Source organism: Moschus berezovskii, chromosome X, assembly GCF_049115385.1.
Source record: "Moschus berezovskii isolate FMDL1 chromosome X, NW_MosBer_1.0, whole genome shotgun sequence".
In the NCBI taxonomy this organism is placed as follows: domain Eukaryota; kingdom Metazoa; phylum Chordata; class Mammalia; order Artiodactyla; family Moschidae; genus Moschus; species Moschus berezovskii.
This window is the reverse complement of record NC_142488.1, coordinates 104,282,434-104,354,522: the sequence shown is the minus strand read 5'-3', so window position 1 is coordinate 104,354,522 and position 72,089 is coordinate 104,282,434.

Here is a 72,089-nt window from a genome sequence, read left to right as displayed (position 1 = left end):
AAAGAATTCTCACTTTACCTATCTGAAAATAATACTGTTAGTCATGAATTTTAGGAAGTTATGGGAGAATTGCAACCATAGAATGTAGGGAGTAGAAGGAATGGATTTGAACTACCTGGGAAACATTGCTGAAGTGATGCTAAATCTAGACCAGAAAAATACTTATATGGGAGTCTCATCATATAAGAGGTAGTTTAAACCCATAGGACTAGACAAAAATGTTGAGACCATGTTCTGAATATTCTCTTCAATATGTGGTCATTACATTGCTTACATCAGAAATACAAAGTGTGCTTCATAAAAATGCTGTACCCTAACATACTGAAAATTCCTTAGGAATCCACCCTGAAATTTTATGTTTTAAAAAAGAGATTATTTAGCATCCTACAGTTTAAAACTACTGATTGTCTTTCTCTGAATTTTCTTAACACAATACCCTCTGCATCCATCCATGTTGGTTCAAATGACAAAATTTCATCCTTTTCTATGTCTGAGTAATGTTCCATTGTGTTCGATTATATATCTTTTCAAATTAATGTTTTAATTTTCTTTGGATATATACCCAGGAGTAGAATTGCTAGATCAAATGGGTGGCACTTGTGGTAAAGAACCTCCCTGCTACTGCAGGAGACATAACGTATGCAGGGTCGATCCCTGGGTAGGGAAGATACCCTGGAGGAGGGCATGACAACCCACTCCAGTATTTTGTCTGGAGAATCCCATGAACAGAGGAGCCTAGTGGGCTATGGTGCATAGGGTCTCAAAGAGTCAGACACGAGTGAAGTGAATGCACACACATTGTAGTCATGGGCTAGTTGACATTCTTATTAACACTCTTGTCCATGACAATCCATCATCAGAGAGCACCCAGAATAATCTTTTTAAAAATACAAAGTCAAATTATTGCATTCTTCTGCCTTCAAAGTCTTCAATAATTTTCAGTCACATGGTAAAATAAAATCTTACCATGGTCTATTTCCCAGGTGGTGCTAGTGGTAATGAAGCCACCTGCCAATGCATGAGATTTAAGAGATTCAGGTTCGATCCCTGGATCAGAAAGATCCCCTGGAGGAGGACATGGAAATCCACTCCAGTATTCTTGCCTGGAGAATCCCATGGACAGAGGAGCCTGGGGGGCTATGGTCCATAGGGTCACAAAGAGTTGGACACAACTGAAGCAAATTAGCATGCACATGGTTGTTATACTTTCAGTTTTTTGAGGGACTTCCATACTGTTTTCCACAATGGTTGTACTAATTTACATTCCCACCAACAGTGTAGGAGAGCTCTCTTTTCTCATCCTCACCAATATTTGTTATTTGTCAGCTTTTTGATGATAGCCATTCTGACAGGTATGACGTGATATCTGATTGTGGTCTTGATTTGCATTTCTCTGATGATTAATAATGTTGAGCATCTTTTTATGTGCCTGTTGGCTATCTGTACTTCTTCTTAGGAAAAATGTCTATTCAGATCTTCTGTCCATTTTTTTAATCAAAGTTGTTTATTTGTGTGTTTTCTTTCTGAAATTGATTTCCATGAGCTGTTTATATATTTTGTATATTAATCTAGTCAGTCATATTGTTTGCAAATATTTTCTTCCATCTAATAGGGTGTCTTTTTATTTGTTGATGACTTCCTTTGCTGTACAAAAACTTTTAAGTCTAATTAGATCCCATTAGCTTGTTTTTGCTGACTTTTCTTTGCCTTAGGTGACAGAGTGAAAAAAAAATCTATTGTATATTCCTGCCTCCATTGTCCTAAATTAAATAACTCTAAGTGTGTGTGTGTTTTTTTTTCCCCCCAGGCTGTCTATCATGCTCCATTGAACTATGTATCTGTTTTTGTGCCAGTATCAGGTGGTTTTGATTACAGGTTTATAGTATAGTCTGAAGTAATGAAATGTGATATCTCCTGCTCTGTTTTTCTTTTACAACATGTTTTGGCTATTCAGGGTTTATGCGTTTTCATACAAATTTTAAAATTATTCTAATTCTGTGAATAATGGTATTGGTATTTTGTTTAGGATTACATTGGATTGGTAGATTCCCTTGGGCAGTATGGTCATTTCATAATGTTAATTCTTTCATTCCATAAACACAATGTATCTTTCCATCTATTTGTGTCATTTTCAACTTCATTCATCAGTTTCTTAGTTTTCTGAGTACTGGTCTTCAACTAGTAGGTTAGGTAGGCTCATTTCTAGGTACTTTATTCCTTTTGATGTAATAGCAAATGGGATTCTTAATTTTTCTGATAATTCAATGTTAGTGTATAGAAATGAAATAGACTTATATATGTTAATTGTATATCCTGCAATTTTACCAAATTCTTTGATGAGCTAGTAGTCTTTTGGTAAGGTTGATCCTCAATATGGTTATCCACTTTGATCACACAGGGTATTGTAGGCCATGGTAAGATTTTATTTTAACCTACCTGTGATTAAAAGACATTGAAAGGTTCAAAAGCAGAAGAATGGAATAATTTGATTTATACTTTTAAAAAGATTATTCTGGGTGCTCTGATAGATTATCATGGTACAAAAGTGTCAATTAGCTGGAGCATTGTACTAGACACTAGGTAGGATTTGCAAGTAAACAAAGACAATATACTTGGATCATAAAATCAGTTAACATAAACATTTCGCTATCAATATAACATAAATATGCAACTTTGCTACATTAGTGGTAAAGATTGTAAATGTTATGGAATTTAAAATGAGACTTCAATGTGAAAGGTAGGAATTGAGTTGATGCAAGATACATAAGTAGTGAAGGGATGGCATTCCTGGAAATAGATAAAAAGTTACAGATGATATGATGGTAATATGTTTGTGGTAGAGGGGAGAGTGGACTGAGTAAGTCTGAGGATTTGAGGATTCTTTTTAATGAGCAGCATCCCAGGACTAGTTTACATTAGGATGACATTGACCATTCAGGGGTTTGGGGTGGAGAAAGTGAGTTGCTATTCTTTGTTTCTCTTATTGATGTGATAGGGTATGCCTAAATTCAACACTATATAGAGTTGAAAATACCAAAGAAAGAAGAAAACTTAAATCTTCCCTCTTTTTACTGATATTGTGATATTTACCAAAATCACTGATCCTCTTTAGCAAATCTCAAGGGTAAGATCTAGCTAGCAGACAACAGTAAGTTAGTTGAAGCATTCAAGAGTTCTTGTACCAGAATAGTGACCAGAGGAGGGAGATTTCAGCTATGTGCAACCCCATGGGAAGAACTAGATTGAGTACTGAAGAGCCAATAGGCTCTGACATATCTAAGATGATATTTGTGGCTTGTTATGGACAGGGAGGCCTGGCGTGCTGTGATTCATGGGGTTGCAAAGAGTCGGACACGACTGAGCAACTGAACTGAACTGATTTCACTTAAAATGGACAGTAAAAATCTGAGTTTGCCAACTTTCTATTATTTACCATCTCATAATGAGGCTCTAATGCTAAATTTAGGTGAAAGAACACAGTGGTCAACATCATATTTTGAAAATTCACCATCAGGATGATCCTATTTGGTATGGAAAGGTATAGATCTTTTAAAGGAGACTAGCAATTGTATTATGAGCATTATTTTTATTTAGTAACTTGCCAGTGGGGGAAAATGATTTGCGATCTATCCCTTTACTAATATACTGATTCATGGCCAAGGTCAGATCAATTTTATTGTAACTGAAAATATGATCACTTTACTCTTCAATTCAGAATGAAAATCAGGAACATTGGTTTTGTAAAATGAACTCATCTTTTTTACTTTTTGGGGTGCTACTGAATCATTTTAATTTGCTTGTTATCTCACATTGTTATTCTAGTTCTTTTTTAAAATTTTTGAATTTGACTAAAATATCTTTCTTTTTAAACACAAGGTATTACCAAGCAGTGTCTAGCACACATTTCTTTTTTTTTTCAATATTTAATTGGTATCATATTTTTACTTTTTGAATATATTTCTTGGCTTGTCTATAAAGCTTGTGAGGCTTTTAAATTACCTCCCAGAAGACTTGATATTGCTCTTAAATAAATAAAAAATTGAATCAACCAACAATGGATAACTTTCTACCTGAGCACATGTAAGTGATAAGAATTAGTGAGTATGTGTGTATAAAGTTTAGATATTCATTAGTTGATGACAGATGGGAGTTGGAATCTGTAATTACATAGCCTGAACTGCTTTTTCTGATTTTCCATCTAATCAAATCTTCTTGTCGTATTCCTTATCGCTTAGGGCCTATGAACCCTAACTGTTGTATTTGAAACTAAAATCAAGACTAATTCATTAAGTTCATTTCAGGCAGTAATTGGGTGAGAATGGTTCAATGTGTTAACTTGCATTTAACTAGGACGTATTAGAGACCTTAACTGATATAAAGGATATTATGCCAACGGAAAACAACAGATTGTGGCAAGAGAATGGGAATATACTGATACTCCTGGTCATCCTGCTAAATACATTTTTATGGAAGCTGGACCCCCAACAAAGATCTGGTAAAGAATGGCAAGCATACAAAAACATCTATGCCAATTAAAAACTATAAATAAGATTTGAATGTAACAAAATTTAGCATATAATACATTTTTAAATGACTTGACATTCCAGGATGTCTGGCATAGGTGAGTGATCACACCATCGTGATTATCTGGGTCATGAAGATCTTTTTTCTACAGTTCTTCTGTGTGTTCTTGCCACATCTTCTTAATATCTTCTGCTTTGTTCAGTTCAGTTCAGTTCAGTTCATTCGCTCAGTCGTGTCCGACTCTCTGTGACTCCATGAATCACAGCACGCCAGGCCTCCCTGTCCATCACCAACTCCCAGAGTTCACCCGAACTCATGTCCATAGAGTCGGTGATGCCATCCAGCCATCTCATTCTCTGTCGTCCCCTTCTCCTCCTGCCCCCAACCTTTCCCAGCATCAGAGTCTTTTCCAGTGAATCAACTCGTCGCATGAGGTGGCCAAAGTGTTGCAGTTTCAGCTTTAGCATCAGTCCCTCCAATGAACACCCAGGATTGATCTCCTCTAGAATGGACTGGTTGGATCTCCTTGCAGTACAAGGGACTCTCAAGAGTCTTCTCCAGCACCACAGCTCAAAAGCATCAATTCGTCAGCAATCAGCATTCTTCACAGTCCAACTCTCACATCCATACATGATCACGGGAAAAACCATAGACTTGACTAGACGGACCTTGGTTGGCAAAGTAATGTCTCTGCTTTTTAGTATACTATCTAGGTTGGTCATAACTTTCCTTCCAAGGAGTAAGCGTCTTTTAATTTCATGGCTGCAATCAGCATGTGCAGTAATTTTGGAGCCCAAAAAAATAAAGTCTGACACTGTTTCCACTGTTTTTCCATCTATTTCCCATGAAGTGATGGGACCAGATGCCATGATCTTTGTTTTCTGAATGTTGAGCTTCAAGCCAACCTTTTCACTCTCCTCTTTCACTTTCATCAAGAGGCTTTTGAGTTCCTCTTCACTTTCTGCCATAAGGGTGGTGTCATCTGCATATCTGAGGTTATTGATATTTCTCCCAGCAATCTTGATTCCAGCTTGTGATTCAACCAGCCCAGCATTCCTCATGATAAGTTAAATAAGTTAAACAAGCAGGGTGACAATATACAGCCTTGACGTACTCTTTTTCCTATTTGGAACCAGTCTGTTGTTCCATGTCCAGTTCTAACTGTTACTTCCTGACTTGCATACAGGTTTCTCAAGAGGCAGGTCAGGTGGTCTGGTATTCCCATCTCTTTCAGAATTTTCCACAGTTTATTGTGATCCACACAGTCTGCTTCTGTTAGGTCCATACAATTTCTATCCTTTATTGAGCCCATTGTTACAGGAAACGGTTTCTTGGTATCTCTTATTTTCTTGAAGAGATCTCTAGTCTTCCACATTCTATTGTTTTCCTCTATTTCTTTGCACTGATCGCTGAGGAAGGCTTTCTTATCTCTCCTTGCTCTTCTGTGGAACTCTGTATTCAAATGGGTATATCTTTCCTTTTCTCCTTTGCTTTTCACTTCTCTTCTTTTCACAGCTATTGTAAGGCCTCCTCAGACAACCATTTTCCTTTTTTGCATTTCTTTTCCATGAGGATGGTCTTGCTCCCTGTCTCCCATACAATGTCACGAACCTCCATCCATAGTTCTTCAGGCACTCTGTCTATCAGATCTAGTCCCTTAAATCTATTCTCACTTCCACTGTATAATCAGAAGGGATTTGATATAGGTCATACCAGAATGGTCTTTACCATTCTGGTAAAGTCTGGTCAAACCAGACTTTCTTCAATTTAAGTCTGAATTTGTCAATAAGGAGTTCATAATCTGAGCCACAGTTAGCTCCCAGTCTTGTTTTTGCTAACTGTATAGAGCTTCTCCATCTTTGCTGCAAAGAATATAATCAATCTGATTTCGGTGTTGACCATCTGGTGGTGTCCATGTGTAGAGTCTTCTCTTGTGTTGTTGGAAGGGGGTGTTTGCTATGACTAGTGTGTTCTCTTGGCAAAACTCTATTAGCCTTTGCCCTGCTTCATCCTATACTCCAAGGCCAAATTTGCCTGTTACTCCAGATGTTTCTTGACTTCCTACTTTTGCATTCCAGTCCCTGATAATGAAAAAGACATCTTTTTTGGGTGTTAATTCTAAAAGGTCTTGTAGGTTTTCATAAAACCATTCAACTTCACCTTCTTCAACATCTGTTTGGGACATAGACTTGGTACTATGATAGTGAATAGTTTACCTTGGAAACGAACAGAGATCATTCTGTCGTTTCAGAGATTGCATCCAAGTACTGCATTTTGGACTCTCTTGTTGACTCTGGTGGCCACTCCATTTCTTCTAAGGGATTCCTGCCCACAGTAGTAGATATAATGGTCATCTGAGTTAAATTCACCCATTCTAGTCCATTTTAGTTTGCTGATTCCTAGAATGTCTACATTCACTCTTGTTTGACCACTTCCAATTTGCCTTGATTCATGGCCCTAACATTGCAGGTTCCTATGCAATATTGCTCTTTGCAGCATCGGACCTTGCTGCTATCACCAGTCACATCCACAACTGGGTGTTGTTTTTGCCTTGGCTCCATCCCTTCATTCTTTCTGGAGTTATTTCTCCACTGATCCTACCGACCTGGGGAGTTCATCTTCCAGGGTCTTATCTTTTTGCCTTTTTATACTGTTCTTGGGGTTCTCAAGGCAAGAATACTGAAGTGGTTTTTCATTCCCTTCTCCAGTGGACTACATTTGGTCAGACCTCTTCACCATGACCCGTCCGTCTTGGGTGGCCCCATGCACCATGGCTTAGTTTCATTGAGTTAGATAAGGCTGTGGTCCATGTGATTAGACTGGCTAGTTTTCTGTGACTGTGGTTTCAGTCTGTCTTCCCACTGATGACCTATCTTAGCACCTACCATCTTACTTGGGTTGCTATTACCTTGTATGTGGAATATCTCTTCACGGCTGCTCCTGCAAAATGCAGCCGCACTCCTTACCTTGGATGTGGGATATTTCCTCACAGCCACTCCTGACCTTGGACGGGGGAACCTCCTCTCGGTGGCTCCTGCGCCATGCAGCTTGAACTTCCAGACATTCAAGCTCTTAAAAGATAATCTCAAATTGAATAAACCAAGTTCAGCTTAAAAGTTTATATGCTTAAAAGATGGACCTGGGCATCCTGCCTTCCCCTTGTGCAATAGCGGTTCCCGGGCACACGACCATGAGACTAGGAACGAACACAGTGTGTGCTCTAATCCTTTTTTGCTGCTTCCCGCCAGATTTGCCTCACACCAAAATCAGTGGCCACAGGACTGGAAAAGGTCAGTTTTCATTTCAATCCCAAAGAAGTCAATGCAAAAGAATGCTCACACTACTGCACAATTGCACTCATCTCATACGCTAGTAAAGTAATGCTCAAAATTCTCCAAGTCAGGCTTCAGCAATACATGAACCATGAACTTCCAGATGTTCAAGCTGGTTTTAGAAAAGGCAGAGGAACCAGAGATCAAATTGCCAACATCCTCTAGATCATTGAAAAAGCAAGAGAGTTCCAGAAAACCATCTATTTCTGCTTTATTGACTATGCCGAAGCCTTTGACTGTGTGGATCACAATAAACTGTGGAAAATTCTGAAAGAGATGGGAATAAGAGACCACCTCACCTGCCTCTTCAAAAACATGTATGCAGGTCAGGAAGCAACATTTAGAACTGGACATGGAACAACATACAGGTTCCAAATAGGAAAAGGAGTACGTCTAGGCTGTGCTGGAAGAAGCACAAGCTGGAATCAAGATTGCCGGGAGAAATATCAATAACCTCAGACATGCAGATGACACCACCCTTATGTCAGAAAGTGAAAAAGAAATAAAGAGCCTCTTGATGAAAGTGAAAGAGGAGAGTGAAAATGTTGGCTTAAAGCTCAACATTCAGAAAATTAAGATCATGGCATCCGGTCCCATCGCTTCATGGGAAATAGATGAGGAAACAGTGGCTGACTTTATGTTTGGGGGCTCCAAAATCACTGCAGATGGTGATTGCAGCCATGAAATTAAAAGACACTTACCCCTTAGAAGGAAAATTATGACCAACCTAGATAGCATATTAAAAACCAGAGGCATTACTTTGCCAACAAAGGTCCATCTAGTCAAGGCTATGGCTTTTCCAGTAGTCATGTATGGATGTGAGAGTTGGACTATAAAGAAATCTGAGCACCGAAGAATTGATGCTTTTGAACTGTGGAAAAGACTTCTCCATCAACTTTTGGAGAAGACTCATGAGAGTCCCTTGGACTGCAAGGAGATCCAACCAGTCCATCCTAAGAGATCAGTACTTGGTATTTATTGGAAGGACTGATGTTGAAGCTGAAACTTCAATACTTTGGCCACATGATGAGAAGAGGTGACTCATTTGAAAAGACCCTGATTTTAGGAAAGATTGAGGGTGGGAGAAGAAGGGGATGACAGAGGATGAAATGGTTGGATGACATAACAAACTCAACTGACATGAGTTTGGGTGGACTCTGTGAGTTGGTGATGGACAGGGAGGCCTGGCATGCTGCGATTCCTGTGGTCGCAAAGAGTGGACACGACTGAGTGACTCAACTGAACTGAAAAGCTGTTTGTTTTCTTTTAATTTATTCCTTCCTGCTGTGAACTCACCAATAAACTTCAGATTTTGTTGTTAGATATCATAAAGTTCTTGCTGTAGCGTATTTCTGTACATTTCATCTACTGTACAGTGGTCACATACTTTGGCATTTAATTGATCTTGCAGGTCATGGATAATGCCATTCAGGCCTTTCTGTTGCTCCATCAACTCTTTAATTCTGGCTATTTAGCCTGTCCACCTCCCATCTGACAATCGCTCTTTCATCAAACTGGTTACTTTCCCCTGTAGCCAGTGTAGCTCTCTGTCATGGAGGTCTTTCTGTGTAATCCAGGTTGCTTTAAAATTATCAGAAGATACATCACAGCGGCTAACCTATATTTTATCTCTTTCGGAAGATCTCTGCCATTTTCCCCTGTCTCCTCTACCCATGTTTCCCGCCTTCATCTTCATTCCTTGTCTGGGAAAGGGAAACAGTAGATACGGGCTCCACCAAAAAAAGGTGGAGGGTCCACTGACTAGAGCTGCGCAGCGGGCAGTACCAGAGTTTCACACATTCTACAGACCTGCGAAGCAGCCTCAGGGCACCAGGAGAGCACAAGGATGGATCAAAGATGGTTTGGGGGCCTTTTTCTCGAGAAGAGCTAAGGTGAAAGAGAAGGATGATGGAAAATGGCGCATTTCAAGCCACCCTGTGAGGAGAGACTAGAGAGATCTAAAACGCAGTGACTTCTGAGATAGTCCCACTGAGCTGAAGGGCATTCCAAAGGGGAAGTGGAGGTGGGAGTGGGGTGGGGTGAGGGAAACGAAACTTACCCCTTGCTGAATTTTTGAAACAAGTCTAATGTGACCCTATTTTAGCACCTTTATTCCTGACAGTATTCTATAATCATTGAAAACACACATTCTTATGGTCATGAGTAAATTGGAAATAAAGTAAAACACCGTGCATTTTTTTCCTCCCTAGCACCTCTCTGGTTTAGTCAACATTGCCTAGTCTTCCGTCCCTAGCTTCAGAGGCTCTTGGAGAGACTGGCAATTCTGTCACTGCTTACTTTGGCAATCCCTACTAGGTCTTCCTTGGTGGCTCAGTCAGTAAAGAGTCTGCCCACATTGCAGGAGAGCCAGGTTCATACTCTGGGTCGGGAAGGTCCCCTGGAGAGGGAAATGGCAATCCACTCCAGTATTCTTGCCTGGAGAATTACATGGTCAGAGGAGCCTGGGGGCTAAAGTCCATGGGGTCTCAAAGAGTCAGATATGACTCAGTGACTAACACTTTCACATTCAAAGAGTAGTCTAGAATACCGTGCTCTTCCATTTCATTCAAAGATAATTTTTTATCATTCTATAGGTACTAGGAGCTACTGAAACAAAGTAGTGTTATGGAGGACCACTTAGAATACTTTTACATAATCCAAGGATAAGATGGTCTACTTCTTAACCAAGGCAGTATTCTGCATTTATCGTTTATCCTAAACTGTACACACAAGTGCTAGGTATGCCAAAAAAGACAATCTATTAATTATAAAGAAGGAGTGGAACCCACTAAATATAACCATTCTCCCACCTCTATCTCAGGGAAGATGACTGAACATTACTGTCTGTGGAACAGATGAAACTCAATCTGTTACATAAATTAAGAATAGAGAATAGGCCTAATTAGTTTTTTTCCAGTTTTTGCTCAATTTCAAAAATCAGTATATGGGCTATTTTTTGTTTATATCCATGTTTTATAAGTATCCCAGGGTATCTTCCCAACCCAGGTCTCCTGCATTGCAGGCAGATTCTTTATAGCTTGAGCCACCAGGGAAGTCCAGCTGGTGTAATATTTAGTATTATTGGAAAGTTTTTTTTTTTTTTTTTTTTACTTTATATTATTGTATTGGATTTGTCATACATTGACATGAATCTTCCCCAGGTGTACATGTGTTCCCCATCTTGAATCCCCCTCCCACATCCCTCCCCATCCCATCCCTCTGGTTCATTCCAGTACACCAACCCCAAGCATCCTGTATCATGCATCGAACCTGGACTAGTGATTCGTTTCACTATGATAATATACATCTTTCAGTGCCATTCTCCCAAATCATCCCACCCTCGCCCTCTCCCACAGAGTCCAAAATACTATTCTATACATCTGTGTCTTTTTGCTGTCTCGTATACAGGGCTATCGTTATCTCTTTTTAAATTCCATCTATATAGTATACTGTATTGGTGTTTTTCTTTCTGGCTTACTTCACTCTGTACAGTAGGCTCCAATTTCATCCACCTCATTAGAACTGATTCAAATGTATTCTTTTTAATGGCTGAGTAATACTCCATTGTGTATATGTACCAAAGCTTTCTTATCCATTCATCTGCAGATGCACATCTAGGTTGCTTCCAGGTCCTGGCTATTATAAACAGTGCTGTGATGAATATTGGAGTACATGTGTCTCCTTCAATTCTGGTTTCCTCGGTGTGTATGCCCAGAAGTGCGATTGCTGTGTCATATGGCACTCCGATTTCCAGTTTTATAAGGAATCTCCACATTGTACTAGTTTGCATGCCCAGCAACAGTGTCAAAGCGTTCCCTTATCTCCACAACCTCTCCAGCATTTATTGCTTGTAGACTTTTGGATAGCAGCCATTCTAACTGGCGTGAAATGGTATCTCATTGTGGTTTTGATTTGCATTTCTCTGATTATGAGTGACGTTCAGCATCTTTTCATGTGTTTGTTAGCCATTTGTATGTCTTCTTTGGAGAAATGTCTGTTTAGATCTTTGGCCGTTTTTTGACTGGGTCATTTATCTTTCTGGAATTGAGCTGCAGGAGTTGCTTGTATACTTTTGAGATTAATCCTTTGTCAGTTGCTTTATTTGCTATTATTTTCTCCCATTCTGAAGGCTGTCTTTTCACCTTGCTTATAGTTTCCTTCATTGTACAAAAGCTTTTAAGTTTAATTAGGTCCCAATTGTCTATTTTTGCTTTTATTTCCAATATTCTAGGAGGTGGGTCATGGAGGATCCTGCTGTGATTTATGTCGGGGAGTGTTTTCCCTATGTGCTCCTCTAGGAGTTTTATAGTTTCTGGTTTTACGTTTAGATCTTTAATTCATTTTGAGTTTCTTTTTGTGAATGGTGTTAGGGAGTGTTCTAGTTTCATTCTTTTACAAGTGGTTGATTAGTTTTCCAAGCACCACTTGTGAAAGAGATTGGCTTTTCTCCATTGAATATTCTTGCCTCCTTTGTCAAAGATAAGGTGTCCATAGATGTGTGGATTTACCTCTGGGCTTTCTATTCTGTTCCATTGATCTATATTTATGCCTTTATGCCAGTACCATACTGTTTTGATGACTGTAGCTTTGTAGTAGAGCCTGAAGTCCGGCAGGTAGATTACCCCAGTTCCATTCTTCTTTCTCAAGATTGCTTTGGCTATTAGAGGTTTTTTGTATTTCCATACAAACTGTGAAATTATTTGTTCTAGCTCTGTGAAAAATACCGTTGGTAGCTTGATAAGGATTGCAATGAACTTATAAATTACTTTGGGCAATATATTCATTTTCACTATAATAATTTTTCCAATCCATGAACATGGTATATTTCTCCATCTATTAGTGTCCTCTCTGATTTCTTTCACCAATGTTTTATAGTTTTCTATATATAGGTCTTTTGTTTCTTTAGGTAGATACTTTCCTAAGTATTTTATTCTTTTCCTTGCAATGGTGAATGGAATTGTTTCCTTAATTTCTCTTTCTATTTTCTCATTAGTGTATAGGAATGCAAAGGATTTCTGTGTGGTGGTTTTATATCCTGCAACTTTACTATATTCATTGATTAGCTCTAGTAAATTTCTGGTAGAGTCTCTAGGGTTTTCTATGTAGAGGATCATGTCATCTGCAAACAGTGAGAGTTTTACTGCTTCTTTTCCTATTTGAATTCTTTTTATGTCTCTTTTTGCTCTGATTATTGTGGCTGAAAATTCTAAAACTATGTTGAATAGTAGTGGTGAGAGTGGGCACCCTTGTCTTGTTCCTGACTTTAGGGGAAACGCTTTCAATTTTTCACCATTGAGGATAATGTTTGCTGTGGGTTTGTCATATATAGCTTTTATTATGTTGAAGAATGTTCCTTCTATTCCCGCTTTCTGGAGGGTTTTGATTATAAATGGATGTTGAATTTTGTCAAAGGTTTTCTCTACATGTATTGAGATAATCATATGGCTTTTAGTTTTTGTTTTGTTAAAGTGGTGTATTACATTGATTGATTTGTGGATATTGAAGAATCCTTGCATCCCTGGGATAAAGCCCACTTGGTCATATGTATGATCTTTTTACTGTGCTGTTGGATTCTGATTCCTAGAATTTTGTTAAGGATTTTTGCATCTATATTCATCAGTGATATTGGCATGTAGTTCTCTTTTGTTATGGCATCTTTGTCAGGTTTTGGTATTTGGGTGATGGTGGCCTCATAGAATGAGTTTGGAAGTTTACCTTCCTCTGCAATTTTCTGGAAGAGTTTGAGTAGGATAGGTGTTAGTTCTTATCCAAATTTTTGGTAGAATTCAGCTGTGAAGCCGTCTGGACCTGAGCTTTGGTTTGCTGGAGGATTTCTGATTAAAGCTTCTATTTCCGTGCTTGTGATGGGTCTTTTAAAATTTTCTATTTCTTCCTGGTTCAGTTTTGGAACGTTGTACTTTTCTAAGAATTTGACAATTTCTTCCATTGTCCATTTTATTGCCATATAATTGCTGATAGTATTCTCTTATGATCCTTTGTATTTCTGTGTTGTCTGTTGGAATCTCTCCATTTTCATTTCTAATTTTATTGATCTGATTTTTCTCCTTGTGTTTCTTGATGAGTCTAGCTAGTGGTTTGTTAATTTTATTTACAATCTCAAAGAACCAGCTTTTGGTTTTATTGATTTTTTGCTATGGTCTCTTTTGTTTCTTTTGCATTTACTTCTTCCCTAATTTTTAAGGTTTCTTTCCTTCTAATAAACCTGGGGTTCTTCATTTCTTCTTTTCTAGTTGCTTTAGGTGTAGAGTTAGGTTATTTAGTTGACTTTTTTCTTGTTTCTTGAAGTATGCCTGTATTGCTATGAACCTTCCCCTTAGCACTGCTTTTACATTGTCCCACAGGTTTTGGGTTGTTGTGTTCTCATTTTCATTGGTTTCTATGCATATTTTTTTTTGCTTTTAAATTTCCTCTCTGATTTGTTGGTTATTCAGCAACGTGTTGTTTAGCCTCCATATGTTGGCATTTTTAATAGGTTTTCTCCTGTAATTGAGATCTAGTCTTACTGCATTGTGGTCAGAAAAGATGCTTGGAATGATTTCAATTTTTTTGAATTTACCAAGGCTAGATTTATGGCCCAGGATGTGATCTATCCTGGAGAAGGTTCCATGTGCACTTGAGAAGAAGGTGAAATTCATTGTTTTGGAGTAAAATGTTCTATAGATATCAATTATGTGTAACTGGTCTATTGTATCATTTAACGTTTGTGTTTCCCTGTTAAGTTTCTGTTTAGCTGATCTATCCCTAGGTGTGAGTGGGGTATTGAATTCTCCCACTATTATTGTGTTATTGTTCATTTTCCCTTTCATACTTGTTAGCATTTGTCTTACATATTGCGGTGCTCCTATGTTGGGTGCATATATATTTATAATTTTTATATCTTCTTCTTGGATTGATCCTTTGATCATTATGTAGTGTCCTTTGTCTCTTTTCACAGCCTTTGTTTTAAAGTCTATTTTATCTGATATGTGTATTGCTACCCCAGATTTCTTTTGGTCTCTATTTGCGTGGAATTTCTTTTTCCAGCCCTTCACTTTCAGCCTGTATGTGTCCCTCGTTTTGAGGTGGGTTTGTTGTAGACAACAAATATAGGGGTCTTGTTTTTGTATCCATTTAGCCAGTGTTTGTCTTTTGGTTGGGGCATTCAACCCATTTACATTTAAGGCAATTATTGATAAGTATGATCCCGGTGCCATTTACTTTATTGATTTGGGTTCGAGTTTATACACTCTTTCTGTGTTTTCTGTCTAGAGAAAGTCCCTTAGCATTTGTTGGAGAGCTGGTTTAGTGATGCTGAATTCTCTCAGCTTTTGCTTGTCTGTAAAACTTTTGTTTTCTCCTTCATATTTTAATGAGATCCTTGCTGGGTACAGTAATCTGGGCTGTAGGTTATATTCTTTCAACACTTTAAGTATGGTCTGACATTCCCTCCTGGCCTGAATAGTTTCTATTGAAAGATCAGCTGTTATCCTTATGGGGATACCCTCGTGTATTATTTGTTGCTTTTTCCTATTGCTTTTAATATTTGTTATTTCTGTTTGATCTTTGTGAATTTGATTAATATGTGTTTTGGGATATTTTGCCTTGGCTTTATCCTGTTAGGGGCTCTCTGTGTTTCTTGGATTGGGTGATTATTTCCTTCCACATTTTAGGGAAATTTTCAACTATTATCTCCTCAAGTATTTTCTCATGGCTTTTCTTTCTGTTTTCTTCTTCTGGGACTCCTATGATACGGATGTTTGGGCGTTAAGCATTGGCCCAGAGGTCTCTGAATTTCTCATTTCTTTTAATTCTTTTTCTTTTTTCCTCTATGTTTCATTCTTTTCTACCATTCTATCTTCTAACTCACTTATTCTATCTTCTGCCTCTGTTATTCTAATGTTAGTTCCCCCCAGAGTGTTTTTGATCGCACCTATTTCATTATTCATTGTACGTTGACTTTTTTTTATTTCTTCTCTGTTCGGTTCAGTTCAGTCGCTCAGTCGTGTCCGACTATCTGCGAACCCATGAGTCACAGCACGCCAGGCTTCCCTGTCCCTCAACAACTCTCGGAGTTCACTCAAACTCATGTCCACAGAGTCGGTAATGCCATCCTGCCATCTCATTCTCTGTCGTCCCCTTCTCCTCCCACCCCCAACCCTTCCCAGCATCAGAGTCTTTTCCAGTGAGTCAACTCGTCGCATGAGGTGGCCAAAGTATTGCAGTTTCAGCTTTAGCATCAGTCCTTCCAATGAACACCCAAGATTGATCTTCTTTAGAATGGACTGGTTGGATCTCCTTGCAGTCCAAGGGACTCTCAAGAGTCTTCTCCAACACCACAGTTCAAAAGCATCAATTCTTCGGCGATCAGCTTTCTTCACAGTCCAACTCTCACATCCATACATGACCACAGGAAAAGCCATAGCCTTGACTAGACGGACCTTGGTTGGCAAAGTAATGTCTCTGCTTTTTAGTATACTATCTAGGTTGGTCATAACTTTCCTTCCAAGGAGTAAGCATTTTTAATTTCATGGCTGCAATCAGCATCCGCAGTGAATTTGGAGCCCAAAAAAATAAAGTCTGACAGTTTCCACGGTTTTTCCATCTTTTTCCCATAAAGTGATGGGACCAGTTGCCATGATCTTAGATTTCTGAATGTTGAGCTTCAAGCCAACCTTTTCACTCTCCTCTTTCACTTTCATCAAGAGGCTTTTGAGTTCCTCTTCACTTTCTGCCATAAGGGTGGTGTTATCTGCATATCTGAGGTTATTGATATTTCTCCCAGCAGTCTTGATTCCAGCCTGTGCTTCTTCCAGCCCAGCATTCCTCATGATGTACTCTGCATATAAGTTAAATAAGCAAGGTGACAATATACAGCCTTGATGTGCTCCTTTTCCTATTTGGAACCAGTCTGTTGTTCCATGTCCAGTTCTTACTGTTGCTTCCTGACCTGCATACAATTACTCAAGAGGCAGGTCAGGTGGTCTGGTATGCCCATCTCTTTCAGAATTTTCCACAGTTTATTGTGATCCACACAGTCAAAGACATTGGCATAGTCAATGAAGCAGAAATAGATGCTTTTCTGGAACTCTCTTGCTTTCTCCATGATCCAGTGGATGTTGGCAATTTGATCTCTGGTGCCTCTGCCTTTTCTAAAACCTGCTTGAATATCTGGGAGTTCACGGTTCACATATTGCTGAAGCTTGGCTTGGAGAATTTTGAGCATGACTTTACTAGCATGTGAGATGAGCGGAATTGTGTGGTAGTTTGAGCATTCTTTGGCATTGCCTTTCTTTGGGATTGGAATGAAGACTGACCTTTTCCAGTCCTGTGGCCACTGCTGAGTTTTCCAAATTTGCTGGCATATTGAGTGGAGCACTTTCACAGCATCATCTTTCAGGATTTGAAATAGCTCAACTGGAATTCCATCACCTCCACTAGCTTTGTTTATAGTGATGCTTTCTAAGGCCCACTTGACTTCACATTCCAAGATGTCTGGCTCTAGGTCAGTGATCATGTTATCGTGACTACCTTGGTCGTGAAGATCTTTTTTGTACAGTTCTTCTGTGTGTTCTTGCCACCTCTTCTTAATAACTTCTGCTTCTGTTAGGTCCATACAATTTCTGTCCTTTATCGAGCCCATCCTGCATGAAATGTTCCCTTGGTATCTCTAATTTTCTTGAAGAGATCTCTTTTTTTTCCTATTCTTTTGTTTTCCTCTATTTCTTTGCATTGATCACTGAGGAAGTCTTTCTTATCTCTCCTTGCTATTCTTTGGAACTCTGCATTCAGATTCTTATATCTTTCCTTTTCTCCTTTGCTTTTCGCTTCTCTTCTTTTCACAGCTATTTGTAAGGACTCCTCAGACAGCCATTTTGCTTTTTTGCATTTATTTTCCATGGGGATGGTCTTGGTCCCTGTCTCCTGTACAATGTCACGAACCTCCGTCCAGAGTTCATCAGGCACTCTATCTATCAGATCTAGTCCCTTAAGTCTATTTCTCACTTCCACTGTATAATCATAAGGGATTTGATTTAGGTCATATCTGAATGGTCTAATGGTTTTCCCTACTTTCTTCAATTTAAGTCTGAATTTGGCAATAAGGAATTCATTTCTTCTACATTCTTGTTAATCATTTCTTGCATCTTCTCAATCCTTGTCTCCACGTTATTTATCTATAACTCCAATTTGTTTTCAAGATTTTGGATCATTTTCACTATCATTATTCGGAATTCTTTATCAAGAATGTTCCCTATCTATTCCTCTTTTGTTTGGGTCGGCGGGCATTTATCCTGTTCCTTTATTTACTGAGTATTTCTCTGCCTCTTCATCTTGCTTATATTGCTGTGTTTGGGGTGGCCTTTCCGTCTTTTGGCAGTTTGTGGAGTTATCTTTATTGTGGAGTTTCCTCGCTGTGGGTGATGGTGGACGGGTGACTTCTCAAGGTTCCCTGGTTAGGGAAGCTTGTGTCCGTGTTCTGGTGGTTGGAGCTGGATTTCTTCTCTCTGGAGTGTAATGAAGTGTCCCGTAATGAATTATGAGATGTCAGTGGGTATGGAGTGACTTTGGATAGCCTGTATATTGACGCTCAGGGCTGTTTTCCTGTGTTGCTGGAGAATTTGCGTGGAATGTCTTGCTCTGGAGCTTGTTGACCCTTGGGTGGTACTTGGTTTCAGTGTAGGTATGGAGGTGTTTGATGAGCTCCTATTGATTAATGTTCCCTGGAGCTAGGCATTCTTTGGTGTCCTCAGGATTTGGACTTAAGTCTCCTGCCTCTGGTTTTCATTCTTATTCTTTCAGTAGCCTCAAGACTTCTCCATCTGTCACTTCCAAGTTGGTTCCCTCTGTTTTGGCTTCTGTCTTCTGGTCTCTTCAGTGTCTGATTTCCGCCCTGACACTAGGGGGCGGTTGTGGTCACTTTTTACGGCTCACTTGTTCAGTCGTGCTGTGGGAAGGGAGGAGCACTGCAGACAAGTATCTCTGGTGTCTGTGTGGGGCGTGCTTGCAGTGTCTCGGCCACACTGGGTTTGCCCCCACTCATGGTGCGTGTGCTGTCCCAGTCTACACTGCACAGGCTCTAGGTTGGTCTGCCAGGAACTGTCTGATGCCGGAGCTGGGTTGCATGCACATCCCAGGTCTATACTCCTCAGGTTCAGGTACTCAGGTACTCCACAAAGGCTCAGACTTGGTTGGGCCTGCGTTTTGTGCCCTTCCCAGTCTGAGCAGCTCAAGTGACCAGGTGTTTTGTGAGTGTGGTTGCTGCGACTTATCGCCTCTCCGGTCCCTGCCACTTGATTTTTTTGGGTATACAATTGGTGCACCTTCTCAGGCGGATATCGACAGGCAAGAAACCCAAGAAGTCTTGGTTAGCAATGAAGCCTGCTTGCAGTTTGGTGTCGGATGCCTCTCTGGGGCCGTGATTGCCCCCTTCCAGCTCTGGCTGCCCTCCCCTGTCTGTCTCATTGGAGGATTTGCTGTCTGTAGCTGGCTAGCTCTGCTCAGTCCTTTGTTCTGTGAGCAGGTCTGGTGGAGTCTTAGGTTAGGGCTTTTTGACTTTTCACGGGGTAGCTATCCCACAGTCTGCTTTGTGATATCCAGTTAGCTCTCTCAGATTTCTCTCGGGGCATTCAGGCCCGGTCATCTCTCTAAGCAATGCAGCCCGAGTCTCCTTGCCGAGCCCGTGCTTGGTAACAGTTGATGCGGGTGTCTGAGCTGCTTCTCCACTGCGAGTTACTGTTGGGCGTGTAATCTGTGGGTTTTAATTATTTATTTCTTTGTCCTCCCGGTTATGTGGCCCTCTGAGGTTCCAAGGCTCACCACAGACTCGCCATTGAGAGTGTTTCCTGGTGTTTGGAAACTTCTCTCTTTTTTAAGCCTCCCTTCCCATGATGGAGCTCTGTCCCTACCTCTTTTGCCTTTCTATTTATCTTTTAGGTTTTTCCCTACCTCCTTTCAAAGACAATGGGCTGCTTTTCCGGGTGCCTGATGTCCTCTGCTGGCATTCCAAAGTTGTTTTGTGGAATTTACTCAGTGTTCAAATGTTCTTTTGATGAATTGGTGTGGGAGAAAGTGGTCTCTCTGTCCTATTCCTCCGCCATCTTGTTCCCTCCTCTGGAAAGTTTTATTTCAATTTTCTTTTACTACCATGTTACTTGTGACATTCTTATTTTCCTTTCCAGAATTGAAGAGAGTAGATAAAAAGAACAGATAATTTTTTTTTTGTAGGGGCAGTTACTAGTTTTTATTCTCAATTGATGAGCTGATCATAAAGAAGCCTGAACGCCGAAGTATTGGTGCTTTCAAACTATGGTGCTGGAGAAGACTTTTCAGAGTCGTTGGACAGCACGATCAAACCAGTCAATTCTTAAGGAAATCAACCTTGAACATTCATTGGAAGAACTGATGCTGAAGATGAAGCTCCAATACTTTGGCCACATATTGCATAGTGCAATTCTTTAGAAAGGACCCTCATCCTGGGAAAGATTGAAGGAAGGAGAAGAAGAGGTTGGTGGCACCACGGATTGAATGGAAATGAACCTGGGCCACTGCTGAGAGATGGTGAGGGACAGGGAGGCCTAGAATGTTACATTCCGTGGATTCGCAAAGGTTCAGACACGACTGAACATCAACAACATGAGCTGACGAAGGTCACACGAAATATGCCCCAGTTCTCCTTACCCCCAGTATATTTTTTAATAGTTACTTGGAACACATTTCCTTTCCTAGGTTAAGGAAACGTAACATAACTGTCGGAGAAGGCAATGGCAAGCCACTCCAGTACTCTTGCCTAGAAAATTCCATGGATGGAGCAGCCTGGTAGGCTGCAGTCCATGGGGTCGCTAAGGGTCGGACACGACTGAGCGACTTCACTTTCACTTTTCACTTTCACACATTGGAGAAGGAAATGGCAACCCACTCCAGTGTTCTTGCCTGGAGAATCCCAGGGACGGGGGAGCCTGATGGGCTTCTGTCTAGGGGGTCACACCGAGTCGGAAACGACTGAGTGACTTAGCAGCAGCAGCAGCAGCAACATAACTGTATCTCTTTGGTTTCATAAAGTTAACTTATTAGCTGTCCAATGTCCCAGTGGAATCAGTCACCTAGATGTTTGGGAAGCAGAAGCATTTGGTGACTCTTACTACTCTACAATTCTTATTGGTTCCAACTTAAATAGATTAGCAGTGATATATTGGTAATTAAAAAATCCCATGGATTTGACCCTGAAAATAGCATTTTTATTATTTCTTAATTTTAAAAAAATCTCAATAACCCTGAATATAGTTAGCTTTTACCAATTTGCAAATGACATAGCTATATCTCTTCCATGTGAATTAGCTTACAGTTCAAGTTTGATTCATTTTTTGCTTCAATGATGTTTTAAAAAGTTAGTTTTATCTTCTAGAAGCTAAAGAAATCTTAAGTAATACAACTATGGTAAGGACAAAAGAAAATAAGAAAAAATAATATGAAATGAAAAAGATTCATATCAAAACTTTAGCATGAAAAACTTCAAATATATCCACTAATAGATTATTCTGCATTTCAATGATATGGTACTTCAGAGAATTCAGCAAAACTTTCTGTTCTTGAGCATAGTGACTTCCTGTTTTATATTTCTGATAAAAAAAATCACTGTAGGATTTCTACAAAAATTAAGCTAGGAACTCATAGTAATGAAATAAATGGCCACTGTATTTGAGTTCATTAGGAAATTTTAGTGATTTTACTACATAACATACAGGATATTAGTAATCATACTAGATTGCTTGCAAAGAAAAACTCTAACAGGCTTTGGAGGCATGTCCTAATATTAAAATTTTTATCATATTTCAAACAGTACTGCAACAGTACTGACCAATAATACTTCATAATTTCATATATTTTCCTCATACCTGGCACCTCAATAACATTTTATAAACTTAGTGACCTAGCAAAGAATGATTCCGAAGCAGGAAATTACCTGCAGGACTCACAGACATAAAAATAGTATGACTTGCAGATGAGAAAGGGATGCTAAGAAAGATTTTACTACATTAATATCAATTGTAGTTTTAGAATATTTTGTGCATTTTGTAATGATTAATTTTAATCATTGGATCAACTTGCCTGGGCCAAAATGTGTACAGACAAGACAGTTGGTTAAACTTTATTTCCGAGTATGTCTGTGAGGTATTTCTTGATGAGATTAGCATCTGAACTGATAGACTGAGTAAGGCAGATTGCACTCCCCAATGTGGGTGGGCCTCATTAAACCACTGAATGTCTACCTTGAATAAAAGTCTGAGTAAGCAAGAATTCTCTCTTAGGCTTTTGATTTGGGCATCAGTCTTCTTGGGCTTCAGACTTGGATGGTAATCTATATCATTAGCTCTACTGCTTCTCATACTTTTGGGTCCTGACTGGTACCATACCATTGACATTCATGGGTCTGGACTTCTCAGACCCCATAACTGAGTGAACTATACCTTATAAACTGTATAAATCATATATTTCTTCAGCATAAAATTGCCATATATGACTCAACAGTGAAAGGTTTAAAGCTTTTCTCCAAGATCAGGAGCCAGACAAGTGTGCTCACTATCACCACTCCTATATAACACAGTACTGTGAGTCCAAGGCAGAGTAATCAGGCAAGAAAAAGAAATAAAAGATATCAGAATTGGAAAAGAAGAAGTAAAATTGTTTCTTTTTGAAGATGACAATTTTATAGATAGAAAATCCTAAAGTGTCTTAAAAAATAACTTGTTAGAGCTAATCAACAGATTCAGTAAAGGATACAAAATTAACATACAAAAAATCAGAAGCATTTCTATACACTAAGAATGAATTATCTGAAAAAAGAAATAAAGATAATGATTCCATTGATAAACAGCACTAAAACCATAATCAATAAAATAAATTTAACCGAGGAAGTGAAAGATCTCCACACTGAAAAGTACAAGCACTGATTAAGCAAACTGAAGAAGACACAAATAAATGGAAAGATATTCTGTGTTCATTTATAGGAAGAATGATAAAACATCCATATTACCCAAAGCCATCTATAGATTCAATGTGGCCCTTATAGAGATTTCAATGGAACCATAATAGCCAAAGCAATTTTTAAAAACAACAAAATAGGGAGTGTCATATTTCCTGATTTCAAGTTATATTATCAGTTCAGTTCAGTTCAGTCACTCAGTCGTGTCTGACTCTTTGTGACCCCATGGACTGCAGAATGCCAGGCTTCCCTGTCCATCACTAACTCCCGGAGTTTACTCAAATTCATGTCCATTGAGTGTGTGATGGCCTCCAACCATCTCATCCACTTTCAGCCCCTTCTCCTGCCTTCAATCTTTCCCAGCATCAGGGTCTTTTCAAATAAGTTAGTTCTTTGCATCAGGTGGCCCGAGTATTGGAGTTTCAGAGAACTTAAGCATTAGTAATGACATTAAAACAGATCTAAAATCATAGATCAAAGAAACAGAATCAAGAGCCCCAAAATAAAGCCATGTATATATCCGTTCAGTCGCTCAGTTGTGTACAACGCTTTGCAACCCCATGGACTGCAGCACGCCAGACTTCCCTGTCCATGTATATATAGTCACCTAATATTTGACAAGTGAACCAAGAATACTCAATGGAGAAACAGCAATCTCTTCAATAAATGGTGCTGGGAAAATCAGATATTCACATGCAAAATTTAAAAAAATTAACTAAACCTCTATCTATCCCCATTCATAAAAAACAACTCAAAATGGAGTAAAGAACTAAATGTAAGACTGGAAACCATAAATATTCTAGGGAAAAAAAAAGGAAACAAGCTTCTTGACATGGGTCTTGGCAATAAGTTTTTAGATATGACTCCCAAAAGCACAAGCAACAAAATTAAACATGTGTGAAAGTATCAAACTAAAAAGCTTCTGCAAAAGAAAAAAAAAATCAACTAAATAAAAATATAACCTATAAGGAGTTTATATCTAAAATGTATAAAGAACTCATACAACTCTATAGCAACCCCCCAAATAATCCAATTAAAAATCAATCATGAGACCTAAATATACATTTTTTCCAAAGAAGATATACAAATGACTAACTGGAATATGAAAAGATGCTCAATATCACTAACCATCAGAGAAATGCAAATCAAAACCACAGTGAGAATTCCTCACATTTGTTAGAATAGTTATTATCAAAAAGACACAAGCGATTGGCAAAACCAATACAATAATGTAAAGTAATTAGCCTCCAATTAAAATAAATAAATAAAGACAAAACAATAACAAACGCTGGCAAAGATGTGGAGGAAAGGGAATGCTTGTGCATTATTGGTGGGAATCCAAGCTGGTATAGCCACCACAGAAAATTGTAGGAGTTTCCACATAAAATCGAAATTAGAACTACTATATGATTCCATAATTCCACTTCTGGGAGTGTATAGGAAGGAAATGAAAATACTATATCAAAGAGATATCTGCACCTCTATATTCATAGCAGCATTGCTTACAAAAGTCAAGACATATAAACAACCTATGGGGCCATAGATAAATGAATGAACAGAGATAACAAGGTATGTATGTATATCTATATTTATCTATCTACACACACACATACACATATATATATACAAAAGAATACTATTCAGTCATAAAAGGGGGGAAACCCTGTCATTTTTGACAGCATGGAGAACATTATGCTAAGTGAAATAAAATCAAGTTCAGTCTCTCAATCATGTCCAACACTTTGCAACCCCATGGACTGCAGCACGCCAGGCCTCCCCGCCCATCACCAACTCCCAGAGCTTGCTCAAACTCATGTCCATTGAGTTGGTGATACCATCCAACAATCTCATTCTCTGTTGGCCCCTTCTCCTCCTGCCTTCAATCTTTCCCAACACCAGGGTCTTTTCCAAAGTATCAGTTCTTCACATCAGGTGGCCAAAGTATTGGAGTTTCAGCTTCACCATAAGTTTTTCCAATGAATATTCAGGACTGACCTCCTTTAGGATGGACTGGGTGGATCTCCTTGCAGTCCAAGGGACTCTCAAGAGTTTTCTCCAACAGCACAGTTCAAAAGCATCAATTCTTCAGTGCTCAGCTTTCTTTGTAGTCCAACTCTCACATCCTTACATGACTTCTGGATAACTTTGACTAGGCAGACCTTTGTTGGCAAAGTAATGCCTCTGCTTTTTAATATGCTGTCTAGGTTGGTCATAGCTTTTCTTCAAAGGAGCAAGTGTCTTCTAATTTCATGGCTGCAGTCACCATCTGCAGCCACTCCAGTACTCTTGCCTAGAAAATCTCATGTACAGAGTAGCCTGGTGGGCTACAGTCCATGGGGTCACTACTAGTCGGACACGACTGAGCAACTTCACTTTCACTTTTCACTTTCACACATTGGAGAAGGAAATGGCAACCTGCTCCGGTGTTCTTGCCTGGAGAATCCCAGTGATGGCGGAGCCTGGTGGGCTGCCGTATATGGGGTCACACAGAGTTGGACACGACTGAAGTGATTTAGCAGTAGCAGTCACCATCTGCATTGATTTTGGAGCCCAAGAAGATAAAGTCTCTCACTGTTTCCATTGTTTCACTATCAATTTGCCATAAGGTATGGCATTGGATGCCATGATCTTAGTTTTCTGAATGCTGTGTTTTAAGTCAACCTTTTCACTCTCCTCTTTCACTTTCATCAAGAGGCTCTTTAGTTCTTCACTTTCTGCCATAAGGATGGTGTCATCTGCATACCTGAGGTTATTGATATATCTCCCAGCAATCTTGATTCTGGGATTGTATTGTAAAGAGCAATATTGCATAAGAACCTGGAATGTTAGGTCCATGAATCAAGGTAAATTAGAAGTGGTCAAACAGGAGATGGCAAGAGTGAACATCGACATTTTAGGAATAATTGAACTAAAATGGACTGGAATGGGTGAATTTAACTCAGATGACCATTATATTTACTACTGTGGGCAAGAATCTCTTGGAAGAAATGCAGTAGCCCTCACAGTCAACAAGAGAGTCAGAAATGCAGTATTTGAATGCAATCTCTCAAAAATGACATAATGATCTCTCTTCATTTCCATGACAATCTATTCAATATCAAAATAATCCAAGTCTATGCCCCAACCAGTAACGCTGAGGAAGATGAATTTGAATGGTTCTATGAAGACCTACAAGACCTTCTAGAACTAACACCCAAAAAAGATGCCCTTTTCATTATAGGGAACTGAAATGCAAAAGTAAGAAATCAAGCGATACCTGGAGTAACAGGCAAATCTGGCCTTGGAGTACAAAATGAAACAGGGTGAAGTTTAACAGAATTTTGCCAAGAGAATGCACTGGCCATAGCAAATACCATCTTCCAACAACACAAGAGACAACTCTACACATGGACATCACCAGATTGTTAATACCAAAATCGGATTGATTATATTCATTGCAGTCAAAGATGGAGAAGCTCTATACAGTCAGCAAAAACAAGACTGGGAGCTGACTGTGACTCAGATCATGAACTACTTAATGCAAAATCAGACAAAGTCAAATTCTGTATGATCTCACTAATATGTGGAATCTAACAAAGTCAAGTTCATAGAAACAAAGTATAGAATTGTAATTGCCAGATACTAGGTGATAAGGGAAATGAAGAGATGTTGGTCAAGTGTACAAACTTCCAGTTAAAAGGTGAATAAATTCTGGGTATATAATATACTGCATGGTGACTGTAATTAGCAAAACCATTATATGCTCAAAAGTTGCTTAGGAAGTACATCTTAAATTTTCTCATCACAGGGAAAAGTGGCAATTATGTGTGGTCATGAAGATATTAACGAATACTATTGTGTTAATCACTGAAATATGTAAGTCTATGTAAGGTATACAACATCACCACATTGTACATCTTAAACTTAGCATGTTATACATCAATTAAATCTCAGTAAAGATGGGTCATGAAGAAAACAACATGTGATTATTATCCTTCATTAATTCATATAATAGCAAAAAAGAAACATATATGAAAGTACACTGAATTACAAAAAGGACTATAACAGAAGCCTTTACATTATATTAAGAGAATGGCAGGAAGGTTTTGGAAAAACTTAGGTATTATTTGGGGTACAAGGGTATTGCTAGTGAGAATGGACACTAACAGATACAGTTGGCTATACTGCTTACAAAGAAACCACAGTTCTTAACTGATTACTCACAGGAAACAATGAAGGAAAGAGAAAAATAGATATTCTAAAATATTGAGCATGAGAAGACCATTAAGAATAGTGTTGAAATTGAAGCTGTGATCAAAAATCTCCCCAAAAACAAAAGTCCACGACCAGATGACTACACAGGAGAATTCTATCAAACATTTAGAGAAGAGCTAAGGCCTATCCCTCTAAAACTCTTTTAAAAAATTGCAGAGGAAGGAACACTTCCAAAGTGATTCCACGAAGCCATCACCCTGATGCCAAAACCAGAAAAAGACAACACAAAAAGGAAAATGACAGGCCAATATCACTGATGAACATAGATGCAAAAATCCTCAATAAAATTTTAGCAAACAGAATTCAGCAACACATTAAAAAATTCATACACCATGATCAAGTTGGATTTATTCCAGGGATGAAAGAATTGTTCAATATATGCAAAACAATCAATGTGATACACCATTTAACAAATTGAAGGATAAAAACCATATGATCATCTGAATAGATGCAGAAAAAGGCTTTGACAAAATTCCGCACCAATTTATAATTAAAACTCTTAAAAAATGGCCATAGAAGGAACCTACCTCAACATAGTAAAGGCCATATATGATAAGTCTACAGCAAACATTATTCTCAATGGTGAAAAAGAGAAAGCATTTCCCTAAGATCAGGAACATGACAAGGGTGTCCACTTTCACCACTATTATTCAACATAGTTCTGGAAGTACTAGCTACAGCAATCAGAGAAGAAAAAGAAATGAAAGGCATCCATATTAGAAAAGAAGAAATAAAGTTCTCACTGTTTGCAGATGACATGGTACTCTACATAGAAAACCCTAAAGATAGTATCAGAAAATTACTAGAGCTAATCAGTGAATTTAGCAAAGTTGCAGAATATAAAATCAATACCCAGAAATCATTTACATTTCTATATACTAACAATGAAAAATCAGAAAGAGAAATTAAGGAATCAATCCCATGATCCTAGAGCCTATTATACAAAGTGAAGTAAGTCAGAAAGAGAAAGACAAATATCATATATTAATGCATGTATACAGAATCTAGAAAAATGGTACTGATGAATTTGCTGTACGTCTCAGGAAACCCAAAAAAGGGCTCTGTATCAACCTAGAGAGGTGGGATGGGGAGGGAGATGGGAGGGAGGTTCAAGAAGGAAGGGATATACATATACCAATGTAAAGCGCAGCGGCTGCGCTTTGCTGGAGCAGGTGTGAAGAGATATCCCACGTGCAAGGTAAGAGAAATCCAAATAAGACGGTAGGTATTGGGAGGGGGCATCAGAGGGCGGACACACTGAAATCATAATCACAGGAAACTAGTCGATGTGATCACATGGACCACAGCTGAATGTGGTCCACTGGAGAAGGGAATGACAAACCACTTCGGTATACTTGCAATGAGAAACCCAAGAACAATATCAAAGGGCAAAATGATAGGATACTGGATGAGGAATTACCCAGGTCAATAGGTGCCCAGTATGCTACTGGAGATCAGTGGAGAAATAACTCTAGAAGGAATGAAGGGATGGAGCCAAAGCAAAACCAATACCCAGTTGTGGATGTGACTGGTGATAGAAGCAAGGTCCGATGCTGTAAAGAGCAATATTGCATAAGAATCTGCAATGTTAGGTCCATGAATCAAGGCAAATTGGAAGTGGTCATACAGGAGATGGCAAGAGTGAACATCAACATTCTAGGAATCAGTGAACTAAAATGGACTGGAATGGGTGAATTTAACTCAGATGAACATTATATCTACTACTGTGGGCAGGAATCCCTTAGAAGAAATGGAGTAGCCATCATGGTCAACAAAAGAGTCCAAAATGCAGTACTTGGATGCAATCTTAAAAACGACAGAATGATTTTTGTTCGTTTCCAAGGCAAACCATTCAATATTACAGTAATCCAAGCCTATGCCCCAACCAGCAATGCTGAAGAAGCTGAAGTTGAACAGTTCTATGAAGACCTACAAGACCTTTTAGAACTAACACCTCAAAAAGATGTCCTTTTCATTATAGGGGACTGGAATGCAAAAGTAGGAAGTCAAGAAACACCTGGAGGAACAGGCAAATTTGGCCTTGGAGCATGGGATGAAGCAGGGCAAAGGCTAATAGAGTTTTGCCAAGAGAATGCACTGGTCATAGCAAACACCCTCTTCCAACAACACAAAAGAAGACTCTACACATGGACATCACCAGATGGTCAACACTGAAATCAGATTGATTATATTCTTTGCAGCCAAAGATGGAGAAGCAGTATACAGTTAGCAAAAACAAGACCAGGAGGTGACTGTGGCTCAGATCATGAAGTCCTTATTGCCAAATTCAGACTGAAATTGAAGAAAGTAGGGAAAACCACTAGACCATTCAGATATGACCTAAATCAAATCCCTTATGGTTATACAGTGGAAGTGAGAAATAGATTTAAGGGACTAGATCTGATAGATTGAGTGCCTGATGAACTCTGGACGGAAGTTCATGACATTGTACAAGAGACAGGGACCAAGACCATCCCCATGGAAAAGAAATGCAAAAAAGCAAAATGGCTGCCTGGGAGACCTTACAAATAGCCATGAAAAGAAGAGAAGCGAAAAGCAAAGGAGAAAAGGAAAGATATAGTCATCTGAATGCAGAGTTCCAAAGAAGAGCAAGGAGAGATAAGAAAGCCTTCATCAGTGATCAATGCAAAGAAATAGAGGAAAACAACAGAATAGGAAAAACAAAGAGATCTCTTCAAGAAAATTAGAGATTCCAAGGGAATATTTTATGCAAAGATGGGTTCGATAAAGGACAGAAATGGTGTGGACCTAACAGAAGCAGAAGATATTAAGAAGAGGTGGCAAGAATACACAGAAGAACTGTACAAAAAAGATCTTCACGACCCAGATAATCACGATAATGTGATCACTGACCTGGAGCCAGACATCTTGAAATGTGAAGTCAAATGGGCCTTAGAAAGCATCACTATGAACAAAGCTAGTGGAGGTGATGGAATTTCAGTTGAGCTCTTTCAAATCCTGAAAGCTGATGCTGTGAAAGTGCTGCACTCAATATGCCAGCAAATTTGGAAAACTCAGCAGTGGCCACAGGACTGGAAAAGGTCAGTCTTCATTCCAATCCCAAAGAAATGTAATGTCAAAGAATGCTCAAACTACCGCACAGTTGCACTCATCTCACAAGCGAGTAAAGTCGTGCTCAAAATTCTCCAAGCTAGGCTTCAGCAATATGTGAACCGTGAACTCCCAGATGTTCAAGCAGGTTTTAGAAAAGGCAGAAGCACCAGAGATCAAATTGCCAACATCCGCTGGATCATGAGGAAAGCAAGAGAGTTCCAGAAAAGCATCTATTTCTGCTTCATTGACTATGCCAATGTCTTTGACTGTGTGGATCACAATAAATTGTGGAACATTCTTAAAGAGTTGGGAATACCAGACCACCTGACCTGCCTCTTGAGAAACCTGTATGCAGGTCAGGAAGCAACAGTTAGCACTGGACATGGAACAACAGACTGGTTCCAAATAGGAAAAGGAGTACGTCAAGGCTGTATATTGTCACCTTGCTTATTTAACTTATATGCAGAGTACATCATGAGGAACGCTGGGCTGGAAGAAGCACAAGCTGGAATCAAGATTTCTGGGAGAAATATCAATAAGCTCAGATGTGCAGATGACACCACCTTTAGGGTAGAAAGTGAAGAGGAACTCAAAGGCCTCTTGATGAAAGTGAAAGAGGCGAGTGAAAATGTTGGCTTGAAAGCTCAACATTCAGAAAACGAAGATCATGGCATCTGGTCCCATCACTTCATGGGAAATAGATGGGGAAACAGTGGAAACAGTGTCAGACTTTATTTTTTTGGGCTCCAAAATCACTGCAGATGCTGATTGCAGCCATGAAATTAAAAGATGCTTACTCCTTGGAAGGAAAGTTATGACCAACCTAGATAGCATATTAAAAAGCTGAGACATTACTTTTCCAACCAAGTGTTTCTAATCACGGCTATGTTATTTCCCGTGGTCATGTATGGATGTGAGAGTTGTACTGTGAAGAAAGTTGAGTGCCGAAAATTGATGCTTTTGAGCTGTGGTGCTGGAGAAAACTCTTGCGAGTCCCTTGGACTGCAAGGAGATCCAACCAGTCCATGCTAGAGGAGATCAATCCTGGGTTTTCACTGGTAGGACTGATGCTAAAGCTGAAACTGCAATACTTTGGCCACCTCATGCGACGAGTTGATTCACTGGAAAAGACTCTGATGCCGGGAAAATTTTGGGTTGGGAGGAGAAGGGGACGACAGAGAATGAGATGGCTAGATGGCATCACCGACTCTATGGACATGAGTTTGAGTGAACTCTGGGAGTTGGCTATGGACTGGTAGGCCTGGGGTGCTGTTATTCATGGGTTCACAAAGAGTCGGATATGACTCAGAGACTGAACTGAACTGAACTGAAGTGATGGCTGGTTTTTGTTGAGGTTTGACAGAAAACACCAAATTTTAGCAATTTCCCATTGGCTGTCTATTTTAAATATGGTAAAGTAAGTTCCCATATTACTCTCTCCATACATCTCACCCTTCCCCATGTCCATAAGTCTATCTTCTGTCTGTTTCTCCACTGCTGCCCTGAAAATAAATTATTCAGTACCATTTTTCAACTATCAAGCTTTAAATGTCCATTCTCTCTCTTCATCCTGGTGGTGTGCCACAGGCTAAGTTTTTATATGTTTTTCCTTTTATATCTTGAATAAATATGGTATGACCTCCATGTTTATCAGTTTTGTGAAAAGATTCAAGAAAAATATTTTATGTCAAAACAAAGTATGAAGTAGAATATAAAATTTGTATGGAAATAACTATTATAACAAGAAATTTCAAATAACTAGCATAATAGGAGATGGCTGCTCTAAATCATGCTTATTAATGCTCTCATATTGACTTATATTTTTGCTGCATTCTCCTGGTCATTTTCCTATCTCTGAGTGCCTCTTCTCAGGTCCCCTTCCTAGCTCAATTTACTCTTACATGTGGCTTTTCCAAGGGTTATGTCCTTGTCCATCAGCTGTTTTTCAATGCTGATGGCACAACATTAGCTGGAATCTCTAGTCAAAGACAAAGGAGGACATCAACACTACCTACCTCTGTTCCATATTTATTATTGAGTGGCTTAGTATAAACCTAAGCAAATGTAATCAAACATTGTTCACCTGGTGAATCAACAACTGAAGTATCAGTTGTAAGATATAGTGGTTCACATTCACTTCTGTGAAAATATTAATAGCACCCAACAGGAAGCCAATAGCCCATGACATTCTGAGACATGCAACTTGGAAGAAAGATGCAAGGATAGTTGACTTTGTTCAGATAGAAAATAAAGTATAAGACTTCAGTGTCTTGTATAGGGTGGGGTTAATTTCTCCAAAAATTGAAAAGTTATAGAAGAAGGAAGTATTATAAGTTCTGCTGCCTCATTTCTCTTTGTTCTTTCTGCTACCAAATACACTGAAATAATGAAGGACATCTTGAGTCTTCTGGCAATTACGTCTCTGCTAAGCCCATGATCAGGATAGTATTGAAATAGGTCATCAAAGAAGGAAGCAGCATCTCCTGGAAGCAACAGAGATGCCAAACTGAAGACCATTATTTAGAATACCCTCAACAATTAATTATCATCACTGTTGCATCTGCAACCACATTTTCAATTGTCAGTCTGACAAGAATCCTTTCCCATCAAAAGCACCAAGAATTCATCTGATTGGCAGCACTACTTTGTAATTGCATTATTCACAAAGTACTCATATTTTCCTTAGTGTGAGACTTTCATCTTTAATACCTGATGGGATTTAGTATACTCCAGTAGCTCAGTGAATATATGGAAGAAGTTTGGAGGCACCTTAGTTTACCACATGTTCAAGTTCTCCCTCTCAATCTTGACCCATCCGTCCAACATGAGAAAAAAAAATATATTCCTAAATTTCAAGATAAAAATCACATCAGCTTCCCTTTATAATCTCTTATTTTCCTGGAACATACCCTGGGGAATCTGCTAACAAATCTTTCCTATAAACAGTCATGTTTTAGATTCTAATTCCTGATGTATTTGAATTATTTCTTTTACAAAATGTTTTTGTCTTGTCTTTGCAGCAAGGAATGGATATACCTCTGTGAGAGTACCATACTGTAATTTAGCAACAAAAGCATTAGTGATCTTGAAAACCTTGTGATCTTCAAATTTTTGGCAAAAGTGATTTTAAAAATGATTTTGTGGAAAGACTTTTATCAATCTTTGATACACTGAGTCAACTTTCATATGACACTGTTGGCTATTAGGGCAATATCTGGAAATAAGATTCCTTGTACCCTTAGAACAGGATAGATCTCATATTCTTCACTGTCCAAAGAGTAATTTAGATACCAGACAATGTCATGTGTTCTGACAGTTTCTTGATTCTGTTCAAATGGATTTCAAAAGTCATTTCCCTTAAGGTGGCTTTCCATTTTGCATTTTGTTATGCATGTTTGGATCTGTAAGTACAAAATTACTGAAACCTTTTGCATTTCAATCAGAGCTTTTTAATGCCTGAATGGATTGTTGAATGTTTTGCAACATGCATTTTCTGTGCACTGCTGACCTTACTGTCAAAACTGTGTTATGGATAGCATTTATATTTGTCCAAATCAGTAATGCTGATGCTTTAAACATGCATGCTGACCACCTTTAAAAAAAAGTATCAGTGAGTTATATTGATGGCACAAAAACCCTGTTACTTCAGAGCTCATTATATTTTCTTTATGTCCATTAGATCTATTTTTATGTATGGTCTCTCAAATCAATCAGTATCATAATAAAAATTAATTTCACTCTTCTGCCATTTTGAATGAAAATTAATTACTAATTTAGCATGAACTAATGGATAACATTCGGTAGGTAATGGAGAGATTTGGCTTTTAACCCTGATTTAGACACTAAGGAACTTGCAACCTTGGGTAAGTCTTTTTCATCATCTAAGTCTATTGTTTCCTACTTAATAATTATTTAAATATAAACAGAAAGCAAACCGATGGTTATTTAGTATGGGTTCACCAGATGGGAAAAGAACTATTGATGATAACAGGTTAGCAGGCTGTCTGAATTCTTGACTTAACACCAGAATTAGAGTAGGAGACATGAGTATCCGCTCATCCAGGTCAAGAATGAATAGCTAGCAACTTGTTTCTGATGCTTTCTCAGTGAAATATAATGAAATTATATCTTGAATTATAAGGTTTTATTCCCTTATGCTGATATTTTTAGTCTTTCAAATGTTATTTCTGACTGGACATATGCACTTTCCTTAAGAAATTCACAAGTCAACGAAAGAACCAAGTCAGATGAGCACTTGTATTCCCCAAAATGAGATTATAGCCTTAGAAAAATATAACATTTAAAACACATTGTGAAACAAAGATACACTAATTAAAATTAAAAGAGCATTATCAATAACCCCAGATATACAGATGACACAACCTTTATGGCAGAAAGTGAAGAGGAACTAAAAAGCCTCTTGATGAAAGTGAAAGAGGAGAGTGAGAAAGTTGGCTTGAAGCTCAACATTCAGAAAACTAAGATCATGGCATCTGGTCCCATCACTTCATGGGAAATAGATGGGGAAACAGTGTAAACAGTGTCAGACTTTACCTTTTTGGGCTCCAAAATCACTGCAGATGCTGATTGCAGCCATGAAATTAAAAGACGCTTACTCCTTGGAAGGAAAGTCATGACTAACCTGGATAGCATATTAAAAAGCAGAGACATTACTTTGCCAGTAAAGGTCTGTCTAGTCAAGGCTATGGTTTTTCCAGTGGTCATGTATGGATGTGAGAGTTGGACTGTGAAGAAAGCTGATCGCCGAAGAATTGATGCTTTTGGACTGTGGTGCTGGAGAAGACTCTTGAGAGTCCCTTGGACTGCAAGGAGATCCAACCAGTCCATTCTAAAGGAGATCAGTCCTGGGTGTTCTGATGCTGAAGCTGAAACTCCAATACTTTTGCCGCCTCATGTGAAGAGTTGATTCACTGGAAAAGACTCTGATGCTGAGAGGAGTTGGGGGCAGGAGGATAAGGGGACGACAGAGAATGAGATGGCTGGATGGCATCACTGACTCGATGGACGAGAGTTTGAGTGAACTCCGGGAGTTGGTGATGGACAGGGAAGACTGGCGTGCTGTGATTCATGGGGTCACAAAGAGTCAGACAGGACTGAGTGACTGAACTGAACTGAACTGACCATGGTCCAATTCAGTTCAGTTGGTCAGTCATGTCCGATTCTTTGCAACCCTATGAACCGCAGCACACCAAGCCTCCCTATCCATCAACAACTGCCGGAGTCTACCCAAACCCATGTACATTGAGTCGGTGATGCCATCCAACCATCTCATCCTCTGTCGGCCCCTTCTCCTCCTGCCCTCAATCTTTCCCAGCATCTGAGTTTTTTCAAATGAGGCAGCTCTTCGCACCAGATGGCCAAAGTATTGGAGTTTCAGCTTCAGCATCAGATTTTCCAATGAACACCCAGGACAGATCTCCTTTAGGATGGACTGGTTGGATCTCCTTGCAGTCCAAGGGACTTTCAAGAGTCTTCTCCAATACCACAGTTCAAAAGCATCAATCTTCGGTGCTCAGCTTTCTTTATAGCCCAACTCTCACATCCATACATGACTACTGGAAAAACTACAGCCTTGACTAGATGGACTTTTGTTGGCAAAGTAATGTCTTACTTTTTAATATGCTGTCTAGGTTGGTCATAACTTTCCTTCCAAGGAGTAAGTGTCTTTTAATTTCATGGCTGCAATCACCATCTGCAGTGGTTTTGGAGCCCCCCAAAATAAAGACAGCCACTGCTTCTACTGTTTCCCTATTATTTGCCATGAAGTGATGAGACCAGATGCCATGATCTTAGTTTTCTGAATGCTGAGCTTTAAGACAACTTTTTCACTCTCCTCTTTCACTTTCATCAAGAGACTCTTTAGTTCTTCTTCACTTTCTGCCATAAGGGTGGTGTCATCTGCATATCTGATTTTATTGACATTTCTTCCGGCAATCTTGATTCCAGCTTGTGCTTCCTTCAGCCCAGCGTTTCTGATGATGTACTCTGTGTATAAGTTAAATAAGCAGGGTGACAATATACTGCCTTGACGTACTCCTTTTCCTATTTGTAACCAGTCTGTTGTTCCATGTACAGTTCTAACAGTTGCTTCCTGACCATGGTACTTCTGATTTAACGATATTAACTTCCTTCATTACTGACATTGCTTAGTCACTCAGTTGTGTCCTACTCTTTGCGACCTCTTTGACTGTAGCCTGCCAGGCTCTTCTGTCTTGAGATTTTTCAAGCAAGAAGGATACTTCTTGAACAACTGACACTGCCGTTTTCTAATATTTAAAGGGACTTCTCTGGTGGCTCAGTGGTAAAGAATATTCCTGAAATGCAGGAAAGCCTAGTTTGATTCCTGGGTTGGGAAGATCCCCTGGAGAAGGAAATGGATGGGAAACCCCATGGACAGAAAAGCCTGATGGACTACAGTCCATCAGGTCGCAAGAGTTGGACAGGACTTAGCGACTAAACCACCACCACCACCAATATGTAAAAATATGATCCAGTTCACTTCTTGGGTGAGGGTCAAATTCACAGAGAGGACCCTACCTTTGGTTCCCTGCAGTTTTGTTTATTTTCCATACTCCCAGCTGTATTGGCAAACTAGGTTCCACTATTTTCTGTTGCCTGGTTACCATCTCAGCACTATCTAGAAAGAACACTATCTCGATAATCAGTTACTTCTAGGAAGCTGAGTAGTGTGCTTCATTAGGAAAAACACATGCCAAGAAGAACTTCCTTCAGTGTATAAAGTACATTTTAACAAAGTAACTGCAAGATTTATTTATGCCAGCTCAACTGAGGTTGAATTCTCAGGGGCAAATATAAAATATAAAGTGCTCATAGAGAGCTTCCCAGTATTAAAAAAAAAGGACATGTAGTTGAAAAAAGGAAGTTTTAGCATTAAAATAGTGGTAACAAGGCAATGAATATATATACATATAAGTTGATATGGTGGAGTTGGCATCTCTAGAATCAATAACACTTTAGGGGTATAGCTAGAAGTATACAGGATGTATAGAGTCAGACGTGAGTTCCTGTATCAACTTCAGACCTTTCTTCTGTTGGCGGTGGAAGTAGAGGTGAATCTCCATTTTGCTATCTATAAAAACAGGGAAAACTATTTTAATTGCCTATTATTTGGGTGGTTTCCAAGACACCGTGGGAGAGTTGTCTACCAGGGAAACTCATTACAGACTCAGCATCCAAAGTTTCACTTGGAGGCTGGTCACATAGGTACACTGGCCTTGCTTTTAGTTATGCCCTCCACTGTCCTACATTTAGGCAGTTAAAACAAATCCAGTTAGCCATAAAGGTCTATATGGACCTTTATGAATATAGAACTTTATGAAAGGTCTATATTGACCTTTATGAAAGGTTTATAAAGCTGGTGGCTTCCTCCTTAAGTTTCTATATTAACCTTTTTTACTTGGTCTGAGGCATCCATTCAGGCACAGTACAAACGTACTTAGTCTGTGTCAAAAAATAGAACCTATGTACAGCTCCATTTCAGACGGTTCCATTAGAAAACTGGCTGTTTCTCATGGGCATCTGTGAGTCTCCCATACAGTCCTGCCAGCATCCATAGTGTTGTCATCAATTATGGGCTCACAGAGGCACATCTTAAATCTGAAAATGTCCATGGGTCTGGGTTCTATTCATTGAATATGTGTCTGCTTCCATTTCAGCACAAACCTTACTGAAATGAAAACAGCTAATAAGCAGACAGTAGAAAGTTTCAGTTTAGAGTCAGATCTGAAAAGTTAAGATCTGAGCATTCAGGATTCCAAAAAGCTAGTGGCTTTGTTTTGTGTTCTCCAAAATCTAGATACAGGAGGGCCAGGCGCTGTGTTGCAAATTCAAGAGCTGAAATAAGGCTTCCTTCAGCCCATTTGATCTTGTTAGAGTCCAAATGGACTTTCATTAAGCAGTGCACTTCAGGCAGGAAAATCATCAGCTTCTAGCGGGTCAGACCAGAGAAGGCAATGGCAACTCACTCCAGTACTCTTGCCTGGAAAATCCCATGGGCGCAGGAGCCTGGTAGCCTGCAGTCCATGGGGTCGCGAAGAGTCGGACATGACTGAAGTGACTTAGCAGCAGCAGCGGCAGCAGGGGTCAGACATCTAAATTTTATAATTTACTATTAATAAACCAATAATAATTCTCCATGTGATGACTGCCTTTCTTTTTATCTCATTACTCTTATTCCCAGAGGCTCCAATAGGAAAAAGAAAAAGAAAGAAAGAAAGAAAGAAATCACTTATAAAGAACAGTTTTATTTCCAAAACTCAAAGGATTTAAATTTCAGCGCCACCATCAGCAAGGAAGTTGTATCCCACTAAATTTCTTAAGAGTGTGAACATCTTTCACTTTAATTTTTTAAAAATTTTATTGGAGGAAAATTACCTTACATTAATATATTGGTTGCTTTTGCATACATTGACACGAATCTGCCCGGGTGTACATATGCACCCTTTCTTGAACCCGCCACCCACCTCCCTCTTCCCCATATCCTCCCTTTAGGTCATCCTCGTGCACGAGCCCCAAGCATCCTGTATCATGTGTCGAACCTGGACTGGTGATTCATTACACATATGAAAATATAAATGCTGCAATGCCATTCTCCCAAATCATCCCACCTTCACCCTCTCCCACAGAGTCCCAAAGACTGTTCTATATACCTATGTCTCTTTTGTGGTCTCGTATACAGGGTCAAGGTTACCATCTTTCTAAATTCCATATAAATGCGTTAGTTTACTGTATTGATGTTTTACTTTCTGGCTTACTTCACTCTGTATAATAGGCTCCAATTTCATCCAACTCATTAGAACTGATTCAAATGCAATCTTTTTGATGGCTGAAAAATACTCCATTGTGTATATGTACCAAAGCTTTCTTATCCATTCATCTGCAGATGGACATCTAGGTTGCTTCCATGTCCTGGCTATTATAAACAGTGCTGCAATGAACATTGGTGTACATGTGTCCCTTTCAGTTCTGGTTTCCTCGGTTTGTATGCCCAGGAGTGCAATTGCTCTATCATATGGCAGTTCTATTTCAAGTTTTTAAAGTAATTTCCACACTGTTCTCCATAGTGGCTGTATTAGTTTGCATTCCCACCAACAGTGTCAGAGGGTTCCCTTTTCTCCACATGCTGTCCAGCATTTATTGCAAGTCGACTTTTGGATAGCAGCCATTCTGACTGGTGTGAAATTGTATCTCATTGTGGTATTGATTTGCATTTCTCTGATTATGAGGGATGTTGAGCATTTTTTTTCATGTGTTTGTGAGCCATCTGTATGTCTTCTTTGGAGAAATGTCTCTTTAGTTCTTTGGCCCATTTTTTGATTGGGTCAATTATTTTTCTGGAATTGAACTGCAGGAGCAGCTTGTATATTTTGGAGATTAATCCTTTATCAGTTGCTTCATTTGCTATTATTTTCTCCCATTCTGAAGGCTGTCTTTTCACCTTGCTTACAGTTTCCTTTGCTGTGCAGAAGCTTTTGATTTTAATTAGGTCCCATTTGCTTATTTTTGCTTTTATTTCCAATATTCTGGGAGGTGAGTCTTGGAGGATCCTGCTGTGATTTATGTCAGAGAGAGTTTTGCCTACATTCTCCTCTAGGAGTTTTATAGAATCTGGTCTTACATTTAGCTCTCTAATCCATTTTGAGTTTATTTTGGTGTATGGTGTTAGGAAGTGTTCTAGTTTCATTTTTTTACAAGTGGCTGACCAGTTTTCCCAGCACCACTTGTTAAAGAGACTGTCTTTTCTCCATTTTATGTTCTTGCCTCCTTTGTCAAAGATAAGGTGTCCATAGGTGTGTGGATTTATCTCTGGATTTCTTTTTTGTTCCATTGATCTATATTTCTGTCTTTATGCCAGTACCATACTGTCTTGATGACTGTGGCTTTGTAGTAGAGCCTGAAGTCTGGCAGGTTAATTCCTCCAGTTCCATTCTTCTTCTTCAAGATTGCTTTGGCTATTCGAGGTTTTTTGTATTTCCATACAAATTGTGAGATTATTTGTTCTAGTTCTGTGAAAAATATCGTTGGTAGCTTGATAGGGATTGCATTGAATGTATAAATTATTTTGGGTAGTATACTCACTTTTACAGTATTTATTCATCCAATCCACAAACATGGTATATTTCTCCATCTATTAGTGTGCTCTCTGATTACTTTCACTAGTGTTTTATAGTTTTCTATGTACAAGTCTTTTGTTTCCTTAGGTAGATATATTCCTAAGTATTTCATTCTTTTCGTTGCCACAGTGAATGGAATAGTTTCCTTAATTTCTCTTTCTATTTTCTCATTATTAGTGTATAGGAATGCAAGGGATTTCTGTGTGTTGATTTTATATACTGCCACTTTACTGTACTCATTGATTAGCTCTAGTAGTTTTCTGGTAGAGTCTTTAGGGTTTTCAGTGTAGAGAATCATGTCATCAGCAAATAGTGAAAGTTTTTCTTCTTTTCCAATTTGTATTCCTTTTATGTCCTTTTCTGCTCTGATTACTGTGGCCAAAACTTCCAGAACTATGTTGAACAGTAGTGATGAGTGGGCACCCTTGTCTTGTTCCTGACTTTAGGGGAAATGCTTTCAGTTTTTCACCATTGAGGATAATGTTTGCTGTGGGTTTGTCATATATAGCTTTTATTATGTTGAGATATGTCCCTTCTATTCCCACTTTCTGGAAGGTTTTTATCATAAATGGATGTTGAATTTTGTTGAAGGCTTTCTCTGCATCTATTGAGATAATCATATGATGTTTATTTTTCAGTTTGTTAATGTGGTGTATTACATTGATTGATTTGCAGATATTGAAGAATCCTTGCATTCCTGGGATAAATCCCACTTGGTCATGATATATGATCTTCTTAATATGTTGTTGGATTCTGATTGCTAGAATTTTGTTCAGGCTTTGCATCTATGTTCATCAGTGATATTGGCCTGTAGTTTTCTTTTTTTGTGGGATCTTTACCAGGTTTTGGGATTAGGGTGATGGTGGCCTCATAGATGAGCTTGGAAGTTTCCTTTCCTCAGCAATTTTCTGGAAGAGTTTGAGTAGACAGGTGTTAGCTCTTCTCTAAATTTTTGGTGGAATTCAGCTGTGAAGCCGACTGGACCTGGGCGTTGGTTTGCTGGAAGATTTCTGATTACATCCTGTAGTTCCAGGCTTGTGATGGGTCTGTTCAGATTTTCTATTTCTTCCTGGTTCAGTTTTGGAAAGGTGTACTTTTCTAGGAATTTGTCCATTCCTTCCAGGTTATTCATTTTATTGCCATATAATTGCTGGTAGTATTATCTAATAATCCTTTGTATTTCTGTTGTCAGTTGTGATCTCTCCATTTTCATTTCTAATTTTATTGATTTGGTTCTTCTCCCTTTGTTTCTTGATGAGTCTGGCTAGTGGTTTGTCAATTTTATTTACCTTCTCAAAGAACCAGCTTTTGGCTTTGTTGATTTTTGCTATGGTCTCTTTTGTTTCTTTTGCATTTATCTCTGCCCTAATTTTTACTATTTCTTTCCTTCTGCTAACCCTGGGGTTCTTCATTTCTTCCTTTTCTAGTTTCTTTAGATGTAGAGTTAGGTTATTTAGTTGACTTTTTCCTTGTTTCTTGAGGTGTGCCTGTATTGCTATGAACTTCCCCCTTAGCATTGTTTTTACAGTGTCCCAGAGGTTTTGGGTTGTTGTGATTTCATTTTCATTCATTTCTATGCATATTTTGATTTCTCTTTTTATTTCTTCTATGATTTGTTCATTATTCAGCAGCGTGTTGTTCAGCCTTCATATGTTGGCATTTTTAAAGGTTTTTCTCCTGTAATTGAGATCTAATCTTACTGCATTGTGGTCAGAAAAGATGCTTGGAATGATTTCTATTTTTTTTGAATTTACCAAGGCTAGATTTATGGCCCAGGATGTGATCTATCCTGGAAAAGGTTCCGTGTGCGCTTGAGAAAAAGGTGAAATTCTTTGTTTTGTGGTGAAATGTCCTATAGAGATCTATTAGGTATAACTGGTCTATTGTATCATTTAAAGTTTGTGTTTCCTTGTTAATTTTCTGTTTAGTTGATCTATCCATAGGTGTGAGTGGGGTATTAATGTCTCCCACTATTATTGTGTTATTGTTAATTTCCCCTTTCATCCTTGTTAGTAATTGTGTTACATATTGCGGTGCTCCTATGTTGGGTGCATAAATATTTATAATTGTTATATCTTCTTCTTGGATTGAGCCTTTGATCATTATGTAGTTGTCTTCTTTGTCTCTTTTCACAGCCTTTGTTTTAAAGTCTATTTTATCTGATATGAGTATTGCTAGTCCTGCTTTCTTTTGGTCTCTTTTTGTGTGGAATATCTTTTTCTAGCCCTTCATTTTCAGTCTGTATGTGTCCCTCGTTTTGAGGTGGGTCTCTTCTAGACAACATATATGGGCGTCTTATTTTTGTATCCATTCAGCCAGCCTTTGTCTTTTGGTTGGGGCATTCATCCCATTTACGTTTAAGGTGATTATTGATAAGTATGATCCTGTTGCCATTTTGTTTATTGTTTTGGGTTCGAATTTATATACCCTTTCTGTGTTTCCTGTCTAGAGAAGATCCTTTAGTATTTGTTGGAGAGCTGGTTTGGTGATGCTGAATTCTCTCAGCTTTTGCTTGTCTGTAAAGCTTTTGATTTCTCCTTCATATTTGAGTGAGATCCTTGCTGGGTATAGTAGTCTTGTATGTAGGTTACTTTGTTTCATCACTTTAAGTATGTCTTGCCATTCCCTCCTGGCCTGTAGAGTTTCTGCTGAAAGATCAGCTGTTATCCTTATGGGGATCCCCTTGTGTGTTATTTGTTGTTTTTCTCTTGCTGCTTTTAATATTTGTTCTTTCTGTTTGATCCTTGTTAATTTGATTAATATGTGTCTTGCAGTATTTCTCCTTGTGTTTTTCCTGTTAGGGACTCTGTGTTTCTTGGACATGGGTGATTATTTCCTTCCCCATTTTAGGGAAATTTTCCACTATTATCTCCTCAAGTATTTTCTCATGATCTTTCTGTCTTCTTCTTCTGGGACTCCTATGATTCGAATGTTGGGGCGTTTAATATTGTCACATATGTCTCTATTATTGTCCTCATTTCTTTTAATTCTTTTTTCTTTTTCCATCTCTGTTTCATTTATTTCTACAGTTCTGTCTTCTAGCTCGCTTATCCTGTCTTCTGCCTCAATTATTCTACTGTTTGTGCCCTCAAGAGTGTTTCTGATCTCATCTATTGCATTATTCATTATATATTGACTCTCTTTTATTTCCTCTAATTCCTTATTAAACATTTCTTGCATCTTCTCAATTCTTTTCTCCAGTTTATCTGTAACTCCATTTTGCTTTCCAGATTTTGAATCATTTTCACTATTACAATTGAAAATTCTTTACCAGGTAGGTTCCCTATATCTTCCTCTTTTCTCTGTGTTCCTGCTGCTGCTGCTGCTAAGTCACTTCAGTCGTGTCTGACTCTGTGTGTCCCCATAGACGGAAGCCCACCAGGCTCCCCCCCATCCCTGGGATTCTCCAGGCAAGAACACTGGAGTGGGTTGCCATTTCCTTCTCCAATGTGTGAAAGTGAAAAGTGAAAGTGAAGTCGCTCAGTCGTGTCTGACCCATAGCTACCCCATGGACTGCAGCCTACCAGGCTCCTCCATCCATGGGATTTTCTATGCAAGAGTACAGGAGTGGCTTGCCATTGCTTTGTTTGTGTTGGTGGGCATTTATCTTGTTCCTTTACTTGCTAGGTATTTCTCTGCCTCTTCATCTTGCTTATATTTCTGTATTCGGGGTGGTCTTTCGTCTTCTGGCAGTTTGTGGAGTTCTGTTTAGTATGTAGTTATCTCGTTGTGTGTGGGGTTGGATGGGTGACTTGTCAACGTTCCCTGGTTAGGGAAGCTTGTGGCGATGTTCTTGTGGGTGGAGCTGGATTTCTTCTCTCTGGAGTGCAATGAAGTGTCCCATAATGAGTTTGTGATGTCAGTGGGTTTGAAGTGGCTTTGGGCAGCCTGTATATTGAAGCTCAGTGCTATTCTCCTGTGTTGCTGGATAGTTTGTATAGTATGTCTTTCACTGAAACTTGTTGACCCTTGGGTAGTGCCTGGTTTCAGTGTATGTATGGAGCCATTTGATGAGTACCTATCAATTAATGTTCTCTGGAACAGGAGATGTCTGGTGTTCTCCGGGTTTGGACTTAAGCCTCTGCCTCTGTTTTTCAGTCTTATTCTTGCAGTAGGCTCAAGGCTTCTCCCTCTGTTACTTCCAAGGCAGTTCCTTCTGTTGAAAAGGCTCTTCTGTTTTCTGGTCTCCTCAGTGTCTAATTCCCGTCCTGACACCAGGATGCTGTGGTGGACACTTTTTTTTTTCCCAGCTCACCTGTTTAGTCCTACTGTGGGGAGGGAGGAACGCAGCTAACAAATATCCCTGGCATCTGTGGGTAGTTCTCGCAGTGTCTCTGCTACACTGGGAATGCTCCCGCTCTAGGCGTGTGTGCTTTCCCTGTTTATGCGGCTTAAGCTCTAGGTTGCTCTGCTGGGAGCTGTCCACAGCTGGCGCTGGGTTGCATGCACTTCCCAGGTCTGAGCGGCTCAGATTCAGGTCCTCAGGTACTCCACAAAGGTGCAGACGTGGCTGGGCCTACGTTTTGTGCCTTCCCCGGTCCGAGCAGCTCAGGTGACCAGGCATTTGGCGAGCATGGTTGCTGCGACTTATTGCCTCCCTAGTCCCTGCCGCTTGGTTTTCTGGGTGTACAACCGGCGCACTTTCTCAGGCAGATATTGACCGGCCCAAACCCAAGAAGTCTTGGTTAGCAAGGAAGCCTATGGGCAGCTTGGTATGGGAAGCCTCTCTGGGGCCACGGCTGCCCCTTCTGGTGCTGGCCGCCCCCCTGCCTATCCTGGCGGGGGCTGGGGGATGGGCCGCCCGCAGTGGGCTTGCTCTGCTCAGTGCTTTGTTCTGTGAGTGGGGTTGGCGGAGTCTTGGGTTGGGGCTTTTTGCAGGCTTTTCGCAGCCTTTTCGCCTTTTAGCTGCAGCATCTCCTTCGCTATTTTAAGTTTGCGCCCTCAGTTTGCCCTGGGTCATTCAAGCCTGGTTCTCCCTCTAAGTGCTGCTGTCCACACCTCCCTGCCCAGCACCTGTCTGCTAGTGGGGGGTGCGGGTGCCTGTGCTGCTTCTCCGCTGAGAGTGTCCTCTGGGCACTTAGCCTGTGAGTTTTACTTATTTATGTCTTTTGTCTCCCAGTTATGTGGCCCTCTGAGGTTCCACTCGCCAGTGTTTCCAGGTGTTTGGAAAGTTCTCTCTCTCTCTCTCTTTTTTTTTTAAGCCTCCCTTCCTGGGATGGAGCTCTGTCCCTCCCTCTTTTGCCTCTCTTTTTATCTTTTATACTATTTCCTACCTCTTTTTGAAGACTATGGGCTGCTTTTCTGAGTGCCTGATGTCCTCTGCCAGTATTCAGAAGTTGCTGTGTAATTTACTCAGAGTTCAAATGTTCTTTTGCTGATTTTGTGGGGGAGAAAGTGGTTGCCCTGTCCTATTCCTCCACCATCTTCCCGTGCTCCCACTTTAAAATTTATGAAACTGCAAACATATTACATTTTACATTCATTTTTATCCTGCACTCAGATGCCATAGCTACAAAACACAAAGCCATTTGTTAAAATCACCTTCTCCCTTTGATCTCACTGCAAGTCTACTCAAACACCTAGCAGTAAATTTAGCAATTAAAGGATTAACTTGGGGAGTAGGGTGGCTGCTGCAGCACTCACAGCAGCAAGGATGGAATGTTTTTGTTTTATTTTCCTCTCCTTTGGTTTATCTAAAGCTTTGTTTCAGCCCAGTGAACTCATTTAACTTTTTCTCATTCTACTTGGAGGAGAGAGCAATCTAGATCTTTAACATTGTTGTTCCAATCAAAGCTCTGCTATACATTTTGGGGGATTATGTTTCCTATCACCTGGAAAGGAGAAAAATTACAAACCACATTTTATTGACTTTTCTATTCCAAAGGCCATTTTGGGGAAGTTTTGGGTCCCTTCTACTACCACCTGGAAGAAAATAAAAAAACAAAGGCATCACCTGGGCTGACTCCTGCCCCCACCCCACCCCACTTTAGATAGAAAAGTCGAATGCATCTGGGGGACCCAGAGAGACAACCTGCCCAAGATTGGTTCTCTCATTTTGAACTCTGTACGGAACATTCATCTCTCACTTTTTCTTACTGTGTATGACTCTATAACCACCCAGAGATGAGGGTGCTGCCATCCTTCATACTTTTCATTTTTTAAAAAATTTCTTTATTTTAATTGGAAGAGAAGACTCTACACATGGACAACATCAGATGGTCAACACCAAAATCAGATTGATTATATTTTTTGAGCCAAAGATGGAGAAGCTCTATACAGTTAGCAAAAAAAAAGACCAGGAGCTGACTGTGGCTCAGATCATGAACTCCTTATTGCCAAATTCAGACTTAAATTGAAGAAAGTATGGAAAACCATTAGACCATTCAGATATGACCTAAGTCAAATCCCTTATGATTATACAGTGGAAGTGAGAAATAGAATTAAGGGACTAGATGTGATAGATAGAGTGCCTGATGAACTCTGGACGGAGGTTTGTGACATTGTACAGGAGACAGGGACCAAGACCATCCCCGTGTAAAAGAAATGCAAAAAAGCAAAATGGCTGTCTGAGGAGGCCTTACAAATAGCTGTGAAAAGAAGAGAAGTGGAAAGCAAAGGAGAAAAGGAAAGATATAAGCATCTGAATGCAGAGTTCCAAAGAATAGCAAGGAGAAATAAGAAAGCCTTCCTCAGCGATCAATGCAAAGAAATGGAGGAAAACAACAGAATAGGAAAAGCAAGAGATCTTTTCAAGAAAATTAGAGATGTCAAGGGAACATTTCATGCAAAGGTGAGCTCGATAAAGGACAGAAATGGTATGGACCTAACAGAAGCAGAAGATATTAAGAAGAGGTGGCAAGAATGCAGTCATGCTGAAAATTCTCCAAGCTAGGCTTCAGCAATATGTGAACCGTGAACTTCCAGATGTTCAAGCAGGTTTTAGAAAAGCCAGAGGCACCAGAGATCAAATTGCCAACATCCGCTGGATCATGGAGAAAGCAAGAGAGTTCCAGAAAAGCATCTATTTCTGCTTCATTGACTATGCCATGGCCTTTGACTGGTGGATCACAATAAACTGTGGAACATTGTGAAAGAGATGGGCATACCAGTCCACCTGACCTGCCTCTTGAGAAACCTGTATGCAGGTCAGGAAGCAACAGTTAGAACTGGACATGGAACAACAGACTGGTTCCAAATAGAAAAGGAGTACGTCAAGGCTGTATATTGTCACCCTGCTTATTTAACTTATATGCAGAGTAAATCATGAGGAACACTGGGCTGGAAGAAGCACAAGCTGGAATCAAGATTGCTGGGAGAAATATCAATAACCTCAGATATGCAGATGACACCACCCTTATGGCAGAAAGTGAAGAGGAACTCAAAAGCCTCTTGATGAAAGTGAAAGAGGAGAGTGAAAAGGTTGGCTTGAAGCTCAACATTCAGAAAACAAAGATCATGGCATCTGGTCCCATCACTTCATGGGAAATAAATGGGGAAACAGTGGAAACAGTGTCAGACTTTATTTTTTGGGTCTCCAAATTCACTGCAGATGCTGATTGCAGCCAGGAAATTAAAAGACACTTACTCCTTGGAAGGAAAGTTATGACCAGCCTAGATAACATATTAAAAAGCAGAGACATTACTTTGCCAACCACGGTCGGTCTAGTCAAGGCTATGGTTTTTCCTGTGGACATGTATGGATGTGAGAGTTGGACTGTGAAGAAAGCTGATCGCCGAAGAATCAATGCTTTTGAACTGTGGTGCTGGAGAAGACTCTTGAGAGTCCCTTGGACTGCAAGGAGATCCAAAAGTCCATTCTAAAGGAGATCAATCCTGTGTGTTCATTGGAAGGACTTATTCTAAAGCTGAAACTGCAATACTTTGGCCACCTCATGCGATGAGTTGACTCACTGGAAAAAAGTCTGATGTTAGGAGGGATTGGGGGTAGGAGGAGACAGGGACGACAGAGAATGAGATGACTGGATGGCATCACCGAGTCGATGGAGGTGGGTTTGAGTGAACTCCGGGAATTGGTCATGGACAGGGAGGCCTGGCGTGCTGTGGTTCATGGGGTCGCGGACACAACTAAGCGACTGAAGTGAACTGAACTGAATTACATTATTGTATTGGTTTTGTCATACATTGACATGAATCTGCCCTGGGTGTACATGTGTTCCCCATTTTGAACTCCCCTCCCACCTACCTCCCCATCCCATCTCTCTGGTTCATCCCAGTACACCAGCCCCATGCATCCTGTATTATGCATCGAACGTGGACTCGCGATTTGTTTCACATATGTTAATATACATGTTACAATGCCATTCTCCCAGATCCTTCCACCCTCGCCCTGTCCCAAAGAGTCCAAAAAAGTTTTCTATACATCTGTGTCTCTTTTCCTGTCTCGTATACAGGGTTATCGTTATCATCTTTCTAAATTCCATATATATGCGTTAGTATACTGTATTGGTGTTTTTCTTTCTGGCTTACTTCACCCTTTATAGTTGGCTCCAGTTTCATCCACCTTATTAGAACTGATTCAAATGTATTCTTTTTACTTGTTGAGTAATACTCCATTGTGTATATGAACCACACCTTTCTTATCCATTTGTCTGAAGATGGACATCTAGGTTGCTTCCATGTCCTGGCTATTATAAACAGTGCTGTGATGAACACTGGAGTACATGTTCAATTCTGGTTTCCTCAGTGTCTATGCCCAGGAGTGTGATTTCTGGGTTCTATGACAGCTCTATTTCCAGTATTTTAAGGAATCTCCACATTGTTCTCCATAGTGGTTGTACTAGTTTGAATTGCCACCAACAGTGTAAGAAGGTTCCCTTTTCTCCACACTCTCTCCAGCATTTATTGCTTGTAGACATTTGGATAGCAGCCATTCTGACTGGCGTGAATGGTAACTCATTGTGGTTTTGATTTGCATTTTTCTGATTATGAGTGATGTTGATCATCTTTTCATGTGTTAGTTAGCCATCTGTATGTCTTCTTTGGAGAAATTTCTGTATAGCTCTTTGGCCCATTTTTTGATTCGGTCATTTAATTTTCTATAATTGAGCTGCATGTGCTGCTTGTATATTTTTGAGATTAACCCTTGTCAGATGCTTCATTTGCTATTATTTTCTCCCATTCTGAAGGCTGTCTTTTCACGTTGCTTATAGTTTCCTTCATTGTACAAAAGCTTTTAAGTTTAATTAGGTCTCAATTGTCTATTTTTGGTTTTATTTCCAATATTCTAAGAGGTGGGTTAGAGAGGATCCTGCTGTGATATATGTCGGCGAGTGTTTTGCCTATGTTCTCTTCTAGGAGTTTATAGTTTCTGGTCTTACATATAGATCTTTAATCCATTTTGAATTACTTTTTGTGTATGGTGTTAAGAAGTGTTCTAGTTTCATTCCTTTACAAGTGGCTAACCAGTTTTCCCAGCACCACTTGTTAAAGAGACTGTCTTTTCTCCATTTTGTATTCTTACCTCCTTTGTCAAAGATAAGGTGTCCATAGGTGTGTGGATTTATCTCTGGGCTTTCTATTGTGTTTCATTGATCTATATTTATGCCTTTATGCCAGTACCATACTGTTTTGATGACTGTGGCTTTGTAGTAGAGCCTGAAGAACGGCAGGTTGATTCCCCCAGTTCCATTCCTCTTTCTCAAGATTGATTTGGCTATTCGAGGTTTTTTGTATTTCCAAAGAAATTGTGAAATTATTTGTTCTAGCTCTGTGAAAAATACTGTTGGTAGCTTGACAGGGATTTCATTGAACCTATAAATTACTTTGGGCAATATCTTCATTCTCACAATATTTAGTCTTCCAATCCACGAACACAGTGTATTTCTCCATCTATTAGTGTCTTCTCTGATTTCTTTCACCGGTGTTTTATGCTTTTCTATATATAGGCCTTTTGTTTCTTTAGGTAGATATATTCCTAAATATTTAATTCTTTTCATTGCAACGGTGAATGAAACTGCTTCCTTAATTTCTCTTTCTCTTTTTTCATTATTAGTGTAAGGAATGCAAGAGATTTCTGTGTGTTGATTTTATATTCTGCAATTTTACTGTATTCATTGATTAGCTCTATTAATTTTCTGGTAGAGTCTTTAGGGTTTTCTGTGTAGAGGATCATGTCATCTGCAAAGAGTGAGAGTTTTACTTCTTCTTTCCCAATTTGGATTCCATTTATGTCTTTTTCTGCTCTGATTGCTGTGGCCAAATCTTCCAAAACTATGTTGAATAGTAGTGGTGAGAGTGGGCACCCTTTTCTTGTTCCTGACTTTAGGGGAAACACTTTCAATTTTTCACCATTGAGGATAATGTTTGCTGTGGGTTTGTCATATATAGGTTTTTATTATCTTGAGGACTGTTCCTTCTATTCCCACCTTCTGGAGGGTTTTGATCATAAATGGATGTTGAATTTTGTCAAAGGCTTTCTCTGCATGTATTGAGATAATCATATGGCTTTTATTTTTCATTTTGTTAATGTGGTGTATTACATTGATTTATTTGCGGATATTGAAAAATCCTTGCATTCCTGGGATAAAGCCCACTTGCTCATGATGTATGATCTTTTTAATGTGTTGTTGGGTTCTGGTTGCTAGAATTTTGTTACGGATTTTTGCATCTATGTTCATCAGTGATATTGGCCTGTAGTTCTCTTTTGTTGTGGCATCTTTAACAGGTTTTGGGATTAGGGTGATGGTGGCCTCATAGAATGAGTTTGGAAGTTTATTTCTTTTGCAATTTTCTGGAAGAGTTTGAGTAGGATATGTGCTAGCTTGTCTCTAAATTTTTGGTAGAATTCAGCTGTGAAGCCGTCTGGACCCGGGCTTTTGTTTCCTGGAAGATTTCTGATTACAGTTTCAATTCCCTTGCTTGTGATGGGTCTGTTAAGAGTTTCTATTTCTTCCTGGTTCAGTTTTGGAAAGTTGTACTTTTCTAAGAATTTGTCCATTTCTTCCAAGTTGTCCATTTTATTGGCATATAATTGCTGAAAGCAGTCTTTTATGATCCTTTGTATTTCTGGTTGTCAGTTGTGATCTCTCCATTTTCTAATTTTATTCATTTGGCTTTTTCCCTTTGTTTCTTGATGAGTCTGTCCAGTGTTTTGTCAATTTTATTTACCTTCTCAAAAACCCAGCCTTTCGCTTTGTTGATTTTTGCTATGGTCTCTTTTGTTTCTTTTGCATTTCTTTTTGCCCTAATTTTTAAGATTTCTTTCCTCCTAATAACCCTGGGGTTCTTCATTTCTTCCTTTTCTTGTCGCTTTAAGTGTAGAGTTAGGTTATTTATTTGACTTTTTTTCTTGTTTCTTGAGGTATGCCTGTATTGCTATGAAACTTCCCCTTAGCACTGCTTTTACAGTGTCCCACAGGCTTTGAGTTGTTGTGTTTTCATTTTCATTCATTTCTATGCACATTTTGATTTCTTTTTTGATATCTTCTATGGTTTGTTGGCTATTCAGTCATGTGTTGTTCAGCCTCCATATGTTGGCATTTTTAATAGTTTTTCTCCTGTAACTGAGATCTAGTCTTACTGCATTGTGGTCAGAAAAGATGCTTGGAATGATTTCAATTTTTTTGAATTTACCAAGGCTAGATTTATGGCCCAGGATATGATCTATCCTGGAGAAGGTTCAGTGTGCACTTGAGAAAAAGGTGAAATTCATTGTTTTGGAGTAAAATGTTCTATAGATATCAATTATGTGTAACTGGTCTATTGTATCATTTAACGTTTGTGTTTCCCTGTTAATTTTCTGTTTAGCTGATCTATCCATAGGTGTGAGTGGGGTATCAAATTCTCCCACTATTATTGTGTTATTGTTCATTTTCCCTTTCATACTTGTTAGCATTTGTCTTACATATTGCGGTGCTCCTATGTTGGGTGCCTATATATTATAATTTTTATATCTTCTTCTTGGATTGATCCTTTGATCATTATGTAGTGTCCTTCTTTGTCTCTTTTCACAGCCTTTGTTTTAAAGTCTATTTTATCTGATATGTGTATTGCTACCCCAGATTTCTTTTGGTCTCTGTTTGCGTGGAATTTCTTTTTCCAGCCCTTCACTTTCAGTCTGTATGTGTCCCTCGTTTTGGGGTGGGTTTCTTGTAGACAACAAATATAGGGGTCTTGTTTTTGTATCCATTCAGCCAGTCTTTGTCTTTATTGTGAATATTGTGAATATTTGAATTCTCTTTATTGTGGGGTTTCTTCACTGTGGGTTGGGTTGGACGGGTGGCTAGTCAAGATTCCCTGGTTAGGGAAGTTTGTGTCAGTATTCTGGTGGGTGGAGCTGGATTTCTTATCTCTGGAGTGCAATGAAGTGTCCAGTTTTGAGTTTTGAGATGTCAGTGGGCTTGGAGTGACTTTGGTCAGCCTGTTTATTGAAGCTCAGGTTTATTTTCCTGTGTTGCTGTAGAATTTGCGTGGTATGTCTTGCTCTGGAAGTTGTTGACCCTTGGGTGGTGGTTAGTTTCAGTGTAGGTATGGAGGCATTTGATGAGCTTCTATTGATTAATATTCCCTGGAGTCAGGAGTTCTCTGGTGTTCTCAGGATTTGGACTTAAGTCTCCTGCCTCTGGTTTTCAGTCTTATTCTTGCAGTATCCTCAAGACTTCTCCATCTGTCACTTCCAAGGTGTTTCCCTCTGTTTTAGCTTCTTCTGTTTGCTGGTCTCTTCAGTGTCTGATATCCGCCCTGACACTAGGGCGAGTTTGTGGACACTTTTTAAGGTTCACTTGTTCAGTCGTGCTGTGGGAAGGGAGGAGCACTGCAGACAAATATCTCTGGCATCTGTGGGGAGTGCTTGCAGTGTCTCGGCCACACTGGGTTTGCCCCTGCTCACAGTGCATGTGCTGTTCCTGTCTACACTGCACAGGCTCTAGGTTGCTTTGCTGGGAACTGTCTGAGGCCAGCGCTGTGTTGCATGCACATTCCAGGTCTAAGCCACTATGGTTCAGGTACTCGGGTACTCCACAAAGGCACAGACTTGGTTGGGCCTGCGTTTTGTGCCCTTCCTTGTATGAGCAGCTCAGGTGACCAGGTGTTTGGCGAGTATGGTCACCTCAACTTATCGCCTCCCAGGTCCCTGCTGCTCGGTTTTCTGGTTGTACAACTGGCGCACCTGTTGACTGCCCAGAAACCCAAGAATTCCTGGCCAGCAACGAAGCTTGCCTGCAGTTTGTAATGAGATTCCTCTATGGGGCCACGATTGCTCCCTTCCAGCTCTGGCTGCCCTCCCCTGCCTGTCTCCGGTGGGGGATGGGCCATCCACAGCCGGCTAGCTCTGCTCAGTCCTTTGTTCTTTGATCGGGTCTGGCAGAGTCTTAGTTTAGGGCTTTTTGCCTTTTCATGGGTTAGCTATCCCACAGTCTGCTTTGCTATATCCAGTTAGCTCTCTCAGATTGCCGTCGTGGCATTCAGGCCCTGTCCTTACTCTAAGCAGTGCAACCGTCTCCTCCCTGCCCAGCCCCCACTTGCTAATGGTGGATGAGGGCGTCTGTGCTGCTTCTCCACTGCGAGTTACCGTTGGGCCCGTAATCTGTGGGCTTTAATTATTTATTTCTTTGTCCTCCCAGTTATATTGCCCTCTGAGGTTCCAAGGCTCACCACAGACTCGCCAGTGAGAGTGTTTCCTGGTGTTCAGAAACTTCTCTCTTTTTTATGCCTCCATTCCCAGGACGGAGCTCTGTCCCTACCTCTTTTGTCTCTCTTTTTATCTTTTATGCTTTTTCCTACCTCCTTTTGAAGACAATGGGCTGCTTTTCTGGGTGCCTGATGTCCTCTGCTGGCATTCAGAAGTTGTTTTGTGGAATTTACTCAGCGTTCAAATGTTCTTTTGATGAATTGGTGGGGGAGAAAGTAGTCTCCCCGTCCTATTCCTCCGCCATTTTCTTCCTTCCTCCCTTCTCATTTTCTCTTCCCCAAACAGCACTGTTTTGTCTGTTTAGTCACTGAATCAAGTCCGACTCTTTGAGACCCCATGGACTTTAGCCCACCAAGTTCCCTTATCCATAGGATGCTCCAGGCAAGAATAATGGAGTGGGTTGCCATTTCCTCCTCTAGGGGATCTTCCCAACCCAGGGACTAAAACTGCATTGCTGGCAGATTCTTTACTACTGAGCCACCTGGGAAGCCCAAATATCACTGAAATCATATTTCAATGAGCTAAAGTCACTCTAGTGAATTCTCCCTCAGTCAATGATGTGTCAGGGGTCCCCAAAACAATTCTCACATACCCAGATTGGCTAAAATGAGTGGGACTCAGTATATAGATTTTCTAATATCTAACTGGACTTCAAAATCACTGCAGATGGTGACTGAAGCCATGAAAATAAAAGACGCTTGCTCCTTGGAAGAAAAGCTATGACAAACCTAAGGAGCATACTAAAAAGCAGAAACATTACTTTACCGACAAAGGTCCACATTGTCAAATCTATGGTTTGTCCAGTAGTACGTATGGATGTGAGAGTCAGACCATAAAGAATGCTAAGCATGAAGAATTGATGCTCTTCAACTGTGGTGTTGGAGAAGACTCTTGAGAGTTCCTCGAAAGCAATGAGATCAAACCAGTCAATCCTAAAGGAAATCAGTCCTGAATACTCATTGGAAGGACTGATGCTGAAGCTCAAGATCCAATAACCAGGCCACCTGATGAGAAGAACTAACTCACTGGAAAAGACCCTGATACTGGGAAAGACTGAAGGCAGGAGGAGATGGGGCCGACAGAAGATGAGATGGTTGGATGGCATCACTGGCTTGATGGATGAGTTTGAGCAAGCTCCAGGAGTTGGTGAAGTTGGAGTTTGCAACTCCATGGGGTCGCAAAGAGTCATACATGACTGAGCAATTTAACAGAACTGAACTGAAGGAAGATTAAAGTGATGTACTAAAGTTACACAGCCAGATGATAAAGAAAAAAGGCAAAAGAGGAGTCTGGAGGAAGTCAAGTGTATATTCTTTCTCCCTGCTGACTAGCCACACAGAGTGCCACCCCCAACAATGAAAAGTCAGCAATACGTATGTGATGTTTCTGTCCAGGTAAACAAACCCAGTGCCCAGATTTTTACTGGGTGCTGATCACTTAGGTAGCCCCTGCCTAGCACATAGTAAAATTCCAGATTCCGAGAAAGAATTATAATTTGCCCAGTCTACATATACTGAACCATACATATTTAGGGAATTACTTTTATCAGTATAAGGAAATGTTTACCAGTCAAGTCTCAGATATCAGCCAAGGGTCAACTTTATGTTAACTAATTACTTCCCTTTCTTCCTCTCCCTTCCTGTCTTGTTCACATACCATAAAATTCACACATTTAAAGTATACAATACAATGATATATTCACAGAGTACTACAGCCATCATTAAAATCAATTTTAGAATATTTTCATAGCCCCCAAAAGAAACCTGTACGCATTAAGCAGTCACTCCCTCCCCCTCCCAACCTCTAGCCCTCAGTTCAGTTCAGTTCCATTCAGTCGTGTCCAACTGTTTGCGACCCCATGAATCACAGCACGCCAGGCCTCCCTGTCCATCACCAACTCCCGGAGTTCACTCACACTCATGTCCACAGAGTCGGTGATGCCATCCAGAGATCTCATTCTCTGTCGTCCTTATTTCCTCCCACCCCCAATCCCTCCTAGAATCAGAGTCTTTTCCAGTGAGTCAGGTCGTCGCATGAGGTGGCCAAAATATTGCAGTTTCAGCTTTAGCATCAGTCCTTCCAATGAACACCCAGGATTGATCTCCTTTAGAATGGACTGGTTGGATCTCCTTGCAGTCCAAGGGACTCTCAAGAGTCTTCTCCAGCACCACAGTTCAAAAGCATCAATTCGTCGGCGATCAGCTTTCTTCACAGTCCAACTCTCAATCCATACATGACCACGGGAAAAACCATAGCCTTGACTAGATGGACCTTGGTTGGCAAAGTAATGTCTCTGCTTTTTAATATGCTGTCTAGGTTGGTCATAACTTTCCTACCAAGGAGTAAGCGTCTTTTAATTTCATGGCTGCAATCAGCATCTGCAGTGATTTTAGAGCCCAAAAAAATAAAGTCTGACACTGTTTCCACTGTTTCCCCATTTATTTCCCATGAAGTGATGGGACCAGATGCCATGATCTTTGTTTTCTGAATGTTGAGCTTCAAGCCAACCTTTTCACTCTCCTCTTTCACTTTCATCAAGAGACTTTTGAGTTCCTCTTCACTTTCTGCCATAAGGGTGGTGTCATCTGCATATCTGAGGTTATTGATATTTCTCCAGGCAATCTTGATTCCAGCTTGTGTTTCTTCCAGCCCAGGGTTCCTCCTGATGTACTCTGCATAGAAGTTAAATAAGCAGGGTGACAATATACAGCCTTGACGTACTCCTTTTCCTATTTGGAACCAGTCTGTTGTTTCATGTCCAGTTCTAACTGTTGCTTCCTGACCTGCATACAGGTTTCTCAAGAGGCAGGTCAGGTGGTCTGGGATTCCCATCTCTTTCAGAATGTTCCACAGTTTATTGTGATCCACACAGTCAAAGGCTTTGGCATAGTCAATTAGGCAAGCACTAATCTAGCTTCTATATTTACAGATTGGCCTATTCTTGATATTTCATGTAAAGTAAGCCATACAGTACACAGTCTTCTGTGCCTGGCTTCTTTAAATGAGCACAATGTTTTCAAGTTATCAGAATTTAATTATTTTTGATGGCCAAATAATATTCTATCTTACATATTTACCACACTTTAAAGATCTGTTCATTAGTTGATTGAAATTTGGGTTGTTTACAGTTTTTGGCTATTGTGAATAGTGCTACTAAGAACATACATTAAAAAACTAAAGCATTTTTTTAATACCTGTTTACACTTCTTTTGAGTATAAATCTAAGAATGGAATTTCTGGATAATATGGTAATTTTAGGCTTAATAATTTGAGAAACCACCCAACTGCTTTTCAAAACAGCTTTACCATTTTACTTTCTCACCAGCAAAGCATGAAGGTTCAGATTTCTCCACATCCTTGCCAACCCTGGCTTTGTTCCATTTTTTTTTAATTGCCATTCTAATGGCAATTAAGGAGTATCCCTTTGTGGTTTTGATTTGCCTTTTACTGGAGATCAGTCCTGGGTGTTCATTGGAAGGACTGATGCTAAAACTGAAGCTCCATTACTTTGGCCACCTCATGCGAAGAGTTGACTCACTGGAAAAGACTGATGCTGGGAGGGATTGGGGGCAGGAGGAGAAGGTGACGACAGAGAATGAGATGGCTGGATGGCATCACCGACTCGATGGAGGCGAGTTTGAGTGAACTCCGTTAGTTGTTGATGGAGAGATAGGCCTGGAATGCTGTGATTAATGGGGTTGCAAAGAGTCGGACACAACTGAGCGACTGAACTGAACTGAACTGATGGAGAAGGCAATGGCACCCCACTCCAGTACACTTGCCTGGAAAATCTCATGGACGGAGGAGCCTGGTAGTCTGCCGTCCATGGGGTCGCTAAGAGTTGGACAAGACTGAGCGACTTCACCTTCACTTTTCATTTTCATGCACTGGAGAAGGAAATGGCAACCCACTCCAATGTTCTTGCCTGGAGAATTCCAGGGATGGAGCCTGGTGGGCTGCCATCTATGGGGTCACACAGAGTCGGACACGACTGAAGTGACTTAGCAGCAGCAGCGGCAGCAATGACTACTGATGTTGAGCATCTTTCTATGTACTTACTATAGGCCATTTTTATATCTTCTTTGGTGAAGTGTCTATTAATATCTTTTGTCCTTTTAAAAATTAGTGCTGTCTTTTTAATATTTAGTTATAACTTTTTAAAAAATATATGCAGTTTTTGATAAACTGTGCTTTTAGCGTTATGTCTAAGATGTCATTTATGCTTTATCTAACCCAAAGTCATAAAGATTTACTCTCATATTTTCTAATTTAAAAAATTCACTCTTATATTTAGATCAGTGATTCATTTTGAGTTAATTTTTGTATATGGTTTGAAGAAAGGGTTTAACTTCACTCTTTTGCAAGTGAATATTCAGTTGTCCCGATACTAACTGCTGAAAAGAGTATTCTTTCTACATTGACTTTTTGTGGCACTCTTGTCAAACATCAATTTTCCATAAATGTAAGTATTTATTTCTAGACTCTCAATTCTATGCCATTGATCTATATGTCTACAGTCATTTCAATACTGCATTCTCTTTATTACAGAAATTTAGGTCAAATTTTGAAATTGCCAAGTAAGAGTCCTCCAATTCTGTTCTTCCTCTCCAGTAGCAGTTTGACTGCTTTAGATTCCTTAATTTTCCATGTGAATTCTAGGATTATCTTGTTAATTTCTGTGACAATAAGCCAGCAAGGATTTTTACACAGATTCTATTGAATCTGTATATTGCTTTAGGGAGTCTTGCTTTCTGAACAATATTAAATATACCAATCAATGAAAAAAGAATCTTTCTACTTAGATTTCTTTCAACAATATTGTAGTTTTCAAAATTAATATAAATTTAATTTTGCAATTGGTTAAATTTACCCGTAAGTGTTTTGAATTTTTGGATGCTATTTTAAATGGATTTTCTTCTTTTTTATTTTTGATTCTTTAAGTATATAGAAACACAATTGTGTTTTGTATAGTGAGCTTGTATCTTACAATCTTGCTGAAATTGTTCATTAGTTCTAACAGTTTTTTAGTGGGTTCCTTGGGATCTACTATATACAAGATATTGTCATCTGCAAATATAGCTTTATTTCTTCTTTCCCAATTTCAGTTCAGTTCAGTCGCTCAGTTGTGTCCGACTCTTTGTGACCCCATTAACCACAGCATGCCAGGCCTCCCTGTCCATCACCAACTCCAGGAGTCCACCCAAACCCTTGTCCATCGAGTCGGTGATGCCATCCAACCATCTCATCCTCTGTCGTCCCCTTCTTCTCCTGCCCTCAATCTTTCTCTGCATCAGGGTCTTTTCAAATGAGTCAGCTCTTCGCATCAGGTGGCCAAAATATTGGAGTTTCAGTCCACCAGGCTCTTCTATCTATGGGATTTCCCAAGCAAATATACAGGGGTGGGTTGCCTTCTCTAAGGGATCTTCTCAACCCAAGGCTTGAACACATGTATCTCTGGCATCTCTTGCATTGCAGGCAGATTCTTTTTAACATTGAACCATTGCTGAGTCTGGCTAGATTAGCTTTTTTCTGTACTTATGCTCGCTGAGCATCAGAGGGAATGAGAAATGTAAAAATTCTTTATGAAATGTAAACCCTATCCAGATGAATATGTTTATTATTACTTATAAATTTGTGTCACTATTAGGTATTTGGATGAACAATGTAGGTCATAACAAATCCAGATCAATTGGTATTATCTGCCAATGACAGTCTAGGTTCCTACTTCTCTTTGTTCAGGAAAAGCTGCATTTTTCACATTTGTTCAGGGGCTTCTTTCTTCACTTCCATATATCAGAGAAACATCTTGTCTTGTGTTTAAATCTGTGTAAACTCAGCAGGATTGGTACAGTGATTTGGTACAAGCCAAATACAGAAACAGAGTTCCTAGAATGTACAATCCATTTCACCACTACTCCCTAGAGGTTGTCACAGCTCTAGGAAGTAAGGGTAAGTATTTATTTGCCATAGGTAAGGTCTTAAATGAGAGATTACAAAGGTCTAGAGTGGGTCTAGGAAATGTCCACATTAAAGAAACAATATATATATTTTTTGCAGCTATGTCAGTTCAGTTCAGTTCAGTTCAGTCGCTCAGTCGTGTCCGACTCTCCGCGACCCCATGAATCAAAGCACGCCAGGCCTCCCTGTCCATCACCAACTCCCGGAGTACACTCAAACTCATGTTCACAGAGTCGGTGATGCCATCCAGCCATCTCATTCTCCGTCGTCCCCTTCTCCTCCCGCCCCCATGTAGGTGTGTAAAAATCTATAAAATACCAGCTTTCAGTTCTTCTTTTCCTATCCCTGACTGAAATTTAAATCTCAGCAAATAAGATCTTGAAAACCCAAGGAGAAAATGGACTTCATCTTGCAAAATAAATACATCTTTAATATTTAAAAATGCATTATACTGAACAGATGTTTTAATATCATGCCAATCTACCCTCCTCATAAAAGCATTATGACTCCAAATGTGATTACAAGTCTAACTGGAATTAAATTTAAATCAAATACAAATTTTGCTTGATTGATCTCAACCAGATTAGAGGAAGACAGCCAAATCTGTCCATTAGACTTTACTTGATCTTTGCTAGCATGAAGTTTTTGGTAGGTCTCATTCAGTTAGCACTTCTTTTTATTTTACCTTCATGACCTATGTTGAATTGTGGGTCACTTAAGTGAAACATACATTACATGACCCCAAGGTAATGGGATTCAGAAAAAAATTGTAAGTAAAAGGTGAGAATAAAAATGAAGTATGAAAACTTGGTTCAGTGAAGTGAATACTGTTTTTCAAAAAAAGTGTCAAAATTTAAGGTTTGAAAAGTAAGTAAAAACCAAAGGTAATGCAGGGGGCTATAAGATATAGTGTGTGTGTGTGTGTGTGTGTGTGTGTGTGTGTGTGTGATGCCAAAGAATCCTTTACCTACATGAATATCACAAAGTTTTTCTCCTATATTTTCTCTAGATATTTAATAGTTTTAAGAATTACATCTAGATATGATTGTTGCATGTGGTATAAGGTAAAGGTCTGTGTTCATTTATTTCCATATGGATGTCCAGTTGAATCAGTACCATATGTTGAAAAGATTTCCTTTAACCATTGAATTTCCTTGGCAGCTTTGTCAAAATTAATAATATATGGGTGGATTTATTTCTGGACTTTCTGTTCTGTACCACTGAACTACATGTCTCTATGTCTGTCATTTCAGTAATGCCAAAATGTCTGGATTAATATAGATTTATAGTCATACAATCAAATATCGTAAGTACTCCCACTTTCCTCTTCTTTAAAACAATTTATGTGCTTATCCTAGGAGCTTTGCGTTTCCATATAAATTTTAGAATCAGTTTGCTGATATATATTTTTTAAAAGCATATTGGAGTTGTTTTCATGATTGCACTTAATCTATAGATCAATTAAGGAGAAAAATGCCATCTTAAAGTATTGTTTCTGATTCATAAACGTGTTACATTTCTCCATTTGTTTAGGTTAAATTTCTTAGCAATGTTTTATAGTTTATTGAGTGGAAATGTTTTGCTAATTTGTAAGAATTGTATATTTGGATGCTATTGTAAGACATTTTATGTACTGCTAGAATAAAGGAATAAAATGGATTTTTAAATTTGTTGTTCTGGTTCACTCACAATGTCATGTCATTATGCTAACTGAAATAAAATCAGACAGTACAGTCACTCAGTCATGTCCGACTCTGCAGCCCCATGGATTACAGCACGCCAGGCTTCCCTGTCCTTCACCAACTCCCAGAGCTTGCTCAAACTCATGTCCATTGAGTCAGTGATGCCGTCCAACTATCTCATCCTCTGTTGTCCCCTTCTCCTCCTGCCTTCAATCTTTCGCAACATCAGGGTCTTTTCCAGAGAGTCAGTTTTTCGCATCAGGTGGCCAAAGTATTGGAGTTTCAGCTTCAGCATCAGTCCTTCCAATAAATATTCAGAGTTGATTTCCTTTCAACTGGTTTGATCTCCTTGCTGTCCAAGGGACTCTCAAGAGTCTTCTCCAGCCAAAATTTGAAAGCATCAACTCTTCGACATTCAACCTTTTATATGGTCCAACTCTCACATCTACACATGACTACTGGAAAAACCATAGGTTTGACTACAGAGACCTTGGCGGCAAAAATGACATTTCTGCTTTTTAATATGCTGCCTAGGTTTGTCATAGCTTTCCTTCCAAGGAGCAAGTGTCTTTTAATTTCATGGCTGTAGTTACTGTACACAGTGATTTTGCAGCCCAAGAAAAGAAAATCGATCACTACTTCTACTTTTTCTCCTTCTATTTGCCATGAAGTGATGGGACCAAACGCCATGATCTTCATTTTTTGAATGTCGAGTTTTAAGCCAGCTTTTTCACTCTCCTCTTTCACCTTTGAAGAGACCGTTCAATTCTTTTGGATTTTTTTATAGTAGTATACATATTCAGATCTAATTTGGAACACATTGCTAAATTCACATATTAACTTTATTCTGATATTATGTCTTTCTAGTTTTTTTTTTTCTTTCATTTTATTGGAGGCAAATTACCTTACATTAATATATTGGTTGGTTTTGCCATACATTGACATGAATCCGCCCCGGGTGTACATGTGTTCCCTTTCTTGAACCCCCCTCCCACCTCCCTCTTCCCCATATCCTCCCTCCAGGTCATCCCCGTGCACCAGCCCCAAGCATCCTGTATCATGCGTCGAACCTGGACTGATGATTCATTTCTCATATGATAATATACATGCAAGACTAAAAATCTCACTTAACCTCAGTTACCTTTATCTACCTGTTTTGTCTCTTTCATCATCAAAGTTCTTTTAAAATTTGGAAGTTTCTTATTTCCACATCACCTCACATTCATCTCTCAATGAATTCTAAACTGGTTTACTCCTGCAAAAATCTGCTGAGATTCCCACATCTCTTCACTGCAATTTCTAACACCATGGCTCTCAACGTTCTTATATTTTGAATTATAACATAATCCCTTTTATTTTTGTTTGACCTCACTTCCATTTTTAACAGATGATGTTTAATGCACCATTTTTCTGGTTTAATAACTACTTCTCTAGCAACTTCTTTTTTCATCAATTCTGTTAGCTTCTTCCTTTGCTCAGTTTTTTAAGTTAGGAATCTTGTGTTTGGCTCTCTTCCCACATCACACACTTCTCTTGGGTGACTTCACACAGTTTTCTGACTCCAATTATCACTGATATATTGATGACTTTGACATCTCTACAATCAAAACCAAATAATATTTCTTAGTCTGGTAAATTACTTGTCAGAGGACAAGGACTAACCCAGAAAAAGAAACCTGAGATTCATCCTTGATTACCATCATCCAATCAGTTGTCAAATTGTTTCATTTTTATCTTCTTAATATTTCATAAACTGTCTACTTTTTTCCCATTCCTACTGAAACTTAGCTTAGGCAAATACCATCTCTTCCTAGAACCCAGTTCTGACTACTGCCCTGGCCCCCATTTTTGTAATATTTATTTGCAATATTTACATTGAGCCAGAATGATATTTTTTAACACAAATCTTATCATGAATTATCAACTGAAAAATGGAAAGTGAAGGTTTTTGTTGCTCAGTCATGTTCTACTCTTTTTTATCCCATAGACTGTAGCCTGCCAGGCTACTCTGTCCATGGAAGTTTCCAGGCAAGAATACTGGAGTGGGTAGCCATTCCCTTCTGGAGGGGATCTTCTCGACTCAGGAATCAAACCTGGGTCTCCTGCATTGCAGGAAGAGTCTTTAATATCTGAGCCAACAGGGAAACCCATATTATCAATTGTTCAATTAGAACAAATAATAAATACTTTGTTCAAATAATTGAAGATATATAAATGAAAATTACCCAGTCTGAAGACCAGAACCTCAGTGACCTGTGAGATACTATCAAGTATTGTAAGAAATCTAAAAATTATGAACTGTTAATAGACACAACATCATGGATTAATTCTAACAGCATTATTCTGAGGGGGAAAAAACAGACACAAAAAGAAGATGCTGTATGATTCCATTTCTGTGAAGTTTCACAATAAGTAAAACACATGTAATATGGAAAAAATAAGATAAATACATTAATTATTTTATCTTGAGAACATTTAAACCGAGAAAGTGATATTTATGCAAAAATACTGAATTATACTAGATAGCAATGAAAATGATTCACACCTGCACATGTAACAGATACTGAGTTAAAGAGGTAAGACACAAAATCATAAATCATAAATAATTCAATTTATATAAATTTCAAAAGTAGGTAAAATTCAACCATAACACTTAGAAATACAAAACTAGATGATCAAAATATAAAGAAAGGCAAGACAATGATTTCTATAAAAATCAACTTTATGGGTATTTTGAAGGATACAAATAGAAAGGATTGTAATTGAGTAGGCACCGAGTGTTTTGGTGATATTTAATTTGATTTGAGTACTGGTGACATGGGTTTTCACTTTATAACAATGAAGGTAAAATTGCTGGTTCAATCAATAAGTATGTAATTACTAAATACAAGTTCTGTGAAAACATGGACTGAACAAAAATGTTTATCTTTTTCAGTGCTTTATCTCTAGCATCTAGCATATAATAAATACTCAATAAATATTTTTTGGGAAAAAAAAAGAATGAAAGAACTGAGCACCCATTCTGTTTATCATCCAGCTACTGGTTGTTGCTATGGGTACACTCAAGTTACTGATAATCTCGTTTGTGAGAAAGAGGAACACCTGCAACATGAACTGAACAAATAGCAAATTCCCAAATTAACTTTTGATTTATTTTTCACTTTCCAAGTTCACTATTTCATTGTTCAACTTTATTAATCTCCATCATAAAAACATATTTAAGAATTTCCTACTTTATAAGTAGTGACAGATTTGGCATTCCACTTTTGCAAGCATGAATTTCCTATGAAGTATGTTATTTTCTTATGAAATAAGAGTTGTGAAATTGCACATTTGTGAAAATGTACCGATTTAAGAAGCACAAGCTGGAATCAAGACTGCTGGGAGAAATATCAATAACCTCAGATATGCAGATGACACTACCCTTATGGCAGAAAGTGAAGAGGAACTCAAAAGCCTCTTGATGAAAGTGAAAGAGGAGAGTGAAAAGGTTGGCTTGAAGCTCAACATTCAGAAAACAAAGATCATGGCATCTGGTCCCATCGCTTCATGGGAAATAGATGGAAAAACAGTGGAAACAGTGTCAGACTTTGTTTTTTTTGGGCTCCAAAATCACTGCAGATGCTGATTGCAGCCATGAAATTAAAAGACGCTTGCTCCTTGGAAGGAAAGTTATGACCAACCTTGATAGTATATTAAAAAGCAGAGACATTACTTTGCCAACCAAGGTCCGTCTAGTCAAGGCAATGGTTTTTCCCGTGGTCATGTATGGATGTGAGAGTTGGACTGTGAAGAAGGCTGACCGCCGAAGAATCGATGCTTTTGAACTGTGGTGTTGGAGAAGACTCTTGAGAGTCCCTTATACTGCAAGGAGATCCAACCAGTCCATTCTAGAGGAGATCAATCCTGGATGTTCATTGGAGGGACTGATGCTAAAGCTGAAACTGCAATACTTTGGCCACCTCATGCGACGAGTTGACTCACTGGAAAAGACTCTGATGCTGGGAAAGGTTGGGGGCGGGAGGAGAAGGGGACGACGGAGAATGAGATGGCTGGATGGCATCACCGACTCTGTGGACATGAGTTTGAGTGAACTTCGGGAGTTGGTGATGGACAGGGAGGCCTGGCGTGCTGTGATTCATGGGGTCGCGGAGAGTCGGACACGACTGAGCGACTGAACTGAACTGAACTGAACTGAATGACTTCTTAAAAATGTTAACAAATGTATAATTGATAGCTAAATAATCAACTTGTTTATTTGAACTATAAACATTATAACTCATGTTTCTAGTAGTTCTTATCTTCTATTTTGCCAAAATTGTCTCCATAGCTGTAACCCAGCCCTCTGTTTGTTTTGAAATTTCCAGATGTTTGCTCTCCTATGAGAAAGCATATCCAAAGTAAATAAATAGGTTACTGCCAATAGAATAGTACCTATAAATTGCATTATATTTCTTATTCCATTTTACTTTTCCTTTGTTTGCAATAGAATTTCAAAAGTAAATAGACATTTAATTGTAAAAAAGAAATTTTTTTATTTTTATTTTTTTAATAGTCAAAGCAGATTTCACCATTAATGACGTCAGTGTTTTTCTAGGTATGAGAAGATGCAAGAATTGGAACTCATAAAACCTTTTTCTGAAAAGATCTAACTATCTGAAGGCCTGTTCTGCCAGTTTTTTTTTTTTTTTTTTCAGAGCACAGAGTGCCTCATTCCTGATTTTCACCCTGAACTTCTTTCAGGGGGTGTTGAAGGTCAGCAGCTTGCAATGGTCATGATGTAATCTCTGTAGAGGCAGCTGGCAAGTACCACCTTCCAGTCAGCAGGGTCCCTTCATAGCCACATATCTGACCATGTGACACCATTTCATGGCCATTGTGTCCCGTGGTGCTGGGAAGGCTCATTCCCAGGTCTAAGGAAGTGATGGGCCACTCAGTGTGCTAAAATTGGACCAGGCCTTGCAAGTAGCAAAAGTCTCTGGACCACTGTCTTACTAGCCTCCTGGTCCAGGAAAGTATTTCCTCTTGTTGCTTTTTCCCATACCCAGAGTCACATTAGTACAATTATTGATCTCATATGGAACTGTCAGTTCAGCATTATATCACAGGCTCAGTGAAACAAGTGACATAGAAAATAATATAGCCATAGCTAGCAGTTATTAGTAAAATAAGAATTATAAGTCAAGAACTTTCATTAGATAAAGCCTGATATACCCCAAGTCACTTGACTTCATTCGTTAAATGATTATAGTCTGGTGTTAATCTCCCATAGCTATGGTTCAGACATCCTGGGAAATAACTATTTCCCAGATGTCCTGAAAAATGATATTATGGGTGTGATTTCAGATTAGATGCTATTACCTAATGTAGAACTTAATGCTCCTGTAATGCATTTTTGCTTCTGTACTTTGCTTACTGCTCGTAAAACCAAAGTTACTCCATTTAAGATAAGGTTGTTTTTAAGTAAAGATTCCTAAAATTGTTTTTGAAAAAAGAAAAAAAAAAGAATGCATTTGAATCAGTTGTAATGAGGTGGATGAAACTAGAGCCTATTATACAGAGTGAAGTAAACCAGAAAGAAAAACAACAATACAGTATACTAACGCATATATATGGAATTTAGAAAGATGGAAATGACAACCCTGTATACGAGACAGCAAAAGAGACACAGATGTATAGAACAGTCTTTGGGACTCTGTGGGAGAGGGTGAGGGTGGGATGATTTGGGGAGAATGGCATTGAAACATGTATATTATCATATGTGAAATGAATGGCCAGTTCAGGGTCGATGCATGTTACAGGATGTTTGGGGCTGGTGTGCGGGGATGACCCAGAGGGAGGATAAGGAGAGGAAGGAGGTGGGAAGGGGGATCAGGAAGGGGAACTCATGTACACCCAGGGCAGATTCATGTCAATGTATGGCAAAACCAACCAATATAATATTGTAAAATAATTAGCCTCCAATAAAAATAATTTAAAAAATAAAATTTATAATAATAATTAAAAAAAAACACAACAAAGTACTGTTCCCCAGCCTCCCCCCCCCAAAAAAAAAATGAACTGTGTTGTTGGAGAAGACTCTTGAGAGTCCCTTGGAAAAAAGGAGATCCAACCAGTCCACCCTAAAGGAAATCAGTCTTGAATATTCATTGGAAGAACTGATATTGAAGCCGAAACTCCAATACTTTGGCCACCTGATGTGAAGAATTGACTCATTTGAAAAGGTCCCGATGATGAGAAAGATTGAAGGTGGAAGGAGAAGGGGCCGACAGAGTATGAGATGGTTGGATGGCATCACCAACTCAATGGACATGAGTTTGAGTAACTCCAAGAGTTGGTGATGGACAGGAAGGCCTGGCGTGCTGCAGTCCATGGGGTTGCAGAGTTGGACATGACTGAGTGACTGAACTGACTGAACCTATCTTTGATATGACAATTTCTCAGACATTTCGTGTTATGATGATCTCAATAGTTTTGGGGATTTTGGTCAGATATTTTGTCGAATGGGCTTTAATGAAGATTTGATGATGTTTTACTCATAATTAGACGGAAGGTATGGATTTTTCAAGGAAGACCATGGAGGTAAAATCTCATTCTCATTCATCAAAAAAAAAAAAAAGTAAATAGACAGTGCCATCAGGCTCAACAATGCTAAATGTCAATGCAGTGAATAGAAAATAAACAAATGTCATTTCAGTTCATAAACATAAAAATGTTCACCTAATAACACTTTAATGGATTTTAAGAATAGCTCTTACACATATTGCTTTTTTTTCCCCAATAGAAGGAATAAGCTACAAGGGTCTGTTCCCATTTATTGTAAATTATGAAATTTATGCACATCAGAGACAGGAGACCCAAATGACTGACATTCTATTAAGCTGCACACATCTCAAACACAGTATTTTTTGCTTTACTTCTGCCTTCCTCCTCAAAGACAGTAAAATTTTTACTTAAATCATGTTTATTGAGACATAATTTACATAAAGCAAAATTCAACCTTTTTAGGTACATAGCGCTGTAAATTGTGAATTGTGAAAATGAAATTGTGAAAAATGAATAATCAAGATAAAGGTATTTCCACCACTTTGAAAGACTCTCTTTTCCATATTTATAGTGAAATATACATCCCATCTCAAGTCCCTAGTAGCCACTGCTCTGTTCTCCATCCCATAGTTTCACTTTTATTAAGATAATCATAAAGATGGAATTATAGAATTTATTGCCTTTTTGAGCATGGTTTCTTTCACTTAGCATAATGCTTGTGGGATTGATCTATATTATTGCTTATTTCAGTAGGTTTCTTCCTTTTTATTGCTGAATAGTATTCCTTAGATGTATATTTACATACATATAAATCTAGTTAATATATATTTTTGGTTATATTGTATATACAATTGTGTATATATTGTATATAATGTATATTTCTAGTTTTTTGGCAATTATGAATTAACCTGCTATGTATAGTCATATACAAGTTTATATGAGGACATATGTTTCCATTTCTACTGGGTAAATATTTTGGAGTGACATTGCTGAGTCATATGGTAAGTCTATGTTTATCAGAAACTACCAAACTGTTTTCCAAAGTGACTTTATCATTTTGCATTCAGTTCTAGTAGCTCAACATTATTGTCATCATGTTATCCCCCATTCTAATAGGTATCACTATATGGTTTTAATTTCTATTTCTCTAATCACTGATGATGTTGATAATCTTTTCAAGTGCTTCTATGCTATCTGTATCTCTGCTATGATGAAGTGTCTTATCAAGGAAATACTCTCTAAATGCAAAAGAAAAAATGAATTTGGTACATGTTGAGATTCCTATGCAGCCTATTTTTCTCTTCTCTGAGAACTACTCTTCTCCCAAGATGGCTCCTGGCAGTCATGTTTATATTATGTGCCTTCACTCTTCTTTTATGACATCACAGGACCAAACTCAAGGAAAATCAATCCAATGACTGTGCTGGATAATAAGAGCAAGCTGTAGTACCTGGATAACATAGCTATATATGTTGAATTTGGAAGGGTATTAAATACATTATATTTAATCCTATATCATCACCAGGTCCATATTTAAATGAAGACAGTCTGAAGAGAAAGAAAAAGAATTAAAAAACAGATGCACATATCTGAAACTATGTAGCCCCAGAAAGAGAGTAGGAGAGAGTTATGGTTTGTGGTAGCTTTACAGTTTTGGAAAGTCTCTCATGGGGACTAGATGCACTTCCTATCACTGACTCTCCATAAAATAACCCTAAAGCCTTCACATAAATTCCCTCTTAGTTATTGCATTTCTTTTCCTTGACACCAAATAGCCTTTTACTAAAATAACGAACATATATTTCTGAATGAGTAAAAAAGGAGAATATTTAAAATTCAAATTTCAAGTTTTACATGTAATGAATTGTTTATTAGACAAAAATATATCAAAATATTGAAGGCTTCCAGGTCCACAGCTCCCTTCTGAGCATTCCTTGGTACAATATCTTGCCCCATGGGCACGCAGCACTAAACCATAGCTGGTTTGATCTGATACTGATCTCTGAAACAATGACAGCAACCCAAAAACTGGATATCAGTCTATAGGGTACCTTGGATTACAGTATGAAACAATAAAGATTTTTATATCACACGATAATTGACAAAATCAATAATACCATAGTGTGGAAGAGTCTAAAGGTGAGAACAGAAGGGAAGCAAGTTAGGAGCTGCAGGATCAGTGGAAGCAGAGACAGAATAGTTAAGTCAGCATTATATTGAAACACTCATGTATAGAGCATCTCACTTCTGCGGAGATGTCCATTGACCTTCGGGTACTAATGCCACTGCAACAACTAGACAGTTTTCTTTTCCCTCAGTAACTCATGGAAACTTACAAAACACCACCAGTAGTGAAGGTGACATACATAGGTCTTTATCACTTCAGTTTGACTGTATCTGTAAAGTCTGTAACTAACACTTTTTGAAATCAACACTATGAAATACAAATGATAAATGTGAAGTCCTAGGTTTAAATAATGAAATGTTTAAGGTATTCTGTTTTACCAACTATGTGTGTAAAAGATTGGACACTTAAATAACTATAAGTTCATGTAAAATAGAAGTAGGAAGTAGCATGCAAAAAAATAATGGTTATGTAAGCCTGCATCAATGGAAAGATGATGTCCAGAATCATGGAAGTAATGAGCCTTCTTTACCTGGTCAGAATAGGTCAGAATACATGGTTTAAAGTTTTGAGTTATATTGGTGTTTTTCTTTCTGGCTTACTTCACTCTGTATAACAGGCTCCAGTTTCATCCACCTCATTAGAACTGATTCAAATGCATTCTTTTAATGGCTGAGTAATACTCCATTGTGTATATGTGCCAAAGCTTTTTTATCCATTTGTCTGCAGATGGACATCTAGGTTGCTTCCATGTCCTGGCTGTTATAAACAGTGCTGCAATGAACATTGGAGTACATGTATCTCTTTCAATTCTGGTTTCCTCGGTGTGTATGCCCAGGAGTGCGATTGCTGGATCATATGGCAGTTTTATTTCCAGTTTTTTAAGGAATCTCCACACTGTTCTCCACAGTGGTTGTACTAGTTTGCATTCCAACCAACAGTGTAAGAGGGTTCCTTTCTCTCCACACCCTCTCCAGCATTTATTGCATGTAGACTTTTGGATAGCACCCTTTCTGAATGGTGTGTAATGGTATCTCATTGTGGTTTTGATTGATTTGCATTTCTCTGATTATGAGGGATGTTGAACATTTTTTCATGTGTTTGTTAGCCATCTGTATGTCTTCTCTGGACTGAAGTAAGCCAGAAAGAAAAACACCAATACAGTATACTAACGCATATGTATGGAATTTAGAAAGATGGAAATGATAACCCTGTATAGGAGACAGCAAAAGAGACTCAGATGTATAGAACAGTCTTTGGGACTGAGAGGGTGAGGGTGGGATGATTTGGGAGAATGGCATTGAAACATGTATATTATCATATGTAAAACGAATCGCAAGTTCAGGGTCAATGCATGATACAGGATGCTCGGTGCTGGTGTGTGGGGATGACCCAGAGGGAGGAGAAGAGGAGGGAGGTGGGGAAAGGGGAACTCATATACACCCGGGGCGGACTCATGTCAATGTATGGCAAAACCAACCAAAATAATATTGTAAAATAATTAGCCTCCAATAAAAAAAATAAATAAATAAAAATAAAGTTCTGAGTTATACATTTTTAAAAATCCTCTTGACATACTAGAACAATATTCAGAGAAGAATGAATAAAATGGTAAATGATAAATAAATCTTGCCACTAGAGAAAAATTGAGGGAGATTAGCTTTAGAAAAAGAAGCTTAGAAGTGTACATGACTGGAGTCTTCATAGATATGAATAAAAATAGAAGATGTGTTTTGTGTACATCTAGAGGAAAGAAGTCAGGAATAGATTAAAATTATAAATAGATTACACATCAATAGAATACACACTTAATA